Here is a 72,089-nt window from a genome sequence, read left to right on the forward strand (position 1 = left end):
TCTCCAATTTTCAAGCCATTCGGGCTTTTGGCTTCCCTGTCATGCATGCACGTTTATGTGCAGCCGACACTTCTGTTTAAGCTGATTGAGCATTGTAATCTAAGCTATAAGAATAAATCTAAAATCTAAATTATATGATCAATTTTCCTCTAATTATTAATTACTACCCTAATTTCTTGTATTTAAACAGTAATGAGGGCAATCCAAAAACCATATCATTGATCTTGTAATATCCCTGGCAAGGGGTCACGAAGGAGACTTAAAACATTGGAATGAAAAACATTACATGGTAATATTTCTGACTCAAGTCTAAAATCTTTAATACATATACCTCTTTTACCTGCGAGTAAATTCATTAGATAAAAAAGAAATCCAGAAAATGTTCATACTCAAGGGAAAATTAGTTGAGCACTTGATATTGACTATAGAGAGAATGCCCTTACAATCTGAATAACAAATTCCCTATGAAATGGACATTTATAGTGCTGGATTCCATCATTGAAACCAGCATCAGCAAATTCAATTTGATGGAGGAGAATTTCAAGGCAAACCAAAGCAGTGAAATATAGTCATTCCAAATATGTCAAGGCCAAATGTTTGTCTTCTTGCACCAAGTAATGAGCAACATCCGAAAACACTTCCTATCTTTCTACTAAAAGAGTTGTACTTTACTTTTAATATCTTGTGCAATATCTCATATGGCAGTGTTTGTGGAAGGTTGTCCAATTGGCGTTTCCAGTAGATCTGATCAAGCTTGTTCACCTAAAACTTTTAATGCTCAAGGTTAGGCCCCATATATATTTTTCAACTCTTCCACTAAATCTTCAAAACATTTGAGCAGTTTGAACTGAAGGAAAGCATGTAAGTATAAAAGCTTTCAGAAATCTTCTTCATCCAACAGTTTGGCGTCGTTCAAGAATTTACATGAGAGCACAGAGGTAAATTCTTAATATAAGATGTGACAGAAATCAAACTGTCATTAGCTGCAACATAATTCACCAATAAAAGATTCTCAACTTGCTCCACATTATTAGGGTCATTAACAAAACCAGAAGTCATCAATACGCTAACTATATAACCAAGCAAATCATAAAACAATCGTCACTGCAAAGATACTAAATCATTTCACATGACCTCCGATAAAAAGCAAGACCTATTGAATTGGAAATGATTCAGGTTGTAGAGATATTTATCTAGATCCCCTTAATCGAAAAATTTCCAGAGTCACGGTCACACTTAATTGTGCCAGTTTTTGTATTTCATGCTGGAAATCCCCTGCCATCATCTGGAGTGCTACAAAGTTAGGGCTACATCCAATGGTCGACAACTCCAACAATTGATCCACATACTCACCAAGGTCGCTGAAAGGAAAAAATAGTGGTGTCATTAACATTGCCAGAAATCCAATCTAATATAGAAAAATTCAAATTTACAATTATGGCATAGTTTAGTCAATGGACAATTTGTAATTTAGAAAGAAAAAACATACACTGTTAACCCTTGTATAACTCCAGATTAGAAATATTGGAGGCTTCGGAGGGCAATTTTTCATGTCACAGCCATTTCGTCCAGAAGCCTTCTTGCCTCTTGGGACCTCCCCATAATGCACAGACCTAAAATTACAGTAATATATGTAAAAGCATCAGGCTTAATGCCCTCTCCTACAATCTTTTCAGGTAAGCCTGTTGCCTTGTCTAGGTGTCTTGCTCTGCATAACCTACTTATTACTGATTGAAAACGACAGAATCTGGAAAAAACCGATTTCCACGCATCTCCTCCAAAAGTTTAAAAGCCTCTTCCATGCTTCCCTGCTTCCGGAATCCATTGATTAGTGTAGTGAAAGTCACAGTATCTGGATAATGCCCGCTTCCACGCATCCCTTCCAGAAGTTTAACAGCCTCCTCCATTCTTCCCTGCTTGCAGAACCCACTGATTACTGTATTGAAAGTCACTGTATCTGGGTAATGCCCACTTCCACGCATCTCCTCCAGAAGTTTAACAGACTCTTCCATTCTTCCTTTCTTGCAAAACCCATTGATTAGTATATTGAAAGTCACAGTATTTGGGTAAAACCCATTTTCACGTATCTCCTCCAGCAGTTTAACAGTCTCCTCCATTCTTCCCTGCTTGCAGAACCCATTGATTACTGTATTGAAAGTCACTGCATCTGGGTAATACCCACTTCCACGCATCTCCTCCAGAAGTTTAACAGACTCTTCCATTCTTCCTTTCTTGCAAAACCCATTGATTAGTATATTGAAAGTCACAGTATTTGGGTAGAGCCCATTTTCACGTATCTCCTCCAGCAATTTAACAGCCTCCTCCATTCTTCCCTGCTTGCAGAACCCATTTATTAGTGTATTGAAAGTCGCAGTATGTGGATTGAGCCCGCTTCCATGCATCTCCTCTAGAAGCTTGGCAGCCTCATTCACCCAGCCCTGCTTGCATAACCCATTGATTATTGAACTTAAAGTCACAATATCGGGGCATAGCCCGTTTCCGTGCATCTCCTCTAGATATTTGGCAGCCTCATCCATCTTGCCCTTGTTGCAGAATCCATTAATTAGCGTTGTGTAATTCACAATATCAGGAGTGCACCCATTTAGTTTCATTTCCTTCAACAACTCCAAAGCCTCTTCTATCCTATCCGCCCGAATAAACCCAGCCATAAGAGTATTGTATGTTACTTCATTAGGGACCAAACCAAAGTCGGAAGACATATTTTTCAACAAACTCAACGCAGAAGCCATGTTGCCAACCTTACATTGGGCTTTGATCAATGTAGTGAAGGTCTTAACATCTGGTTGGATCCCAACAGTCATCATTTTTGAATACAGTGATTCCACCATAGTAAACTTGTTTTCATTAATAAGAAAATTCAGCAAAATGTTGTAGATTTTGTTAGTGGGTGGGAATCGTGCTACCTCCATTTCGTCAAGGACTCCAAGGGCCTGGTCGACCATGTGCGCTTTGGCGTAGCTCATAGTGACGCTGCAGAAGGCTTTCTCTGTTGGTTCACTCATTAAGCTCAAAACATCCCGCATTTGCTCCAAATGCCCTGCACAGCCCAGGCGATAAATGAGCAATTCGCAGACTGAAAGGCCAGGACTGCACCCCTTTTGGGTTATGGCCCCTTGAAGCATTGTAAAGGCCTTCAAAGGATCCTTTTCCTTCTTGAGGGCCCGGAACAGCTTATTTGAGGTGTAGCGAGTGGGCAGCTGGCGAACTGCACCGCTGTTTGCATTCGCTAATGAGGATGATGATTGGGGGCTGTGTTCACATCTGCAGAAAGTTGCAGAAACTTTCGAGGGCTTCAAATGGATATTTTGAGGGGCAGGATGTGGTCTAATCGAGGAATTCGTAAATGGCAGGGCGGCAGAATCCATTGATTCTTCCTTCCACGCTATACCCAGAATAGATATGGTTCTGTAAAACGTGTTATCCCGATTATCTGCGAGCTGGGCTCACACAGCTTAGTGTACGCGGCGGCTATTTTGGTTTCAAAATGGATCTTTTGTACAGTGTGATAGTAGCGAGGTGAAACCAAAATGGATCTTTTGTACAGTGTGATAGTAGCGAGGTGTTTGTAAAATGTGCAATACCTGTTAGTCAATTCCTATTGCTGTTTTGAAACCATAATAAACGCCAGTGTAGGCGTGCAGGGACAACAACAATTGAAATCTTGTACATCTACTAAACCTTGCGATAACAGATGAATAAAATCATTTTAGAATAATGTTCAAATTTTTAGAATAAAATTTTAAATCTTATACTAGAAGATTTCACATAAATTTTAAATTTTTTATAAAATTTAATTATTTAATAATTGAATACATTCAAAATATTTCAATTATATTTGAAAAGAGATTTTTTCGATATATTATGACTAAATATATTTCACTTGTATGTTTCGCGTATTGTGATGCTTGGTGTGTCTTTGTGTTTTGTTAAGCTCTCTTTAGATGACCCTTGTTGCTTCGTTGGCACAAGGCAATGAAGGGACAAATCTTGTTTTGGCATTCCTCTATTTGTATCTCATTTTTTTTATATGTTGTACACATGTGTCGTAAATGTGATCTTGTTGTAAATGTGCTCAAATGTGTCGTCGACTTGGAGACGATACAAAGTATTGAGATCTTCTTTTTGGTCTCTTCCATGTTAACCTAAGAAGACTTGTGTTGTTCATCTTATGTTCTCTTCTTCCATTGTGCTCATAGTTCCATTGCCTTTGAGGGATGAGGTCAATTCAATACAATCACACTTGATATACATCATTTATTTCAATACAATCACACTTGATATACATGATTTATCTAATGTGCATATTGGCCATAGACAGTGGATCCCTTTTGTTCTCTTTTGTGTTTTGTGAATCATCACCTTTGATTTGCCAATTCTTGGGGGCATTTCATTGTCGTGGTGTGCTCGTCTTTTGGATCAATGTATGCTACCTTAAAGCAATTGCTCCAGGTAAGGTGTACGTAATTGCTTTAACATGGTTTCATATACTCTACTATATGATACACTTTGTGCACAGACCATGAGGCTTGGTTTGTAAACTTTGATCACAAACCATGATATGCTTGGTGCATGTTGCAACAAACATTTTGTAGCCGATTTTTTGTTTAGATGACTTTGCAAGATGAGGCTTTGTTTTCTAATCTTTATGTTTGGTGCATGCTACAACACCCATTTTGTAGTCACTTTTTGTAAGATTATTTAATAAATTGAGGCTTTGCTTTGTAATCTCTCTTTTTGCTAACATGACCCTAAGAAGCTCCAAGTACTAGACCAAGAAGTCGTGACTCTTCTCTTTCTCTCTCTTCTCATAGGGCTCATAGTAAGCAGCTCCTTATTAGACCTAGAACCCATATCTCTTCTTCATTCTTGCATGCTCCTTGTGTTGATCATTTTGCTCCTTTTATCTTGATGTTTTAGAAATTGATGAAATCTTGAGTCCTTAGGGGCTTGGTATTTCTTGTCTCTTCAATGTCTTGGTTTAAGACTTTTGATGCTATCTTGTACTTTACTTAGAGTATGAGTGTAAATTCATACTCTTGCAAAAGTGTGGACTAGATACAGTGTCACAAATTATATCCTCATATAATTTCATAACTCATTTAGAGCTCACTTTGGTGTTTCTCCTTTCTTGCCCCTGATATTTTCACTTGCCTTTACTTTTTGACTCAATTCTTAGTCAAGGAAGGACTTGACTAGGGTGCCTAGTGTCCTAGTCCAAGGGACTAATGTGCTTAGTGACATAGTCCAACAAAAAAGGGCCCAAATTTGAACCCTCTAATGGTTGGAAATGTTGAGTGGGATAATGCTCCCGATATCGGCCTCCTTCGTACTTATCATTCGTGAGCTTGAGTATAAAATCAAGTCTTATCCCCTTATTTGAAACATCTCTCATCAAGTAATTGGATTCGCATTGAGCAAACAATCAAGCATCTTCAAGGTAGTGAAGGAGAGGTCAAGTATTCATATTTTCAAGCATTCAAGATGGCATTCATAATCAAGTTTATGTGAAAGCATAAATGATCTTCTAGCTAGAAAAATCAACCTTTCATGAAGACTTCAAGGCAAGAAGATTTATTAGCAAAGGTATAACATTTCAATTCAACATTTCTTTAAGGTTCATATATTGTTCTTCTAGATTCAACTATGTAGAATTTTTTTTGCATCAACTTTTTGAATCACACTCCTACAGCTCTATCATCCTGATGATGAATCACAGAGTGTGATTCGAAACGTTGATGCAAAAAAAAATCTACATAGTTAAATCCAGAAGCACAATATATGAATCTAGCATGGACTGTGGAAATCTTATCTCTCTAATTTCTTTAAGGTTTCAGCCTTTGCCCTACAAGGGTAAACTCTCTTTTTCTATCTATCATTGTTGTATGGTTAAGTCCAACCTTGGTTTGACTTAGGAAAACCCCTATATATCTACCAACACCATTTTCACTCTCTTGCATGTGCAGGATTCAAATTTGACATTGAAGGATTATATATTTAGAAAGTATATAATAAGACAAAGAGATCTACACTATGAATAAGCAGAAAACCCTAGACACTGTGGCTTAGCCACATAGTCCGACACTTTTTTTAAGAAATTTCAAGGAGATAATTTGAGTGACATCTTGATCCCAAATCTATTCACAATATATGAATCAAACACCTTTGGGACTAAGACACCTAGTCACATAGTCCAACATTTTTAGGCTCAAATTGTAGACACGAGTTCCTTTATGATCCTTGTTTCTAGATCTGTTCTTCGATTTTGCATATTTATTTTGTAGCTTACTATTTATGTTGATTACTATCAATTTTGCAGGTATAGACCTAGTTCTATCATTTCATCATTCAATCTTATTAATTCATATCAAATCACTAGAAGGAAATAAATAAATCCATGTGCCCAACTCTCCTAGGGGTTTGTAGTTGGTCCTATTGGTTGTTTCCCTAATGTATGTTGATGTGAATGGGTTTGATTCCTAGTTTACAACAAGGTTTGGATAGCCTCTATCTCACATCCACACCATCTGCCACTACCCTCTATCACAATCAATTCCAACTACCAAATTTTCTGCAATAATCCTCTCTGCACTCTAATCAATCGCATGATTAGAAAGAAAGTATGTGGAGCCATTAGCTTATATATAAACGTGTGACACTAAATAGCAACCAAACTTGCCATGTATGTCTTTTATACCATCAAGCCACATCTGGGACTCCCAATTCGCCATCGTACTTGTGGTAATTGCCCAGATGACATTGAGAGAGTGACCATCAATGTCGAGGTCCATCAATCCCTTCTCTTGACACTCTCTCAAACTAGTCAACAAGGTTGCATTCTCAACATCATTATTGGTACCAATTGGTAGCTTTACAAATCCCCAAAAAACCATATAGCCCATGTGATTACGGACAATAAACCTAGCACCCAAGGGGCTAGGATTCCCTCATGAGATGCCATCAAAATTGAACTTCAATCAACCTTGGGTCGGAGGGAACCAACATGCACTCTATCTTTTCTCATTTATACCTATTGTTATAGACTTAGGAGCGATACACACACACACATACATACATACATACATATACATACATACATGCATACATACATGTATATACATATATACATACATGCATACATACATGTATATACATATATACATACATACAGACATGTATATGTATGTATGTATGTATGTAACATACATATATGTATATGTATATATACATATATATATACACACATATATACACATACATGTATGTATGTATGTATGTACATATACGTGTATGTACATGCATACATACACACACACATGCATACATACATACATACATACATATATGTATGTATGTACATGTATGTATACACACACATATATATGTGTACATACACATATATATACATACATACACATATTTAAATATAGAGAGAGAGGAGTAATTTATATACAAAGAAGATAGAGGGAATGTTTATTTTTAAGAATTGAGATTATAGCTTTTTGTTATAAAACATAGCATCTCATATTCCACAAGATGTGATCATGTTTAGTGAAACATGAAATACATCATATGTCATGCTCCACAAAATGCACTTGTGTTATGTAGAACAAGAAATGAGATTTTGTAATTAAATTGTAAATCATAATCAAGGATTAAAGGGAAATAGAGTGAGAGCACCAAAAAAACTTTTTCATGCCTACAAAGGATTTAGAGAAATCGAGAGACAACAAGAGCGGCCATAATGGAGCATGTGCATGGAGACAAAATGAGGAGAGAAGAAAGGAGAGATGGGGATGGAAGGATCACCGACACAAAGAAAAAAGGCATTGAGGATACGAAGATGGATGGTGAAACAAATACAACAACCAAGGATGGTATCCAATAGAAAGAGGATGGAACAAGCGAAACCTTAGACCCAAGAGGTTCACACGTAGGAGGGATTGACCAATAGGAGAAGGAATAAATAACCTAGCTATAGGTGCAAGTGAAATTCCTTGTTCCTCTAGGGTAGAAAATAATTGTTGTGTTCTCTCTTTAGAAGGTGAAGAAGGGCCAAAATTCTAGCAAATCTAAAGGAGAAATATATCTTCATGAAATTGGGTGGCAAATGGTCAACGCTAATTAGGATCAGAAAATGGTGCAACACAAATTGGGGATAGGGGATATCCCTCAAAACTCTCCCTAACATATTTTTCTTGGTAGAATGCCTAATAGGTAGAACAAAGCAGTATATCTTGAACCAGGGGCCATACATGATGGGTAGCTAGGTCTTATATATCAAGGACCGGGAATGGAATTTCAACCCCCTAAAGGAACAAATCTTGAACATGCCTATCTAGTTAAGATTGTACAACTTACCATCAAAATACTATGGAAAGAAAACTCTTAGGGAGATCAATAACAACATGGGCCTTTGTGAAGGTCGATGAATCCATAGAGGACAAGGATTATAGTATGTATGCATGACGGAGATAAATATTCTATCTGCATCTGAAGTGTGAAACCAAAAGATTGAAATTGATGAGAAAAAGATCTTATGCAAAACATGCAAGTAAGAGGCACTCAAAAGAAGAATGTTAGATTTAGGAAAAGCTAGGGGAACAAAAACCATAGACAATATCCAATAGTGTAGATGGCTTAGATTCAAAATAATTTTTAAATGTGTACTTTAGGGGAATCTTGAATCAAGGATCAAGATGGAGGTAGGAATGACTTATTAGGAGGGAACTCAAATGACTAGATCTCAAAGGAAGAGGGTTACTTGATGAATAAAAGGGAGAGTAGGGTAAAGCTATGATTAATATCATTATGGCAGAGGGAAGAGGATTAACCCTCAACCACTAAACCTATGATAAAGAAGGAGAGACTCCAAAAATCTAGGGAACCTTGGAGATAGTTTGCAAAGAGGGGCTCCCAAGATCTAAGATCAATTATGGGGTGTTGATAAACTCTGTAATGCAGTAGTGTGGAATATTGCAACCATCATGGAAGTAGAGAACAAGGACAATATCCACCCCAAGGATACCCTAGATGAGGAAATAACCTTCTAAAATGAAGAGGAGGACAATTATTTAAGAGAGGAAGAGGAATAAATTCTAGAAAATAGAATGATAGGCCAAAGCCTATCAACCAAAGTTATACCAAAACTAGGGGAGAAAAGATCAAAAGTGAGGAATTCAAATAAGTTCACATTGAAAATCATAGCAAACACCAAAGGGAAAATAAAAATAAGATCAAGAAAGGGAGTGTCCCTTCCCCACTTGTCATGATGACCCAAACATAGGATATCATGGGCTTAAATATCCCTAACAAAAGATGTTTGAAATGACAAGTTAATCAAGCTAAAGTAGATATAGTTTTCTTGTGAAAGACAAAATTGGATCAGGCTAGTGCAAAGGCTCTATTGACAAAGCGGAGACAATGGTAGGAGTTATTCAAAGTGGCTAAGGTTGTGTCCAGAGGTCTTGGTTTGATGTGGAACCATAACATACTTAGTGTAGAAGAAGTGGTACAAAATACAAATTGACAACTAGCCAAAGAAAAATTAAATAATGAACAAAACAATGTCTTCCTCCAAAATGCCTTTTGTCCAACCATAACAATTGTTAAGCGTGAGGTATGGTACAAATCATTAACATCCTTTAAACTCACAAAGAGGAAAAGATAGAAATATTGGGTGATTTCAATACCACAATGAATGGGATAGAAAATAAATGGGGGTGAAGATGAGTCACTTAAACTCAAATAAAATTTCAAACATTTGTCATTGAGAATCACTTGCAAGATGTCTACCGCAAGAAAGGCACCTTCACATGGACTAATAGAGGAATGGGCTTCACTAGTATTGCAATTTTTTTTGATAAATTCTTCCTTTTGGGGGAATGAGAATATATTCAATGCACCTATGAGGCTTCCATCCTACCTCTTACCAACTCATACCATTTTCTTGTTATGCTCCATTTTATACAAGTTCGCCCATATAAAAGATGCATGTTTAAATTTCAGTGCAAGTGGTTAAGAGACAATAAACTATGGAGTAGAGTGGAGGAATGGTGGACCAAGTCCTTGAAGGTGGGCGGATCTAAGATCCACCATTTGTAGAGGAAGCTAGAACATGTGAAAGAACAAATTAAGGACTAAAACTACAAGCATTTCAAAAATATCTTCGCAAAAAAGCTCAATCTAGAAGAGGAATTAGCATCACCTAAATGAAACAGTGATAAAAGAAGGAATGAATGTTAACCAATATACAAAATAAAATTCCTCTAGACCAGTTATGATGAGATGTTAGATAGATTTTGGAGACAAAAGTCCACAGAATGCTAGTTGAAGGAGGGAGAAAGGAACACAATTGTTTTTCACTTGATGACCAAAGTGAAAAGGAGTATTAGTAGAAGCTCAAATATGAAGGATGTCGATGGAAGGAGTATCCAAGTTACAAAGGAGATCAGAGAAGTAGTATTTATATATTACAAAAACATCTTATCTTTGGAGCCAAACTTGCAAGATCTGTGCAGACAAGAGATCCTGAACATATTCTAACCAAGCTTGATGAGAGGTAGAACAAATTAATAATATTATCATTTTTAGAAGAGGAAGTTGGAATGGTAGTCTTTGAAATGGGCCTCAACAAGGCTCTCGACCTAGATGGCCTCCCTACAAGGTTATTTTAGGACTTTTGGCACATCTTAAAGATAGATTTGGTTAAATTCATTAAAGGGTCAAGGTAAAATAAGCTAATCTTAGGAGATTCCAATAGCACCTTCATTTTATTAATCCCCAAAAAAGCTAAATTGGAGGCATCAAAAGACTACAAACCAATCTCTCTCTACAACATAGTGTACAAAAACATCACCAAACTAATAGCAAATAGAGTCAAATAGGTTCTCCCTTATATAATTTTATAGGAATAGAGTGTTAATTCTATTAGGAAAATGGTATTACAACCTTGTAATTACATAAGGTTATTATTTATAGTAAGTTTACATTTGAGCATGGATTGCTCCAAATCTTTCCCTAGAGTTAGGGATTGGCTAGTAAGCATGTTGATAAATTTTTGTTGCAAGATCATGTCTAGATTTAAAGATATTAAAGTTTCCATTTCTAAAAGTCTCAAATGAAAGTTTCAAAGTCAATTTTAAAGGCCTTATAGGTGTTTCTTTGTAAGGATTTCCATTTATTTAAAATATTAAATTACATAATTCCACTTAATATCACACATAATTAAGAACACATTAATATGACTTGCTCAAATATATATTAAAATAGAGACATAAAATTATATTTTGACATATTTTCAAAGTACATGAGCCAAGAGATAGGAAAACATAAGAAGATTATTTCATTTATCAGGTTGTTTACAATAATACATAATGTACATAGCTAATGATAATCCTAATAGGAGATTCTGACATCTATATCCCATGAGCACACCACAGGTGAGAACATTGTCAGAGCACTTTTCCACCCAACCACAAAGCAATTATGCTTCCCCAAAGTTCTTCATGACAGGAAGAACCACTAACCCTACATGAGGTTGTCTAGCAACTTGAATCCGGCAGGGTGATGGAATCTAGTGCGACATAGTGTATCTACATTCTAATATGCTAATGTGTTGGCACGATGATATGGAAGAGAGTGTGAAATGGTGATTCAATTAGTAAGCATATGCCAAGAGATCAAATGCAATCATATGATTACACACAAGGAATCAATCACATTTGACTTTCATTTTGTATTTCTCTCAATTGCTCTCAACATGAACATCAATTCCTTGATCACCCAAGAAGACATGGATCAAGCATTTGAATCAATATAAGTCAAGCATTTAAAAAAATATCAAACCAACTCTAACATGCCAATTTTACATTCTTCTTTGAGTTTTATCATCCAACACATTGCCACATTCATTGAGAGAGAGAGAGAGAGCATAAAAGATTGAGGAAGCATGTATAAGCATATAAAACTGTAGGTAAGCATTAATATTTAGGAAATAACTTGGGACCATGCAAGATTCAAATACTAATTCATTCTCAACTCCTCATCGGTCAATAATAGAAAACTATTTGATAATATAAAGATATCCAAATATATATGATAATGACCAAGAACATGAATCATGGCATTATAATTTTCCCTTGAAAGGATACATTAATCTATGTCCCCTACCTTAAAGTCTAAATGAGTTGTTCATTATTAACTATCATGAGGAACTCTTGAATCAAACACTAAAGAACAAATTTGACATAAGTACTTCCATTTTTATCTATCCTTATTCTTAATATCCACACTACAAGTAGGGTGTTAAATGAAGATATTATATAGTTGCCTATATCAACTATTTCATGTCAATAATTGTGTAGATGACATTGAAGCTAATTTATTAGATTGACATTAATCCTTTTTTCATTAATTCTTAGATAGATTAAAGCATCTATAATGACTTATTTAATTGCATTCAAATGGAAACTATATACTTAAGGCACATGAATTGCACATTATTTTACTAACCTTGATTAACCCTTTTCACTTGAATATAAGTTTATCTTAGCATGACCATAATTGAATGAAGACAAACTCAAATCGAGTCAAATAAAAGAATTTATAATATAACACTCAAATTACGCTTTTTGAATAAAAACTAATCCAAGAGGCCATCCTCCATTGATGGACCTTAAAAATAACTTAAAAAATCCAAAATACTCAAAACCAAAATATGAGAGAACCCATTGGTCTCCATGCAGGCAACAACACAAAAATGCATTCAAAATTCCCTTCCCATAATCCAATGAAAGTTTAACATCATTTCCCCATATAAACCCATGCTTGTCCAAATATGAAACATACAAATAATATTACTCATGAAAATATTTAAGGAGGGAGAATGCTTAAAACCACACTACAATCAATTTGCAAAAAAAATCAATTCAAAAGATGAAGAAATGAAGAAGATATGAGAAGCCCTACCTCATTTTTCTTCAAAACGAAAATGCAAAGAACTCCAACGTACCAAACAAACTTGTACAAGTCTTAGACAACATTGAAGATCTCCCAGTTCCTACTCCAATGCAACAAACCCCATTCAAATTCACCCCAAACTAATTCATTCTTCAAAATCCAAAAATCAAGCAAGAAGAGGGCTTTTCTCTCCAAATTTTGGCTAAGTTCTTTTGTTGGTAAAATAATGTAACAAAAATAATGAAATGTTATCTCCTCCCTCATGATTTGGAAAATTTCCCCTTTTTAAATAAGAGAGCCTACCTTCATGCATTTCATAATTATCCCCTTTATGCATTTCATGATTATTCCCTTCATGTATTTTATGATTATTCCCTTCATGCATTTTATGCATGATTATTCCCTTCATGCATTTTATGATTATTCCCTTCATGTATTTTATGCATGATTATTCCCTTCATGCATTTTATAATTATTCAATTCATGCATTTCATGCATGATTCCCTTCGTGCATTTTATGATTATTTCCTTCATGCATTTTATGCATGAGTATTTCCTTCATGCATTTTATAATAAAATATATCATTTTAAAGAAAACAATCAATTTTTTATTTTATTTTTTGAAACATTAGTTTTCTTTAAATATGAAATAAATATACATTGTTTTACTAAAAATGTTTATTTTAAAATAATTTAAAAGAAATCATTTTATTTTCTAAAATATATATATTTAAATAAAAAGAACAAGTATATATATATAAATGAATCATTAATATCCAAGCAACACAATGATTTAATTTTTCATAAATAAACATGTACATGTAAGATAATAGTGTAAATGCAAGTAATGATTTATTTATTTCTCCTAATGATGATAAAATATTAACATATGAACTAGAATTCTTAATTTGTAATGTTTTTTATATGACACTAGCATCCCAATATACTAAGTCATTATTTGTAAAGGAATTCATTTTTATTAATTCTAATTTAACATAAAATAAATGCTTAAAATAGTGAGTGAAATTTAGTGTTATGACATATTTTCTTGGGCTTGAAAGTGGTCATAACTGGCATAGATGGTTATACCTTGATAGAGAATTTCAAGAGATTTCGATTCTTCAAATAGTTCATCAATCAAACTCCTAGATCTAGAGTTATGGCCTTCAGAAATTAAGTCTCCATAAATAGGAAATATAAAAACATGTTGGACACACAAACGAGTTGTAAAAGGGAGTTACACGGGTTGGTGTGTGTTTTGACACATCACAAGGAATCTTGGATTGGAAATAAGTTGGGCACCACTTTTTGGGTGGTTTAGTTCATGGTTTTATAATGCCATTTGATGATTTCATGTATTGTATCTCCAATATATTAGGTGTGTGAGATGGAGGTTCTGTGTACGAGTCTTATAGTTGTTAAGTTACCTCTAGTTCTCTCATTGGTGATACTCCTGTAAGAAGCTTTCTCTGTGAATATATTGTAATATGTTGTTGATTTCCAAATAATATATTGAGGAGCTTTTGGAGTGTGGGTTTTTTCTCCTGGAAATGGTTTTCCCAATACAACTTAGTTTCTTATTGCTTTAATAAGAACTTATTTTAACTTTCTCTAAAACGTTACACAAAAAAAAATTATGCATAAGAAACTAAAAAAAGCTTTTACAATTCTTCTAGATATGAAGTGTCAATACTACATAAATTAAAAATAGATCCTTTGTGGTGATAAGAATGTCAGATTGTGAGGGAACTGAAAGGAATAATTTACATCAAACGACTATGTTACAAGCTAGGGTTGATGTTGCACCAAGATCGACCTATCAATGCCCGATACAACCACTAGACTTATAGAATCCACAGGAGGTTGTTAAACCATGTCATGAATCCCCGCAAGGGAGGCTAGCCCACTATCAACAATCTCCCTCCCAACGTCACTCACCGCGGCTTGCGTGATTCGAACCTGTGACCAATCTCTGATACCACTTGTTACAAGCTAGGGTTGTTATTGCACCAAAAGATTGATCTATCAATGCCCGATACAACCACTCGACTTATAGAATCCACTGGAGGCTGTTAAACCATGTCGCGAATCCCCACAAGGGATGCTGGCCCACTCCCAATAGGCTATACATCTCACATCAAAGCGAAGTCATTTCTCAATCAACAAACCCTGGAAATTTATAGCCTCTCTAATAACCATTAACTGCCATCACCCTCAAATGCAAAGATAAATCTGAAGTGCACTAATGTAGGCTTATAGTCCCCAAACTATTTTAAAATTGTTTCAATAATAAAATAGGACCCTTGAGTTTCACATCAAACAACTATCACCTCTACAACAAAGTACCAGTCAATATACAACAAAGGATATAAACATAAACAAAATCATCCTACAAGAAGAATATACAAAGCTACTATAGTTTTAACACAATGTGAAGTGCACTAACGTAAGCTTATAGTTCCCAAACTATTTCAAAATTGTTTCTGTAATAAAATAGGACCCTTGAGTTTCACATCAAACAACTATCATCTCTACAACAAAGTGCCAGTCAATATACAACAAAGGATATAAACATAAACAAAATCATCCTAGAAGAAGAATATACAAAGCTACTATAGTTATAACACAATGTAAAGTGAGACTAATGAATGTTCTCTTCAGCTAATCAACATACTCAATGAACATATGAGTCCCGGCAAACCCTACTACTATGGCTTGTGACTTACAGATTCTCATGGTTCGGTAAACTCAACATAACTTCCACATAGAGTTTATTTTATTGATTTATCATCAATACAAATACATATGTATATATAGAACTCTACAAAGTTCTTCCAATAACAGTTATCTATGTTGGATGTGATAATTATTATAATGCAAGTCAAACTTTATTTATAGTTGCAAAATGATGATTAAGCCTTGCTAAAGGTGGTTAAAGCAGTCAATATGGCGCTGTAGATTTGTAGCTTGTGACAATGAGAAAGGAGGTGAATATCAGATAAGGATAAGACATAAATTAAACTATATCAGATTTTAAGTGGAGAGTAAATAATAAGAATGAATTCAAGCAATGTTGGTTGTTCGTCTCCAACATAGTCAAGAAACATTTTCTAACGTGAAGAATCGGCATGAGATAACATTTCGGCAGGGGTTCCCCAACCAAAATAGTCTATCAACTAATAAACTCAATATTTATTTTAAGTTTATATATATATATATCATTTTTTAACATAGAATTTTAAATATTAAATAACATATGGATATGCAATATAAAATATATTGAAATCTTTTAAATAATAAAAACATTTTTTTATTTAAAGATATTTACAATTTGATAGATAATGTTCAAAATTTTAGAATAAAATTTTAGATCTTATATAAAAGATTTAAGATAAATATTTAGATTAAGTTTAAATTACAACAATGTATAGTACTTGTCTTTGTAGATTTGCAACCACATAAAGCTCCCACCAATTGAGTCATACCCCAACTCAATTTCGAAAGAGAATTAGGTAAAATTATATAGTTATCAATTTTTATTTTTATTTTTTTTAGTATTAGTAAGTTGTCATTTAAAGAAGTATGTATGTTTATATCGATGGGATAAGTAGAATAGTTAAAATTTATTTTAGTTGTCCAAGTTTTTATTTGAATAAATATAATGTATGGTCATGTTATTATTTATTGGTGACAATTTTATTTTGTTAGGGTGACCCATGTAATACAACAGTTAAAATACTTGCTTGGTGGACTTGCGGTTTTGAACAACAATAGTGTTCGACACCTTAAAAAGTGTCTATACTGATTAAATAAAGAAAAAAGAAAAAGAAGACATTTATTTTGCCTTTTTATTGAGGTGGAAACACGTATTTTTTGAACCTTGTATAGTTGTGTACAAATAATACTATAGTTAGGTGTTGGAATTTTGGATCACCATATTAATAGATATGAACATATTAGTTTTAGAGTTATTAAATTATAGAATTGAGTCTTTACTTCAACTTATTTCTTTTTTTTACAATACCACTAACCTAGAAAGCTTGTCCAATATAGATTGTTGAAGTATAATGTGGAGAATGTTCAAGTCTTAATTTTGTAAAAGTGAAAGTAGGAGAACCTATGTCCAATTGTTGAATTTGTGTAAAAAGTGTTTAACCAATTACCTTTTGCATTGTTGATAAAATAATTAAACAAATTATTTAACATAGTTTTGTATAGAAGGTTCCTATGAATATATATAAATAAAGAGATCATTTATATCAAATGAAAGAAGATAAAAAGTAAGAAAAGTCATATCAAATTGATAGTAATTTGCAAAATTTTCAATTGTACCTTGAGCAACAAACTGTTTTGCATCTTTTTTATTCATGTTATCACCATTGGATTTGTATGTACCTCCATTGATAGTGACAACTTTTGAAATTTGGTAAGTAGTCGAAACCTTCATTGACACTCTCATAAGTTGGCATTCTGATAATTTTTGTGTACTCTTGCAATTTGGTTTTGAAATTGGTAGGCATAAATACAAATTTGTTAATATAAAATTTTGATTAAATGTACGAATAGAATCTCAAGTAGAAGAAATTTGAATTATAGTTATAATGTTTTTAAAGTTATGAAAATATATGAATATTGGTTTGCGTAGAAGAAACAAAAATTAATCTATATGCTAAGTAAAATCAATGTATATCGAAAAGATGAAAACATGTACTCAAAAAAGTCTTTTTATATTGATTTGGAATGCTTTGTAAAATCAATGAGATTGTTATGTCATTCAATTTAACAATAGAATAGAGTTAAATATTTATAACATGACATGTTGAACTTATTTATTTTCTAAGTTAGGTGGCTCACTTGCAAGTTCAAGACATAATACCTTGTGGCAACATAATACTTTATATGATTTTAATTAAAAAATATCACTTGAAATAAAATTTTGTACTACTTTCAAGGAAGCATCTTTGTTGTTAATAGTGTGAATTATATTTTGAACACAAATAGGATCATATCAAATACATTTTTTTAACATTCTCAAGCACGCATCTTTGTTATTATTGCATTGTCAAGGAAAATAAAATAAAATAAAAATAAAAAATGAAATTATTCAAATGTAAAGAATGAATAAACAATAGTTGCAATGACAATAGAGAATAGACATGAGGAAGCTGGTTTTTCTAATGAAAATTAAGACATAAACAGAGAAGAATAAAATTTTATGTGCAGACATTTTCCAATTGTTTTGTTGCAAGATGAATACAAGGAATAGTAAAGGCGAAGAGAAGAAACATTGAAAAATTATATAGAAGTAATATCTAAATTCATAAAAGCAATATGGTTTCAATATTATCTTTTAGTTTGTGATGTGGATTCCAACGGTCTTATCTACTTCTAGAAAAATATGAATAATCAAAATCATATATTTATTTTTAATAGAGTGAAATGATATAGTCAAATATAGTTAGATAATATTAATAAAGTGATTTAAATTTCCAATATAAATTTTATGGTATTGTTATTTTTCAACATAAAGTGAATACAACATTGTGAGCATAAATATACATTCTTTGCACATATGTTGCAACCATTGACATAGATGGATGCTTTGAAATAGAGAAATTATCTTTATTGTAGGCAAACGAAGAGGATATGCCATAAATAGATAGTAGCAAACAATGATTTTTTCTGATTTATATAATTGTTTTTGAAGCAGTCTAAACAAGAATAAAATCAAGTTATCAGTCATTATTTCAAATCATCATGGTTCAAGCAAATCCAAAACAATACATGTCCAACCTAATTTCCAATTGTTGTGAACCTCCATGCAGGAAGCGGATATCCAATCAACTATTTACCAATTTATATAAGAAGAAAAAGGCACATAGGAGATGTATCCTTATATAACTTGCTAAATAGTTGGCCGCATAGCCAGCTCCCCTTCATACATGATCCAGGTGACAAAAGGTGCCGAGTTGTTTACTACTGATCTTAGCCACCTTGTAAAATCCCAAGGCACAAAAATTTGAACTATAAATAATGTACACATAATAGAATCCCCTTAAGAACTTTAGTTACAGGGTGTGATACCTAAATTGGGGCTTGGCTTGATCATGAAATTCAAAAACATCCTTTACCACTTCACTTAATATATAGCTAAGTGTGTACATGTTGATAAGTACGACTGTTACATAAGAAGTTTTATACGATTGAAAGGACAAAATTAATGTGTTCATTGTGGGTGTTCTTAAAATGGGCAACGTCTACCCAACCCCTATGATGCACTGGCATGCAGGTATGCAGTTATATATATATGTAACATGTAATGTATGCATAGGATGTGGTAGACGTTGTCATGCAGTTACATGTATGTGTAACATGTAAGGTATGTATAACATGTATTGTATGCAAAAGATGTTGGTGTATCATAGGAGCTGGATAGACGTTGCCCTTAAAATGTGCCTAGTATATTGCAATTAAAAAACAAGAGAATATAACAGTGGGAACTAATAGAGTTCTACATATTTCTTTAACATTAAAAGAAAAATATCCTGGATTTAAAAGTTGGTTTGCAGAATGTTCTCGTCACGGGAATACAACATCACGCATGAAGAAACTGTGGATAACAACATTTTGCACTGAGATAATATGGTACCAGTGACCTCAAAAATAACATATGGTTAAAAGTGTACGAAGATTTTGATATTATATTAAGGAAATAAAATACAATTAATGTAATCATTGGCTTCAAAAAACTTGTGTGTCATTCACAGGTCAACCAGGGTTTGGTCTTACATTGATTGGGTGTTTGAAAACCCAATCGTGCCATTCTGAATTGGCACATTTCTGGATCCAGGGGTTGATCTAAGCGCATTGAGTCGCATTTTTTTGGCAGGTTTTGCTACTACCATCTGTGCACCACCCTTACATTTGAAAAATATTTCAATGATAGATTACCTCTCATCACTTTCCACTGTAAGCCTTTCAAAACTAATTCCAGCAATTGGACAAAGCACCACTTCCACAACTCTAATCTTCGTTCATTCCATTGCTTCTAGCAAGCTTCTCACTCTTGATTCGTGCACTCTTAATCTTTACAGAAGACCATGAGCTACTGCCAATTGACTCTCTTTGTGCTGTTTCTGGATTTGATTCCGTGCTTGTATTCACATAAACGTTACGGATCACACTTTGTGATCCATCATAAGGATGATAAAGAGCTAAGGATGATAGATAATTGTGTGTTTTTTTTCTACTCCTGAGCTCTCTATCATCCTGATGATGGTTCACAGGGTGCAATCTGAAACGTTGATGCAAATAAAAACACACAAACAAATCCAGAAACAGCACAAAGACTTATCATGGATTATGGAAAACCGATATCACTAATCGACTCCAATCCAGGAAAACTGATCACTAATTGACTCTCTATCAATACATTTCAGCTTTTGTAATCAGGGCCGTTGCCCTACCCTTATACGCAGCAAATTTAGATATCTTAAAGACATCTGAGATATGATTTCTGTAGGTGACTCTTTCAACATGCCACAACATTCAAAAGTTGGGGTACTCGAGCATGGGCATGTTTCCCAACTCTGTTGAGACCAGGTTTTTGCAATCTTGCAATGCTGGATATTTAAGTTGTACTACCCTGGTAAAAGAGCAAGCAATGTGTCGAAATCACACACCCAGATAGATCTAAATGTCTGAGGCTTCTTAATTCCACATAAAATTTGGGAGTGACATCAAACCTTAGATATTTTTCAAACCCATTTTCCCTAGATTGTTCAGCTTGCCCAAATGATTCATCAAAGCTATTTCACCAAATAGGGCACTGCTGAAAGGTCCAACATTAGTCATTGTCATCGAAGTACTTAGAACCCTAACTGAGATTGCAAAGGGAGGTGCCAATTCATCTAATGTGTTAATTGCCATGAAAAAAATTAAAATCATGGATACCAAATGGGGCTATAAGATATTTCCTGAAAGGCAAGAACTAATTATTTTATGAATCAATTTCATGCTTAAAAATTCAAGGTAGACATCGTTAACTTCCAAGACTCTACATTTCACAGTCAAAAATGGTCAAAAAGATGGTGGCTAAATCTACAGATGAAAAGCCATTCCAAATCACCTGAGAGATTAAAATAAGGATTCAAAACTACTTCCAAGAAGCATGAAATATTCAAGCACTAAAATTTGTAATTCACGTGTAGGTTGACCTAGCAGTGGAAGCTTCTATTTTCTTTTGTTTAGAGTAACCTGCCAAAATATTCCTGGCAATTGTATTTTCTTACTGTCCTCATTGCTAAAAATCTCTGCTCCATGCAGGGTTTTGATTGAAACAAAAATAACAGTTAAAATTATATACCAAGATATTTTGTAAACTAAACCGAAGAAGTCAAATGGAATGAGCTCACGCAATAAATCATCAGGGATTTCATAATGAAGACACATGTTCAAATCTATAAATAAGAGATATGTTTCATGTTTAAGACATACAATATATTGAATGTGGAATTGGGTAAAACAACCATGCCCAATTTTGGTTATCACATATACCCCAACGGACAAGACCAATTGCAAGTCCCGAGTGAATTTCAGGGAATAATTATCCCTTAGTGGCATCTAAGCCAGAAGAAACCCCCACAAAAGAATATTAACCAATCAAAAAATAAAGAAAAGCAAACTGAATAAAAAAATTTATTGGATCATAAGACTTTAAAGTTTAAACTGACTACTAAAAGTAAATATTGACACTTCTATGGCCATTTTTCTTGCCAGATCCCCTATAAAATTGAGAATTGTAATCTAAGCAATAAGAATAAATCTAAAATCTAAATTATACAATCAATTTTCCTCTAATCATAAATTAGTACCTTGACTTCTTGTATTTAAACAGTAATGAGGGTAATCCAAGAACCATATAATTAATCTTGTAATATCCCTGGCAAGGGATCACGAAGGAAACTTAAGACATTGGAATAAGAAATATTACATAGCAGTATCCAAATACATGGTAATATTTCTGACTGAAAGTCTAAAATCTTTAAATCATAACTAAAAAAGAAATCCAATAAATGTTAATACTCATGGGAAAATTAGTTGAGCACTTAATACTGACCAGAGAGAGAATACACTTACAATCTGAATAACAAATTCCCTACGAAATGTACATTTTTAGTGCTGGATTTCATCATTGGAACCAGAATCAGTAAATTCAATTTGATGAAGGAGAATATCAAGGCAATCAAAAGCAGTGGAATCCAGTCCTTCCAAAGTTGTCAAGGCCAAATGTTTGACTAAACACTTCCTATCTTTGCTACTTGTTGACCCCATATTTGGCATACCTAAAATTTTAATTTCAAATCGATCTCAATGTTGAATGAAGATCCAATAGGTGTTTATGCGTAAGCAGTGAGCACGTGATCCAAGGTCGTTGCCAGTCAAATTATGAAAAGTGGATGAATTTTGAAAATTACTAAGAATTGAGGGAAAGCAGTTGGCAATCGGGATCTAAGCATCATTTTGTATCATGTGGTCAATTTTCACCTGAACCCAGTTCATAATTTGTCATATTTTAAACTTTCAAATTTTGGTGTCCCTCGCCCAAAAATGATTAAAATCTCTCACCCTAGGTATCGTCATGAGGAATTGGTGTCCCTCGCCCAAAAATGATTAAAATCACTCATCCTAGGTATTGTCATGAGGAATAAAATGTGGTCTTTTCTCGTTTCCCTACCATCAACGCGTGTTTCGAATTTCAGGACTTAACTCCCTACTGTTTGGAAGATATGGTCATTTTTCTCAAACCTGAGCATTAAATTTAAAATATTTAAATTATTTAAAAAATAATAATTTAATGTTTTAGATTATTTTAATATTGTGGTCATTTGAGGGAAAAATTGTCTAAAAATGTCCTTTTCATCTCTCCTTTATTCTCCTCTGTGGTCGATGGTTTCTGGAGGTCAAGGTCATAGTCTTTGAAAGAAATGGTTAAAGATGCTCCATTTTCGAGCATTTTTTACCCATAATCATAACCTTTGCAAAAAAAATGGTTAGAAATGCTCCATTTTGGAGCATTCTTAACCCATATTTATAACCTCTCACAAAAAGGTTAGGAATGCTCCAAAATGGAGCATCTCTAACCTTATTTCCTAACCTTGTGGGCCCGCCTTGTCAAGAAGGGTAGAAATGCTCCATTTTGGAGCATTCTTAACCTTTCCAAAAGAGTTTTTGTGTGTACAAAGATAATGTTGTTGCAACTGCTTTGATCGACATGAATGCACGTCATGAAAGCACAGCCACTACATGTGAAGTGTTTGACAAAATGTTGCAGAATGCAGATCATGGGACATCACCAATACACATATACATGTTGTGAAGCATTAGACAAATGCAAATTGTGGAAGCAAAGCTAACACACGTGAAGCGTTCGAAGGGAACACGGCAGATGCAGAATATGGAAACATAGATAAAGCACGTCGAATTGCTTGACAAAATGCCACGTCCAAAATGTTGTTTGTAACTAGGTAAGATGGGTTCGGATTGCCTTAAGGCAACATCCGAACCCATATAGGACTGGGTCCTAAAGGGGTAACGTGCCCCCAAGTTAAGGTCAAGCCCTTTAACCTTCACGCCGCCCTAAAATACACCACGCCTAAATAAATAAATTGGCGCCAAAAGGAGAAGGCCGACTTGGATTTAATAAAGGTTAAGACTCATATAAATAAAGTCAACTTGCAAATACAATCATTCACTTTTCATCTCTCATGCAATCAGCGAAATAGCTCTGTAATTGAAGGTGCGAAATAAAGGAGAGGATTGTGTGAACTTGTTCAAAGAGATAGAAGTCATTTGGTATTCCTTGATGAAGACTTGGTGTATTTAGAAGGGCAAATCTGATATGATAAAAGGAATCAGATCTGAAGAGTCAAGCTAAGTATTGTATTGATGCAATTAAGATTGAATACATAATCTGACCTGTGGGTCTTTAGTGCTAGGTTTTTCCTCCTTGGAGGTTTTCCCAAGGTATTTGTGTTGCTCTCTTGCTCTCTTGTTTTCATTCTTGCATCTACTTGATTATGGTTTACTTAATGCTAGCAAATAATTAAATGTTAAAAATCTTATTACTGAACTAGGTCACAAATTTAACATGGTATCAGAGCCAAGTTTTAATCAGATCTAGCATCCTATAGCCTGGATCTTGCACCTTCTTGCTGTCATATAATGATGACAGGGTCCAGGATTGAGGAAAGATTGAAAAGGTTTTGTGATCAAAGGTTTTGCATGATCACATCTTGGTCCAGCATGCTTGAAGATCCGACTCTTCAGCGTCACTCACAGCTAAGTATTTTTTGAGCCATTGCATTCTTGATTGCAAGATATATTCAGCTTATCCAAAGGATTGAAGTATTATCGTTTGGCTGACCTAGTTCTAGGTCGTATTGATTTTATAATTCTAATTGCCTTAGTTGGTAGACTCATCTAATATAGAACATTATTTATATATCATCATGATTTGCATACCTTTTTGAAGGTATTCTAAATCTCCATTTGAGTATTGCAAAGTATTATAGATCGATTCTTCATTAATACTTTGATTGGAATCAGGAATGTCTTGGACTCATCATCCACAATTGTCATCTATATAACTATGATCTAAATACTTGTTATGTTCTCTGCACATGTAATTTAGATATTATTATTATGTTGGACTGGTTCTATTATTGACTTTTGATCTAAAAGTTCTAAGTATCCTTGTGATGAATACTTATATGCATTCTAAGTGAGTAGCTATGCTTGGTTGAGTTATGTTTTTTAAAATGATCTTCATTCATGACATTTCTTATTGACTTGAATTCTACTTGACATGAACAACTTATGGAGATGTGTACAATCATGAGGAGCTAATGATTGTTTGCCTTGGCATCATTGATAAGTATACCGACTGAGGTGTAGGAATTTTATGTTCTATTAATTATGGAGATGAACTCTTAATGAACAGATCGAGATCACGTTGACTCAATATTTTGGCCTATGTAACTTTACTACTAGGTGTTCCTGATAGAAAAGTTTAGTTGAAAGATGATTTGCAATCATGTTCATAGTATGTAAGGGTTAATGCTAGACGAAGAAACTTATTTCTCCTGTCTATTACACAGCCTTGTAGTTCGTATAATATAGATCTTCTTCATGTGCACTTTGACGTATGAGATTCTTCTACTATCATAAACTACCTTGTGATCTGTTCGGTTTTGATCAAGTATAAAATTGTGCTTGATGGTTAACAAAGAGTATAACTAATGAGTATTTCATTAATATCACCTTGCAGAATGATGTTGTTAGATCAATTTTATCAATGCTCACTTGTTTTGATTTACTTCCGATTACTTCCTCTGGACTGAACTGCAAATAGATGAATTAATGGATATTATGGCTGCATTTAGTCTTTGGTCTTTTCTATGTTCCTTCTTCTGATTTGAGTGAACTATTACTTTCGTTTATTGTTACACCAATAAGTTGTTCTAGTATTTTTGAGATATTCTCAACCTTCAAATCTGACCATTGATGTGAAGAATGAGATCTACTATAAATGTTTTATGAAGAAGTTATGTTTTAGGGCAAATCTTTCTTGTTTGGTTTTGTAATACCAAAGATAATGATCAACTATGGACCTTAATGGAATCTTGAGTTCTGATAATTGTAGATTCATCACTTCTCCTATAAAGAGGTTGATGGGGCACGGTTGGATGATTTGTGAGGTTTTTGTGCTTACTCCGTCGTCTGTTCCAAGAGATTGAATTTATATCTTGTCTTACTAACGTTGATAATGTTGCTATTCATTGGCTGAAACTATTTTCTGCAAATCTGTGATTCTATTTGTGATTCCTCTTTGAAAGAGTTCGCAATTGATTTCTTAGGATTTTCGTTTTCTATTGATATCATTTTGTGTAATCTCTTGATGGAATTTATCCTCATCTTATCTCAACAATTGTGCTATGGGTCCACCTTATTAAAAGATAGATGGACAGGATCCTTGAGATTAACATAAAAGATTGATTGTGCAGAAGTTAAGGGGGAGCGCCTCCTCCTGAGTTGGTATACTCTAACTTATGTTGGTTGATTACCTTTTATTATGAGTATTAGCATGTAATTCTTTCTTGGGTCAAGCACTTTCAATTTCGTTATGATTGAACTGCCTTGATGTTTAAGTGTATGATTTCCTATCCTGGAGTACAGGAAATGATTGGATTTTCTTTTTCAGTAGCTTGGAATGCTTCTGAAACAGGGCATACTAATTCTTCAAGGGAAATTATTGGGATGGGCATACACTCAAAGGAAGTTCAAGTGCTTTGGAAGTTGTGATTGGACACAGCTGCTGTTGAGAGGGAGTTCCAGCTATTTTGGCATATCTTAAAGGGTTATGAGATTCAGGTGTGCAGATTGAAGAAAGCCATGTATGGCCTCAAACAGGCCTCTCGTGCTTGGTATGAAAGAATTGATAAATACTTGTTAAGTATAGAATTTTGTAAAATGATGCTGACTCTAACATCTACCTTAAGTCATCCAATGATGAAATGTTAATTATAGTTCGATATGTGGATGATTTATTTCTTACTGGTAAAGATGAACTTGATTTATCTCTTACTGGTAAAGATGAACTTATCATTAGATGTAAGAAAGAACTAACTTCATAATTTGAAATGAAGGACTTAGGTTTAATGCATTATTTCCTAGGTCTAGAAGTATGGCAAAGGTCTAACGAAATTTTTCTAAGTCAAGGAAAGTATACTATTGATATTTTGAAAAGATTTAGAATGATGGATTGTAAACCTATGTCTACTCCTATGGAATCTAACTTAAAGAAGTTAAGTGTTTCTGCAACTAATTCTGATTTTGCAGATCCATCAAAGCTTGCAGTTGATTGGATCATTGATGTATCAGTTAACACTAGACCAGACATATGCCTTGCAGTAACATGTTCATCATGTTGCAGCCAAGCACATCCTAAGATACTTGCGAGGCACAGTTGATTATGGGCTGAAGCTACTTAGGTTCAGATTGGTCAAGAAGTGTTACGGATAAGGAAAACACTTCAAGCATTCACCCGCTGCGATCTCTTGGACCTACAGGGACAGTCCTCAGTTGCATTAAGTATTACTGTAGCTAAATACATTGTTGCAAGTGTTGCTTCAAGATAAGCAGTGTGGTTTCTCAAAATAATTGTTATGATGTTTTGATTTATTATCAGGGTTGTATAATGATGCCTGACAATTCAGTGTTTTATGGCAGGACAATCCTGTGTTGCAGATGTTCTCTTGAAGCTTGAGATAGACTTAGAGCTGTGAAGAACACCGCCTTGGTTGAGAGGGAGTCTCAACCTCAGTGATACATTGTGTTGTATCAACCACCCTCTGCGAGAAATGTAAGGTGGATCCAATCTATGCTTGTGTGTGAGCTGGAAGACTATGTTATGTAGTTCCATTCTATGCTTGTGTGCAAGATGGAAGACTACAATATTTTTTGATTATGTCTATTCCATTTCTTGCTTGCGTGCAAGATGTAAGATTATGGTGTTACATTCTTCTTTGGGAGAAGACTGAGGTAAAGACAATGAATGATGGATATGCGTGATCGATGGCATGAAAAGACTCCATGTTGTGCATGAATAATTGTGTATGTATTCATGACTTGCAAGTGTACATGTTAAAGTTTGAAGTCATCCTCCACAGGCAATACAAGGTGGATACTATGGAATACTTGCTCTGATACTCTCTCAGGAGTATTTGAAGTTGTCAGCTAAGTTCGGACTACAATTTAAACATTGTATGCATTACTTAGGGCTGGGCCCTAATCTTGTAACCTGGTTGTAAGATTATCACTTCATTCGGGATATGGTGCAAAGAGGCACCATTCAACTAAAGTATATTAGCGCAAATGAACAGGTTGTAGATATTCTTACCAAACCCTTATCCAAAGTGAAGTTCGAATACTTCAGAGACAAACTTGGTATTGTGGAAAATGGAACCCTGGTTGAGAGGGAGCTTCAATCTCAGTGACTCTACCTGCAGCACTTTGATCATTCTTTGCTTGTGTGCAAGAATGAAATGTGTCCAATCTATGCTTGTGTGCTAAATGGAAAATTGTAATTATGTAAAGACCCACTTGTGTATTACACTTTCTATGCTTGTGTGCTAGAACCATCCTATGCTTGTGTGCTAGGTGGAAGATGTAATTATATGCTTGTGTGCTAGATCCATTCTATGCTTGTGTGCTAGATGGAACTCTAAAGGTTCAGATTATGTATTCTCTTCTTCCCTAGTTAAGAGGGAGTGTTGTTTGTAACTAGGTAAGATGGGTTTGGATTGCCTTAAGGCAACATCCGAACCCATATAGGACTGGGTCCTAAAGGGGTAACGTGCCCCCAAGTTAAGGTCAGGCCCTTTAACCTTCACGCCGCCCTAAAATACACCACGCCTAAATAAATAAATTGGCGCCAAAAGGAGGAAGGCCGACTTGGATTTAATAAAGGTTAAGACTCATATAAATAAAGTCAACTTGCAAATACAATCATTCACTTTTCATCTCTCATGCAATCAGCGAAATAGCTCTGCAATTGAAGGTGCAAAATAAAGGAGAGGATTGTGCGAACTTGTTCAAAGAGATAGAAGTCATTTGGTATTCCTTGATGAAGACTTGGTGTATTTAGAAGGGCAAATCTGATATGATAAAAGGAATCAGATCTGAAGAGTCAAGCTAAGTATTGTATTGATGCAATTAAGATTGAATACATAATCTGACCTGTGGGTCTTTAGTGCTGGGTTTTTCCTCCTTGGAGGTTTTCCCAGGGTATTTGTGTTGTTCTCTTGCTCTCTTGTTTTCATTCTTGCATCTACTTGATTATGGTTTACTTAATGCTAGCAAATAATTAAATGTTAGAAATCTGATTACTGAACTAGGTCACAAATTTAACACAAAAAGCATGTAAAAGTGGAAGCTCAAACACGGCATGTGAATTGTTTGACTGAATGCCTTAAAGAAATGTGGTCTCATTTAATGCAATGATCGCAGGATATGCACAAAATCAAACCGCAGAGAACAGAGGAATTTAATCAGATGTTGTAGTTGCAATTGCTCTGGTAGACATGACTGCAAAACACAGAATAAGGAGCATCGCCATTGAACGTGGTACTTGATAGAATGCTCAGACGGATATGGGAGTATAGAGAATGTCGATTGTTGATGCACAGACAATGATGGGAAAGAACGGGGGGGAAACCCCAACTATCTACTAGCTGCTGTGGTCTTGAACAGATTGGGTTCCCTAACGATATAGTGTTGTATTCAGCATGAGCTCGAAGAGCTATCTCCTTGCAGAAACAGTCAGCTCGAACCTATCCACCCCTACTGCTTGCTCCAACCACTCATTGCGATGCAACGATTGTAAACACCAAGGAAAGATGTAAAGCCGAAGTCCACGATCAGCGAATGGAGATTTGTTAAAGAGTAGTTGTAGTCGCAGCTGCTCTGGTAAACATGAATACAGATTATGAAAGCATAGACGATGCACGTAAACCATCTGACATAATGCTTCAAAGAAACGTTGGCTTATGGAATGCAATTAGCAGGTGTACGGCCAAATTTCACCACCTTTACAAGCATCCTTTCAGATCATGTTAAGATGGGAGCTCTAGATAAGGGTGGTGACATTCATCAAAGCATAAAAGATAGAGGAATCGACTTGGAAAAATAAGGCAGTAGGGTGGTTATATTCACGTAGAAGGTTCTCTTGGATATTATTGCTGATGATTGCAATGCATGGAGGGATGTTCAATCGTATTTTGATGTGTCAAGAGACTCTGCATCAAGTGGTTTGATGTCGGCCTTTATGCAATTGTTTCTAAAGTTAAAACATTGAAACAAATCAACAATGCATGTGCTCGGGTTAAAACATTGAAAAATGTGACATCCACTAAGTGTTTGGGAGATGATATTTAAAATCTCAATTTGAGGAGTAATTTAAAATAGCCTCTATTAAAGATTTGTCTCTTGTAAATCCTTTTGGGATAATGGCTTTAAGAATTCCAATGAGAATTTGAATGAATTTCTGCACATGTTTCAGTTTCCATAGTGCTGATATGCATTTAATTACAAAAGATGGATATTTAATTGCATGCAAAGGAGCAACTTTCCAAGTTGGAGTTGGAGTGATTTTCTTTGAAGATCAAGTTATTTATGATTGCAGGATGACACAGTGCTCACTTTGACTAAATTGACGACCTGCTCATCCTTTCAACGAGTGTTTTCACTTGTCTTTTTATAAAAGTAACTTATGTTACTTATTGTAACTAAAGGTTCGAAAGTGGATCTTATTCGCGCAAGAGTGAAACGACTATCAACTAGGATCTTTTTGCATAAAAGTTGAGAAAGTCAAAGTAAAATGTAACTTATTTTTATTTTCTCAATCTTGCAAAGATAGTTGCTAGGTGGTTAAAAAGTAGTTACAAATTAGTTATCTAAGAAAAGCCTATAAATACAAGGCTTTTGCATTGTAAAAGGAGGAACTCTTACAGAGGGGGAAAACTCTATAGAATTTTGTAGAGAAACTAAGTGAGATCTTCTAATGTTCATACCTTTGTACTAAGGGGTTTTTGAACTTGTATATTTTCAAAAAGAACAATGAAGAATGCATTGAGTTCGTGTGTCTTGAATGTATTCATGAGTTATTGTTACTAATTTCTCGTATGTTGAATTAGTAATCCCTTTATGTATTGGTGAAATCCATTGATGAAACACATCATTTCATAGTATCTTGACTTGCATGTGCTAGTACAACCTATCTCTTCGTGTATCGAGGTTTATTGGACTTCTTTCATCATTGTTGCATAACTAACCTTTTTGGTGGTAACCCCTTTTGTGATTGTTATCATTTATGGAATCCTACTTGGTGTTTGTATGTCTTCTAGTAGGGTTTTTGTTATTAATCTTGTTTAAGTTCTATGTTTCCTCCTTTATGTACTTTCAGGTTAAAAGTACACAAAAATCCTAAACACCCCTATCATACGAGGGAGCTGCCCCTCTCAAACGCAGAGGAAGATTGTGGTTTTACTTCAATCTCTCCAACTGTTGGAACGTCTGTCACTACTCACCGGGCAAACAGGGTCAGTTTTAGATAAACGACCACAGTGACAAATCTGTTTACCAACACTACTAAAATAGTTGTACTTCGATTTTAATATCTTGTGCAATATCTCATATGGCAGCAGTTTGTGGAGGTTGTCCAATTGCCGTTTCCTATAAATCTGATCAAGCTTGTTCACCTAAAACTTTTAATGCTTAAGGTAAGGCCACATATATATTTCTCAACTCTTCCAATAAATCTTCAAAACATTTGAGCAGTTTGAGCTGAAGGAAAGCATGTAAGTATAAAAGCTTTCAGAAATCTTCTTCATCCAACAGTTTGCTGTCGTTAAAGAATTTCACATGAGAGCACAAAGGTAAATTCTTAATATAAGTTGTGACAAAAATCAAACTGTCATTAGCTGCAACATAATTCACCAATAAAAGATTCTCTGCTTGCTCCATATTATCAAGGTCATCGACAAAACGAAAACTCATCAAAGCCCTTGAAAATGATTTCTATGCGAGCTCTTTTCTTTACTAGCACTTCAATACGCTGTATAACCAAGCAAATCATAAAACAATCTTCACTGCAAAGATACCTCCGATAAAAAGAAAGACCTATTGAATTGGAAATGATTCAGGTTCTAGAGATATTTACTTTGATCCCCCTAGTCGAAAAATTTCTCCAGTCACGGTAACACTTAATTGTGCCAATTTTAATAGTTCATGCTGGAAATCCCCTGCCACCATCTGGAGTGCTACAGAGTTAGGGCTACAACCACTGGTCCACAACTCCAACAATTAACAACAAACTCACCAGGGTTGCTGAGAGGAAAAAAAAACAGTGGTGTTATAAACATTGCCAGATATCCAAACTGATAGAGAAAAATTCAAATTTACAATTATGGCATATTTTAGTCAATTGACAATTTGTAATTTAAAAAGAAAAAAGTCATACCGTACCCTTGTATAACTCTAGATTAGAAATCTTGGAGGCTTCGGAGAGCAATTTTCCATGTCACGGCCATTTTGTCCAGAAGCTTTCTTGCCTCTTGCGACCTCCCCATAATGCACAGACCTAATATTACAGTAATATATGTAAAAGCATCAGGCTTAATGCCCTCTCCTACCATCTTTTCAAGCAAGCCCGTTGCCTTGTCTAGGTCTCTTGCTCTGCATAACCTACTTATTAGTTATTACTAATTGAAAACCACAGAATCTGGGAAAAAAACATTTCCTCGCATCTCCTCCAAAAGTTTAAAAGCTTCCTCCATACTTCCCTGCTTGCGGAATGCATTGATTAGTGTAGTGAAAGTCACAGTATCTGGATGTTGCCCGCTACCACGCATCTCCTCCAGAAGCTTAACAGCCTCCTCCATTCTTCCCTGCTTGCAGAACCCATTGATTACTGTATTGAAAGTCACTGTATCTGCGTAATGCCCACTTCCACGCATCTCCTCCAGAAGTTTAACAGCCTCCTCCATTCTTCCCTGCTTGCAGAACCCATTGATTACTGTATTGAAAGTCACTGTATTTGCGTAATGCCCACTTCCATACATCTCCTCCAAAAGTTTAACAGACTCTTCCATTCTTCCTTTCTTGCAAAACCCATTGATTAGTATATTGAAAGTCACAGTATCTGGGTAGAGCCCATTTTCACGTATCTCCTCCAGCAATTTAACAGCCTCCTCCATTTTTCCCTGCTTGCAGAACCCATTGATTACTTTATTGAAAATCACAGTATCTGGATAAAACCCACTTCCACGCATCTCCTCCAGAAGTTTAACAGCTTCCTCCATCCTTCCCTGCATCAAGAGCCCATTAATTAATGTACTGAGGGTCACTGTATCTGGATAGAGCCCATTTCCGCGCATCTCCTCCAGAAACATAACAGCCTGCTCAATTTTTCGTTGCTTGCAAAACCCATTTATTAGTGTATTGAAAGTCACAGTATCTGGGTTGAGCCCGCTTCCACGTATCTCCTCTAGAAGCTTGGCAGCCTCATTCACCCAGCCTTGCTTGCACAACCCATTAATTATTGAACTGAAAGTCACAATGTCAGGGCAGAGCCCCTTTCCATACATCTCCTCTAGATATTTGGCAGCCTCATCCATCTTGCCCTTGTTACAGAATCCATTGATTAGCGTTGTGTAAGTGAAATTATCAGGAGTGCAGCCATTTAGTTCCATTTCCGTCAACAACTCCAAAGCCTCTTCTATCCTATCCGCCCGAATAAAACCAGCCATAAGAGTATTGTATGTTACCTCATTAGGGACCAAACCAAAGTCGGAAGACATATTTTTCAACAAACTAAATGCAGAAGCCATGTTGCCAGCCTTACATTGCGCCTTGATCAATGTATTGTAGGTCATAACATCTGGTTGGATCCCAACAGTCATCATTTGCGAATACAGTGATTCCGCCATAGTAAACTTGTTTTCATTAATAAGAAAATTCAGCAAAATGTTGTAGATTTTGTTAGTGGGTGTGAATCGTGCTACCTGCATTTCGTCAAGGACTCCAAGGGCATGGTCGACCATGTGCGCTTTGGCGTAGCTCATAGTGACGCTGGAGAAGGCTTTCTCTGTTGGCTCACTCATTAAGCTCAAAACATACCGCATTTGTTCCAAATGCCCTGCACATCCCAGGCGATGAATGAGGAATTCGCAGACTAAAGGGTGGGGAGTAAACCCCTTTTGGGTTATGGCCCCTTGAAGCATTGTGAAGGCCTTCAAAGGGTTATTTTCCTTCTTGAGGGCCTGCAACAGCTTAATTGAGGTGGAGCGAGTGGGCAGCTGGCGAACTGCACCGCTGTTTGCATTCGATAACGAGGATGATGACTGGGGGCTGAGTTCACATCTGCAGAAAGTTGCTGAAATTTTCGAGGGCTTCAAATCGAAATTTTGAGGAGCAGGATGTTGTTTAATGGAGGAATTAGTAAATGGCAGGGCGGCAGAATCCATTGATTCTTTCTTCCACACTATACCCAGAATTGTGACAAAGAATAGGTATGGCTCTATAAAACTTGTATCTCGAGTATTTGACGGCTGGGCTCACACAGCCTGGTGTAGGCGTGCACGAACAACGACAATCGAGATTCTGTACAACTACTAAACCCTAGGGATCAGAGATGAATAACATAAATTTGTATTTATAATTTTTTATTGAGTAAATGTAAATTAAAAAAATCAGTAATTAATTGTGAAATTTATTTAGAATTTATAATTAAGGGTATCTAAAATAAACAATTTGGTAATAATATTTAAATTTTTAGGAAAAAATTGTAAATCTTATGAAATCTTATTGAAATTTATTTTAAATTTTAATAATTTTTTAATTTAGAAAATCTAAAAAACAAACAATTTGATAAATAATGTTCAAGCTTTTAATAAAAATTTAAATATTATATATAAGATTTCAAATAAATTTATATTTTAATTTTCTTTTAGATAAAAGAATATGAGTTTTTAATTACAATGTAATTTTAGTTTTTTATTAAATTTTATAATTAATTATTAAATATATTCAAAACATTCTAAATATAAATAACATAGACTTTTTAAATATCTTATGATAAAAAATATGTATTATATAAAAATTGCATAGTAACAATTCGTGTTCTTCAAATTGTATGTTTTGCATTTTGAATATTTTTTATTAATATATTATATATTTAATATTTTTTTTCATTAATATATTAATTATGTCAATATTCTTAAGAAATTAGTTTAATAACTCAATTAAAAATGGCTCTGCATGCGAAAAGCAGATGCAAGGCACCGCCATTTCTTCGCGAGCATCCTTATCCACTACGTGGTATTCACAGAGGTTATGAAAATCGGTTCGCTGTTTTGGCTAATCACACTGGGTCAGAGGAACTTAGCATGGCAAAATCTCGAACCCTCGAGCAAGAAGCCTTCTTTGCAAAAACAAAGTACTCTCTGGTTGATATGGTTAGGACTCCCCCTCCTCCGTTCAAGAGCTGGGATCGAAACTGGCACGTGGTAAGGCGCAAAAATAATAAGACAGCAAGGCAATCTAATAGCCGCACGCGAAATCCCAATCTCGGTCGGAAAGAGGGTTAGGTATCAAATGCACTGCAACAATAGAATGATTTTTGCACGGTGGAAAGGATGGGGGATCCCGCCTGAACAAATTGCTAATTAGATGGTGTCTTCTCTCAATAACCAGGTAAAAATTGACATCCTTCCTAATTATTTCTTAGCTATTGAATGTGGTAATCAAAATTTGAGAAATTCCTTGCTAAACAGGGGCCTATCAATGTTCAAGGGCATAGGGTTTGATTGTTGGGGATGGCAACCCCTCTTTCAACCATCTCAATTAAATTCATGCATGGTTAATAGAGCTATTTCACTCGAAAAACTTCATGTAGAATTACGAAACAATGATTTTTTAAGAATTATAGGAAACAAAATTGGTAAATTTGTAGAAGTTAAAAAATCAACCCTAAACTTCTTTAACCAACTTCTGATTGTTAACATGGATATTAGTATTAAAACTATAGAGCCTATAATACTAAAATGCGATAATCTATGTCTAACCCTTGAACTACCCTTCTATAATGGTCCTTTCAAAGTTAATATGCCAAGGAAGATTCCCTTTAAAAATCATTTCCCAAGTCTAGAACCATTCTAGTCAGTTTTGTGGAAGGATGGGGTTTCACCCTTGAGGGCTTTAATAATATTAGCACTAATCATCCTACCACGGATCTGTGTCCTCAGAGATCCCTCGTTAAGACCTTGTGCTCTCCTTTCCAACCATCGCCTTCTATTAACCCCCTATAGTTGACTCTTCTTTCAAGGACCGAGACTTGGAAGAGGGAGAAATCAACGAGTGGCTCCTCCAGAAAGAGTAGCCTGGTATGACAAATATGTTACCATCCTGCTTTCTTATCCTACCAGAGAGAGAGAGTCCCTCGAGGCCCCCCCCTCTTCGGGATCTTACCTTCCCAGCGCAATCAAAAGAGATAAACAATCCTCTCCAGGATCCAACAATGGCTTCTATGCAGGACCAACCAATCCCTCAAGTCTCATGGATGAAGGCCCCTCTGGAGGTAGGAGCTTGCCCTCCATCTCTGAGGAATGACCCTGTTATAATTGTAGAATCTGAGAGTGACCGCGTGACTAGGGAAGTTAACATCATTGCCAATTTTATAGGGGAAGAAGTAGTAAATGACCTTATGGATCAATTGATTGATGAAATCTATGATGATGAGGAATTGGAAGGACAAAGGGATTTCCTTGTCAATAATCTAGTAAATATTACCAGAGTCGACTTAGAAACAGATGAACTCTTTATAGCATCAGATAAATTGGATAATCATAATCCTAACACCCTAGGCATTCTCTGCTCTAATAAAAGCAAAGACTCTCCTAATTGTGCTAGAATCAGTAAAAGAAGGGGCAGAAGATCCCTTGCTGAACTGAGATTAAAGGATGGAGAAGCTAGGGGTCAGTCTAAAATATCTACTCTTTTTAATGCAGGGGAGGGGAAGTTCCTCCCCACAAAGCCATGAAAATCATAACATGGAATGTTAGGGGTCTGAATGCCCCTAACAAACAACGCATCTTAAAGCATTGCATCTCTGATTCTAAACCAAACTTAATGTCAATTCAAGAAACAAAAATGAACTCCTCTGAGATTTCCCTTTTTGAGCAAAAACTAGGTGCTAGACAACTAAAATACTCCACGGCCACAGGCGCCTTAGGGGGTTTAGCTATCATCTGGGATTCTAGATCCCTTTCATTTACACCTTTAGAGATTAAGCAAAATTGGATAGGAGGAGAAGTAGTAAGTTATAAAAATAACCTTAGATTCAAGCTGATTAACGTTTATGGCCCTATTCAGAATAGGGATAAGGTGAGGGTATGGATGGAACTTGAGTCCTTCCTAAGAAGTTTCCCGAACGAACTAAGCATCATTGGTGGAGATTTCAATGCCATCACCAAGGTTTCAGACAAGAGAGGAGGAAGTAGCAAGCTCCCTCCATCAGCTGTAGATTTCAATCTATGGATCAACAGGAATTCCCTGTTGGAAATCCAGACGGCAGTGAATGCCTTCACCTGGAACAATAGAAGATCTAGTTTCTGTAACATTGTTGAGAAACTTGATAGGTTCTTTATCTATGGAGGGCTCTCGGAGTTGAATTACTCCCTGAAGGCAGAGCCTTTCCCTTTATCAGGATCTGACCATTTCCCACTCCAATTAAACTTAATATCTGATCACACCCCTAAAAAGAGCCCCTTCAAATTTGAGAGCATGTGGTTTAGAGATGACAACTTTCTAAACTTAACTGAGAATTGGTGGAGTAGCTCTGTTTTCTCAGGCTCGAAGATGTTTATTGTTGCTAGTAAGTTAAAGCTTATAAAAAGGAAGCTCTTAGAGTGGAATAGGACTAGTTTTGGTAACATTTTTGACAAAAAAACCCTAATAGAGAATGATCTTAATAAGGTTAACATTGAGGTACTTGAGAAAGGGATGGATGAACATCTCTTCCTTAAGGAAAAGGACCTACTCTCTGAGTATGAGAAGATACTATCTTACGAAGAGATCTTTTGGAAACAAAAATCTAGGGAAACTTGGCTGAGTGATGGGGACCGGAATACCAAGTTCTTCCACAACAGTACCAAGCAAAGGAGAGGGGTCAACTGAATTTCTAAGATCACGAACTGCCAAGGATCCATCTTATCTGAACCGGATGAGGTTGCCTCTAAGGCAGTCAAGTTCTTTGAGAAAATCTTAAACAATCTTGAAGGCTCCAACCTTAGGGGCCAACTCAATATTATTAAGAATCTCCCAAAACTCATTACCGATGACCACAACCATGTCTTATTAAAGAAATTCTCAGAGAAGGAGGTCAAATTTGTCCTCTTCAAGATGAATCCAGATAAGGCTCCAGGCCCAGATGGCTTCCCCACTAGCTTTTTCCAAAAATGTTGGGGTTTCATGGGGACAAAAATCATAGATTCCTTAGAGGGTGTGAGGAATTCTGGTAAGATTCTCAAAGAGGTCAACAATACCTTCCTCGCCCTCATTCCAAAAAAAGAGGACCTTGATAGCTTTAATGACTTCAGACCAATTGCTCTCTGCAACACTTTGTATAAACTCTTAACTAAAACCTTAGCGGCTAGACTCCAGAATCTCCTCCTCTTAATTATTAGTGAAGAATAAACCGGCTTTGTAGCGGATAGATCAATCTATGATGGGGTTATTATTGCCCAAGAGGCCATTCATTCGATTCAGCTCAACAAAACCCCAAGCATGTTAATCAAATTGGACATAAGTAAAGCATATGACAAAGTTGATTAGCGCTTCCTATGCAAATGCATGGAGGCCTTTGGCTTTTCCAAAACTTGGATCAACCTTATCTTCGAATGCATATCCACCCCTAAATTCTTGATTCTGGTTAATGGTTCTCCGGAAGGTTTCTTTAGCAGCTCGAGAGGGCTCAAGCAAGGTGATCCTATGTCCCCCTTCCTCTTCATCATCATGGCTGAAGCTCTAGGCAGATCCATCTCCATGGCCAAAGAGGAGGGAAGGATCCAAGGAATTCCCATCACCAGTGGCCTCCCCCCCATCACCCACCAACAATTTGTTGACGACACAATGCTTTTTGGGAAAGGTTGTGTGGAGGAAGCTTGGGCCTTCAAAGGCATCCTCAATTCCTATAGGTTAGCCTTGGGTCAAGAGGTAAATCTGGCGAAATCTGCAATTTTTTTGTTCAACATAGACCCCTATTTAGGAAAAGAAATCTACAATGTCTTGGAAATTAGTCAAGGTACCTTCCTTGCAAATATCTAGGCATTCCCCTTGACAAGGGCAGGAGATCCTCAAATTTATGGGACAACTTGGTGAACAAAATCAAGTCTAGGATTAGCACTTGGAAGGGGAAATGGCTCTCTTCAGCTCGTAGGGCAACTCTAGTTAGATCGGTCTTATCAGCTATGCCCATTTACTAGCTTTCCTGCCAACATCTGTCTTCCTCCAAACTTGTTGAGCTCAACAAGCATCTCATGACCTTCTTTTGGCAAGGTGATAATAGCAGCCACAAAATCTCACTTATTTCTTGGGACAAGATTTGCACACCTAAAGAAGATGGCGGTGTTGGCATAAAAACCCTATGGGATCAAGGTAAAGCTTTGGGTGCCAAGCTGGTGTGGAAATTGTTTAGAACTCCTCACCTCAAATGGGTGAGATTATTAAACCACAAATACCTTAATGGAGAAGATCCAATCCAAATCTTCAGAGAGACCAACCCTCCCAGAGGATCCTACCTATGGAATTTTATGCTCGATTGCAGGAAGATTATCTCTAACAGGCTAACTTGGAACCTAGGGTCCGGAAATAAAGCCCTTTTCTAGTCTGATTCTTGAGGTGGGTATAAGGCCATTGAAAACCTCCATGACTTTGGGGCCACCCAGGGCCTTCTTGAATCACATAGAGGTCCCTTGTTAAATAATTATCTCTCCCCTTCAAAGGAAGGGGTTGGATGGCAGTGGATCGAAAGGGATGATGAAGCTATCCCGGAGAAGGACAAGCATAAACTTATGTCAATTCTCAATTCTAGGAACTTTGTCTTAAGTCATAACAAGGACAAGCTTGTATGGGAGGGAACCTTAAGAGGGGAATACAATCCCAAGGATGGGTATTCCCACATCTCCAAAGCATTCTTAAGACCTAAGTCAGAGCTTCCCTTGAATCTCTGCTGGGATAGAAACTGTTTTCCTAAGGCAGGTATCTTTTCCTGGCTTGCGATCCAAAACAAACTCCTAACTGCAGACAAATTCAGGCGTATGGGATATGAGGGTCCTAGTAGATGTCCTCTTTGCGAGGTAGACGAGGAGGACACCAATCATATACTCCTTAACTGCCCCTTTGTTCATCAATGTTGGATATGGTTCACCAATAAACTTGAATGGTCTGCAGCCTTCCCCCACACCATCTTAGGAATGCTCAAGGCCTGGCCTCTCCTTAGGCGTGGCTCTCTCTTTGAAGGTTTATGGATAGCTCTCCCATCATCCATAATATGGGAACTATGGAAGGAGAGAAATAGACGTCTCTTTAAGAATGAAAAACTAGATGTCCTTAGAATCATCAATAAGATAGAGTCAGCGGTCATTGAGCTCGTGAACAATAGACTCACCTCAGGCTCATTAAAAAATGCCTCTATATCTTATTGGGATGAAAAGATGAAAAAATGATGGATGGGCTTATTCTTCCCTCCCTTTGTAGGAGCGGGTCCTATTGCTAGCCTTCGAACAAGGGCAACATGCAGATGGCAGCCCCCAGGTGAAGGGTGGGTGAAGCTAAACTTTGACGGGGCAGCCCGAGGCAACCCAAGGCAAGCTGGGATAGGATGCGTTGTTCATAAATGGGAAGGCAAAGAAATAGCAACCCTGGCTTCTCTGGTTGGCATCAACACAAACAATTGGGCGGAGCTGATGGCCCTGGTGGAAGGTCTGCTCTTATGTAGGAAACTTGAAGTTAAATTCTTAGATATTGAAGGAGACTCGGCCATAATTGTCAATGCCCTAAGGAAAGGGAGCATGCCTAATTGGAAACTTAATACCTTGTTGTCAAAGGCTCTTGACTTATGCAAAGGTTTTGATAGGTATACAGTTAATCATATCTATAGGGAAGGCAATAAAAGAGCGGATGAGCTAGCCAACATGGGAGCTGATGGCATCAAGCTCCTTTCTGTGCCATCCTAAGGTCGGGTCCTCTTCTTCGCCCCAATATCCATCTTCAAGTCTTCCCTCCCCTTATGATTCTCTTGCCCGAATCCTAGCTTCCTCGGATCAGCCCCCCAATTCTAACCTTCCCCTGAACCTTGCAGTTCATTGACATTCAGACATATATTCATTTAAAGTATTTCCATTTTCCTGTTCTCCCACACTTCAGCTTAGGCAGCTAGGCTTAACCCCTTGATTTGTATTATCCTTTATTTTTCTTAGTCTCTCCCATCTTTTCTCTACATCCAGTTAGTACCCCCTCCTTCAAGATGGACCCCTCGTATAACACCCCTATATTCGTATTTGGTAATTGTCATCTATATCTACCTCGAGTTAGCCTTCCATCCTCTTATTCAGTCATACTATTAGCATATATATACACATTTATATCTATATATACAAACAAAATCTCCAATCCTGCAATCCAGAACCTTTGTAGAACTATTTGGGACATAGTAGCTCTCTCATCCCCGACGCTCATATTATCATTCTCCTGTCAAATAATTATTAATCTTACATATATATTTATAAACATATCTAGATATTTACATATCCATATATATATCTATATGGAGATATTGGGCGGTCTCAATTTTATCTCTATGCACTCTTTTATATATATATGCACTCTTTTATATATGTATATATGCACTCTTTTATATATGTATATATGTATATATGTATACGTGTATATATGTATATATGTATATATATGTATATATATATATACATATGTATACATGTATATATGTATATATGTATCTATATATACATATATACATATGTATACATATGTATATATGTATATATGTATCTATATATACATATATACATGTATATATGTATATATGTATACGTGTATATATGTATATATGTATCTATATGTATATATATATACATATGTATACATGTATACATGTATATATGTATATATGTATCTATATATACATATATACATATATACATATGTATACATGTATATATGTATCTATATATACATATATACATGTATATATGTATATATACATATGTATACATGTATATATGTATCTATACATATGTATACATGTATATATGTATATATACATATGTATACATGTATATAGATACATATATACATGTATACATATGTATAGATACATATATACATGTATACATATGTATATATACATATATACATGTATATATACATATATAGATACATATATACATGTATACATATGTATATATACATATATACATGTATACATATGTATATATACATATATACATGTATATATGTATATATAGATACATATATACATGTATACATATGTATACATGTATATATACATATGTATACATGTATATATGTATCTATATATGTATATATAGATACATATATACATGTATACATATGTATATATATACATGTATATACATATGTATACATGTATATATGTATCTATAGATACATATATACATGTATACATATGTATATACATGTATATATACATATGTATACATGTATATATGTATCTATATATACATGTATACATGTATATATATACATATGTATACATGTATATATGTATCTATATATACATGTATACATGTATATATATACATATGTATACATGTATATATGTATCTATATATATACATGTATACATAGATACATATATACATGTATATATGTATACATATATACATGTATACATGTATATATATATGTATGTATATATATACATATGTATACATACATATATATATGTATATATACATATATGTATATACATATATATATGTATATACATATATATACATATATATACATATATGGGCAGGCTCCGATCCTTGTAGGCACATCTTTAGATTCAGAATTAGTTTCTATTTGCTCAAATCTTTTTATTCTCTCTACTCATATTTATTTATTCTCAGAGCCTTTGTTTATTATTCAATCTTTTATATAATTTTCTAAGAATATCTCCTCTTACCTCTCACCCTCATTCAAATAGGTTTTAAAGATTCATATAGATACTTTGTGATTTTCTCATTTTCTTATTCACCTCTTCATTCTCACTAATATATATTCAAAGTATTTATTTTTTCTCTAACTCTCTCTTATTATCTTTATATATATATACTCACATAATCACTTTTATATTTATTTATATATACTTATATCTAGATATATTCTATTCCTTTGTTCTGTTTTATCCAGCTTAGACAAAGATATTCATATATATATATATATATATATATATCTGCAGGTATACATATAGATACTAAGGATATATATACAGAGGATATATATATACTATTTATAAGACATAAATATACAAACAGATATATATACTCATATTTATTATTAAACTGAGGTATATTTGTAGACTAGGAAATTGAGGATTCATCAAAACAAATAACAATTAGGACAATCACAAAACCTAAAACTGCAATGAAAACAATCCTAATCTAATCAATGAAAACATGAAGACAAGACATTCAAAATGAAACCAAAGCAAACCAAATGCAGATATCTCCTTCATGTGGCTCCATTGTTCTTCTTTCACCTTCCAATTTGATGTTGTTCTCACCTACAAAGTGCATTTGCAAGTGGAAAGCAAGTTGTTGATGAAATTTGTAGCATAAGGTTACTCAAAAATGTGATTGATTGATTCGATCTCAGAAACTCATCCAATTTATAGACAAATTGGAGAGAGGATAAGATTAGCATGAAATTGATATTAGAGTTAATTGATTTCAAAAATGGCAAAATTGAGTTGAAGGAAGAAGGTTATGACACCTTCTATGTCATGAATTATGACATATTGCCAATGCAAAGGTTAGAGGACTAAAAGCCTATGACATCTTGCTATGCCAATGGTATGACGCATGAGAAATTCATGCTTCCACCGAAGCACAAAAATAGGGAGAGACTAGAGATGAATTGATTAGGTAGAAATTGAATTTAGCAAATTAAAAAATGAGGTGAATTAATTAATAATTTTTCATTCATTAATTAATTCACAAAAAGAGAGGGAATTAATTAGCCAATTAAATAAATATTTAATTGTGACAAGAAGACTTAGGATAAATAAATAAATTATTTAACCTAGAGGGAAAAATGACAAACAAGATTAAATGAATAAATCATAAAACCCTAGAAGATGAATTAGAAATGCAAGGATGACAATTAGGTCTTGACAAAAAATAATTGATGTAGGTTCGATCATGATTCTGATTGACAAAGGACCAATGTTGATAAATGATTGAGATTGGGTGACAAAAATCCATGACAAATTGACCAAGATTGACAAGGAGATCAAATTGAAAAGTGCCAATTGACGTGATTAAAGAGGACAAGGACCAATGACGAATCGATCACAAAATGACAACATTGGCAAGGACAAGGATCGATGACGAATCGATCGCAAAATGACGAGATTGACAAGGACAAGGATCGATGACAAATCGATCGCAAAATGACAAGATTGACCAGGACAAGGATCGATGACAAATCGATCGCAAAATGATGAGATTGACAAGAGGACAAAAACCCTAATTCTATCATTGATTAGGATTGACGATGTCCAAAATGATGATAAATGAGCATGCACCATGATGCGACAGGATAAGATCGACCAAAATCATGACTGAAGATTGCTATCGACAAGACCAAGTTCGAAAGCGAGAAAAATGAGGAATGCAGAAGAAGGACTCAATGCTCGCAAATGATAAAGACCAAGTGCGCAACATAGAAGAAATGTTAATGCGACGCAAGAACCTTAAAATAAGGCAATGCGCAAATGTTAAAGTATGACTCCGCAAGCATTGACCATTTTTAGACGTCTACATTTTGCCCCTCTTTGAGACAATGTGATTTTAAGCATTGTTTCAAAGAATAATAATGAAAATGCCCCAGACAATAACAATGACATATGCATGCCCCCTCGAAGAATTGGTCGGAAACATTCAAAAAAGAGGCCAATTAGTCGATAAGAATAATAGAAAATGATATGTTCGAATAGATCAAGAATTGAAGGTCGGATGCACAAATTACAAGCAATAGAAGGCACAAAAGACCGCGACCAGCATAAGATGGAGAGCATGCACATCCATCTAGGCACTGACAAAGAGCTATAAATGAGACAAGGAGAAGGAAAAGAGCTCATTTGCACTAGCCAAAGTGGAGGAATTGTTGCTTAGGAAAAAGACCATTGCAGAGAGATGGCGAACATTCCAATGGTAGATCACCTTGGGGAATGTGTACGCACCTACAGACGACTGGACGACGCGGGAGCAGCGGTATGTAGCTCAAAAACCCATATTGTCAATTTCATGAATTTTGCTTGATTGCAGGACATTGCGGGGCCCACAGGGAAGGGAAAAATGGACATCTGCGCCTGTGTAAGGATGTTCTGCGCCTGTGTAGGGTACACAAGCGCAGCTTGATGCTACACAGGCACAGGACAGGGTACACAAGCACAATTGTGCACTGAAAACACTAATTTGATTGAAAACAACGCGCGGATGATCCCGAAAAGAGGGATAAAGGTAGGATAGGTCAAAATAGATTTTAAAAAAACACTAATTGGGGTAGGAAACAAGGAAATGCAGCCCTTAGGAGAAAACCCTAAAACTGATAAAGTGTGCCCCAATTGTGATGCAGAGTCAACAGTATCCATTGATTACATGGGAGACCAGACCCGACTGCTTCATGTTGCGACATAGACTCAGGAGCACGGACAGAGATACATTAGCAGGACTGGGATTATACTACATCACATACATGCCCAAGATTAGGGCAAACATAGGACTGCTCACCGCATTGGCAGAGCGATGGCATTCAGAGACTTCCTCATTCCATCTACCGACTAGAGAGGCGACGGTGACACTAGAGGACATGTGGCGTATCCTCTGCATTTCGATTCATGGGGAGATGGTAGTGTATGACCCAGTGACAGGGAGAGACGCTTTGTGCAGATTATTTGAGTGCGACGTAGATGACCTTGATATCATAGAGAGGGAGATCCGCTGGGAGACCATGGCAGTAGAGTATGATCAACGTTATGTAGTGATAGCAGTGGTTATAGCATGCCTATTAGCAGGTGATAGATGAGGACATGGATTCCCTATTGGATGGAGAAGAGTGCTAGAGCGGATGGTGATGGAGGGGACTGTATATGCATGGGGACCATGTGTGCTTGCCATGTTGTATTTTCAGTTGCATTAGATAGCATATTAGAGGGTTTAGACTTTGAGCTGTGGGGTCACACTGTTACAGGTATGGGCATTTGAGCACATAGCCATATGTTGACCGATTGCAGAGAGACAAGTAGTACCACACCGACCATATGTGTATTGTTATGGAGGTATGCTGAGACAGGGTCCATTCAGATACATATTGTATTGGTGACATGAGCTAGACAGAGATTTCACATGGAGACCATATCATGATTGCCCTGGATGGTTAGATGATAGTGATGAGCTATCGTATTGCAGACATGAGAGATACCTGATTGGGCGACCAGTGAACCACCAAAGAGTGATTGAGATGTATCTGCCAGAGAGAGTCTGACGACAGTTTGGAGAGAGATAGGATGTACCGATAGGGACTGCACACTTTGCCCAATCTCACAAAGAGACGAGCTAGTGGGGGAGGATGATTTAGCCACACATAGCATATGTCGACTTCACACAACTATAGCAGAGACAGTGGGATTGGAGATCAGATATTGTAGATGTCGGGATGACAGAGGAGTATGAGTGATGGTTTGCACGACGACAACCAATGCCATTGATGGATCCTGATATTCCAGCACCTAGGAGACAGGAGGACTTCCCACTCACTGAAGAGGAGGAGAGAGATGATGAGGATGGAGATGAGGACGAGGGAGATGAGGAGGAGGAGGATGATGAGGAGAGAGGGGATAGTGAGGAGGAGGACGAGAGGGATGATGAGGATGATGAGGAGGAAGAGGAGGAGGACAAGAGGGAGGAGCCAGATCCAGCCGATCACGAGTCATTGCAGGATATACCCATAGGGCAGGAGACAGCGAGCATAGAGGAGATGCAGACATGTAGGGCCACCATAGCGAGTCTGCATGATTACATTGCCACATTAGAGAGACAGAATGCTATCTTGAGGATAGAGCAAGATCAGTTCAGAGCAGAGATAGCTAGACTAACAGCGGCTCGAGATACAACAATAGCCCAGGCACAACAAGCAGAGCAGAGAGTGGTCGAGTATATTGGGTCGATTAGGGATGTCAGTGCACATGAGATGGCACAGATGTTGGTAGAGACCGAAGATGAGATATGCCAGTTGAGGACACTATATGAGAGTGCAGTTCCACTAGAGCAGAGAGCAGTGTCATATTGGTCACGGTCGAGGACAGAGAGCAGGCCACACTCTCGGAGGTCAGTGAGCAGCATGGGGGTGAGTGGACTTAGGAGACCACCACAGCCAGGACTCGGGACAAGAGGGACATCATCTTTGAGACATGGTAGGGATGAGGAGGACAAAGGGAGCACCCAATGACAGAGGCATGTGCTCCTTGTGATAGACATTTGACATTATGTATGCATCCTGCGGGCCATACTTAGGACAGACAGTCCAATTTTGTACTTCGATATTGTTTTGATATATGATATGATATGCAGCTATATGATGGGATGCAATGTGTTATGGCTTATGTTTACGTTCCGTGTATGGATGTCTTATGCACTATTTATGTACCATTGCGGAACATGTATGAATATATTATTATGTGTTTTTGATGCATTTATAATATGAAATGGATAAAATGCTTGATATGGGCTTGATATAATGCAAACGCACTAACCAATGAATGCAGGTGCAGCTTATGTTTTTGTTTTTTTGGAGATCAGAGAACAAGATCGAACTGACTGCCCAAACTGACGGAAGAAATGTTAGTAAGAAGAAATTAGACAGAGGACAGTTAGAGACGAAGAAAAAATTGCTTTCACCAATGCATAGAAGTAGGTGAGAACCTTTATTTAATGTAGCAAAGCGGATGCAGAGCATCATGGCATTGAAAGCCAGAGCTGAAACGCAACCCCTTTTGCAAAAGACAGACACATCACACATAAGGAATGAGTGAATCATCCTAGGTGCAGACATCAAGGGTCGAGGTATGTGTGGCGTTCACAAAGCGAACGTACTTATCACAGACACCCAATGATATAGTTGCCCCAGTTTGTGACAAACATTCCACAAACAACAAACACAACAAAAAAAAGGAAAGGGACCATGAACCATCCTGGTCACTCTAAATCACTCAGTGACATCCTTGAGCAACATAGGAACATGATCGAAGCCAAAGATAAATCGGTAAAAAGATAAGACGCACAAATTCGACCAAGTCAAACAAACAATCTGATCGTCACTGTCAAAAGTGGAAAACAAGAATGATCATGTTGTCTAGTTTTAGGGAATGCAGTACCCTGTCTAAGATAGGACACAGTCTGGTTTCGAGTATACCACACCCTGTATAAGACCCATGATAATAGTGACAAGGACAAATGATATGGATGTTGATTGATGGACATGACAATTTTGATGAGTTTGAATGCCTGGTTTGATTGAAAAGTTCATCTGTTATTGCGTGATTTCATTGAAGCACAATGTTGGATTGATTATCGTTAGATGTATGCTCAACGATCTGTCGATGCACAAAGGGATCATTTATTGACAAAATGCAAAATGCCAAAGAAATTGCTTTTGGATTTTGATGTTTTTCACTTTGTAGGAATTTCGAGTTTTTTTAATTTTTTTGTTCATTTTTCATAACTTTATTTGACTTTTTAGGGATTTTTTCAGGACATTATTTGATTTTTTTTTAGAGATTTTTTCAGGACATTATATGATTTTTAGGGATTTTTTCAGGACATTATTTGAATTTTTTAGGATTTTGCCCCCAGTGTCTAGCAAGGCAAGGAATATGACAGATGAATAAATAGGCTTGCTGAAATGATGGTGGATAGAGGGAAGACAAAGGCCTTTCATCATGGAGACAATACGGATGCAATTTTCAAGGGCTATTGCGTGATGGGACAAGAGACTGGATATGACAATGTAAAGTAGTGACATGGCATGAGGGACATGTCAAGAGGTTTTTGAAACCATGTTTAAATTTTGCGTCCTTATGTCAGATCAAGATCAAGGAATGGAAAAAAAATGTATGGATAGTGATAAGATATGGATAGGATAAGACCAAGAATGGATAAGGGACATGGACTGAAGCTCGGGGTAGGCTAAGGGATAGTGGCAGAAAGTTGCAATAAGCTAGGGAATATGGATGAAAGGTTATAATAAGCAAATGGATAAAGACCAAAAGCTATGATGGACTAAAAGTTGCAAACAAGATGCATGATGCTCATGAAGATCCTCAACCTTGTCAAGATCAAAGGTGGAAAATGGGAAACTGGACATGAGGGACAATAGGATATGAAGGGTAATGACAGGGGTTCGATAGGATAATGGAACAATGAAGGACAAAAGGATATGATAGGATAAAACCTGTCCCCAAGTACGGTATGCAAGAAGTTCATAGATTATGAATGACACCTGTTTGCCAGGTTTTCATCATGGTACTTGCCCAAGGCACCTGTTTGCCAGGTTTTCACCAGTGGACGAATTATTTTTGCTTTACTTTTTTCTTTTGTCTTTTTTTTTGTTACTCTTTTTTTTTGTATTTTGACTTTTTCAATAGAAGATGGACACATGATAGGGGATGGAAGAAGGACTCAAACATCTTTTTTTTTTGGATAGTAGCCTTGAAAAAAATGGACCATGACCTTTAAAAGTATGCTCAAAGATGTTGGTAGGATAAGGACATGGAAAAAGAGATGAAATTAAGGCTAGGATTTATGCAAAGGATGGGATCGAAGGGATCGAAGGATGGAAAATATGCATTGGATAATGGATAGGGTATTGGAAGAACTGTGCTTGAGTGGATAGAAATGTTGGCAAGATTGACATTGGCACACACCTTGAGGGGTGATGGATTGATGGAGGAAAAATGGATCTCAGATTGTGAGATTTGGATGGAGGAATAGCTTGGGATTTTGGGACATAAGGGCCCAAAATGGATGAAGAAGGTGATGGAGGAATAGATTTGGAAGGTTTGGATGGTGGAATAGCAATTGTAGATGCCAATTTTGATGTTTCTTTAGGCTTTTGTGCTTCAAGGAGCCGCTTAGGGATCCACATGGTTTTTGATTTTTCATGCTTTTGTGGTTCCTTGGAGTGCATTGCTTGCATAAGGGATTTAGGAACCCATATATATTTTGACTTTGCTTTATTTTTCTCAGTGGGCTTTTGTGACCTTTTGGATATTTCTTTTTCTTTATAGATCATATTGTTCTTTGTTTTGACATGTCGATTATATTGGACATGTTGATCCTTGAATACATGTGGATTGCTAGACTTATGACTTTTATGCTTGGCATCCAAATTGCTTGGAGGGGGAAAGGAATGCATGGATGGATATGAATGAAATGGAGTTCTTTTGGATTGATGAAATTTACTCAAGGATGTGTGCCTTTGCTGACCTTGCATAAAGGATGAAGGGATATAAGGACCTAAGATGGATGGAAAGTATGATGGGGAAGGTGTATGTTTTGATTTTGATGGAAGGATACCAACGTCTTGCGAGTGAGTTGTGTAGACATGAGCCTTAACATTTTCTTTCATATTAAGGCGTTCTTTCTTGTGAAGGTCTACCCCTTGGCCTTTATGAATATTTTGACTTGTAGGATACTCTTTTCTTTGGGAAGAAGACACGAGTCCATTATGAGGTGGATATGATTTGAGAGAAATAATGAGATCTTGAAGTGGATCGGATTGCACCAAAGAGGAAGAACCCATTATGCATGTCAAGGGTTCATGAACATCTTGCACTAACACGTTAGAATCATGAGGGGGATTAGGATCATGAGGGGGACTATGATTGTGTGGTGGACATGGTTCAATGACAGGCTCTTCAAGAGATGGAATGAGAGAAATAATGGGATCATCAAAAGAAATGAGATCTTGGAGTGTATATGGAGCATTACGACAAGGATATGGAGGAACAAAAAGATCTTGTGGAGGATTTAAAGGAATAATTTGATCATTGGAATCCTCTTTAAAGGTGCTTTTCTCTTGACTTTTAATGGGATCATAGGAAAGGATGGAAAGGATATCTTGATCTTTCTTAGGAAGTGGAGTGTCAATAGGACTTTGGATGGGATAGACAAGAATAGGGGAATCATCATGAGTGTCTGGGAACATGGGGTCCTAGTCAACAATTGGATGGGATGATAAGGTTTCGGGATCTTGATCTTGATCTGTTTTAAGACACATTTCTTCATGCTCTAAATTATCCTCTTGACATGGGGTTGGACTTTGGATATGTATGGGGGATTCTGACAAGGAATCAATGTTTTGGCATGAAGGAAATGCACTTTGAATATTTGTGATGGATTCTGCCAAGGAATCAATGCTTGAACATGAGAAAGAGGGACTTCAAATGGGGTCCTCTAAAACAGGTAATGACAATAAAGTGCATGGTGGTATTGGGTCTTGTATTTCTAAAACATGACAAGGATGTGCATCATGAATTGGATTATTTTGGCAATCAATTATGGATAGCCCTTGGATAATTTCATCCTTGGGTGTATTGTTTGATGAGGACAATATGGAAGGTTCTTGGGAAACTTCTAAAGGTGTAGGGATAGATGCCACTGGAGAGTCAATTTATTTGCGGGGGGATGAGGCATTGCTAGACATAAGTGTATTATCTTGATCTTCCTCAAAGAACTCACTTGGTAATTTTCTTAACATCCTTGCAATAAAGCCACCTTTCTTTCGAGGTTTTGACATAGTTGTATTTGGAATTTGAACTTTTTTGGAAAGGAGTTCGTTCTGGTCTGATGTCATGTTTTGATTTCGAACTAGATGTTGATCAAATTGGTTTGACATGTTCAAAATTTGGCTTGATGCATGTTGCAAGTTTTGTTTTTGAATTTGTGATTTTAGTTGTTGACATTGATATGTTGATTGAACTTGTTGATATTCTACCATTGGTTGAACTATTTGTGGACATTGTATAGTTGGTTGGACATATTGTTGAAATTGGACCATTGGTTGTATTGGTTGTATATGTTGGACCATTGGTTGTATCTGTTGGAAATGTTCAAACTATTGAACAATTAGTTGTGATGGTTGAAAATCTGATTGATAGTAAACACCAACTTGTTCTTGTTGTGAAGGCACATAATCTTGTTGTCTCTTTTCTTGAAATTGTTTCATCATCTCTATTTGTGCGTAGAGAGCTGGTATGTCTGATCATTCAATAAGAGATCTTACATCAATTGGCTCATTCTTTGGATTTTGACTTGGAAATTTTTGAAACATTTTGGACATTTGTGATCTATTCTTCTCAATGTTTTTCACTTTTTGTTCCAAAATCTCCTTTTCTTGAGCTAGTTTCTCCTCTAGGTTTTGTATTTGGACATTTACATCATCATGATAAGTTTGATCCAAGTTCTGAGACATGTAGAGATTGGATTGACATGATTGATTTCTCAATTGTGATGACATGGCTTCGTAAGAAGGTTGAGACCTCATTTCAACATACATGTCACTATGCAATGCAACTAATGGGATTGACAAATGCAACCTAAAAGGATGACAACACAACTTAATGTTTTTGTTGTTTTTCAAGATTTTGACAAACTTTTTGAAATGCAAACCTAAAGACTCAACCTTGGGAATTTGAAATGAAGTCAAGACCTTAAAGGACAAAGGACCAAAAGACAATAGGACAAATTGACAATGCCTCACCTATATACTTGGATACTAAGCTAGGTTTGACAAAAATTGATATTAATGAAAGGACAAATTAGACAAGGTCAAGACTCCCTAACAACAACTTAGGGTATCATCCAAAGTTTTGATTTTTCAAGTTTGACAAACCAAATTTTCGAGACTAAATGCAAGAAGGCAATGATTATGACAATGACTTAGGATATGACATGAAAATGATCTAAGGATATGATATGACAAGATGAAGCCAAGACAAGATGACAATACAATGATAAGGATATGCGAAGACCAATGACTTCGAATATGCAAAATGCAACCTAGGCAAGACCTAATTTTAGCATGACAAGGATAATGCACGAATGTCACCTAAATGGAAATCTAGCTTGGATATGACAATGAAATGCAGCTTAGGGAAATGATTTGGAACCTAAGTGCAAATTGAGGATGCTTGCAATGAAAAGGACTAAAATGAAGGGAGATGACAATATGCCCTAGGACCTAAGTTGGACTATGCAAAAACCTAACCTAAAGTGACATGAATTTTGAAACAAAGACATCCAATGTTTTGACAAGCCATGTTCAAATGTTGGATGAATACTTGGACAAATTTGGACTTTTGTTTGGATTTTGTTTTGAATTGAAGGTTGTTGATTTTGAAAACCCAAGTTGATTATGAGCACTTTTGAAAGTTTGTTTTTAACTTTTGACAATCATGGAAGACATAATGTTTGTTTGACTTTGACTCAAGACAATCAAGCACATTTACAACAAATCCTATGGCTGACAAGGGCAATATCTGTTGAATCCTCTATCCATAAAGTACAACACTCAGCCGGATAGCTAGACGCTTGGTAGCACTGGCTCCCCCTTATAGTGCACTCACTTCTCGGGCATACCAAGCTTCGAGTTCAAGGGGCATCACTTCCTAAGAACTTGCTATCTCTAACTGAGTAGTACATGAGAGGTGTCTTCGGCATGCATGTATCACAACGCCTGAGCCAACAGATAGAAGGTTTTTGGCCTCTAAAAACAAGAGATTCTAGTAAGGGCATCTGTTCGGGTGGGTATTGATCCGGCGAATAAATCGTCGCAATACCATTCCAGCACCCGTTGTCTACAACTTTCGTTGCATCCACAGTTATTTAGAGTGGTTCGGAAGAGCTTGGCTTTAGCCCGTCACCACTTTGGGTTGTTCCCTCTCACCAATGCTTGTGCAAAGTGCCAGGCAAATCGGGAGGCAGGCCCAACTCTAAGGCTTAAAACATACAATCAAACTGAAAACAAACAAAGCATGCATGGTGTTCATTATCCTTTAAGAAATGAAATGTGCAACTACTTTAAAAATTTGCAAGCAAGATGTTTTAATGTGAGTCTTTGAACGCATCCTGCATAAGATTCGTTAGTAGTTGCATTTTTGTCTTTGTCATACGTAATGCCAAGATGTTGCACAGAGAATTAGTACCAAGGAAAAACCCTAATGCAAGAAACAAATTGCAAACAAACAAACTTGCAAGAAAAACAACTAATTTTTACCCCTGTTTCTGGCCTTACATAGGCGCAAATCTCATCAACACAGGTGCAGATCTCCTTAACACAGGCGCAAATCCCTCCTACATAGGCGCAGATCCCTCCTACATAGGCGCAGAATGCCTCAACACAGGCGCAGAAGTGTCCAGAAAGCTCTAAGTTGCCCTGTTTCTTGAGTTTTTCACCTGCAAACAACTCAAAAAGCACTCAAAACATGGTTAAATGGTTAGTTCATGTTGGGTTCACCAAAATGTAAACTAGGAAATTGAGGATTCATCAAAACAAATAACAATTAAGACAATCACAAAACCTAAAATTGCAATGAAAACAATCCTAATCTAATCAATGAAAACATGAAGACAAGACATTCAAAATGAAATCAAAGCAAACCAAATGTAGATATCTCCTTCATGTGGCTCCATTGTTCTTCTTTCACCTTCCAATTTGATGTTGTTCTCACCTACAAAGTGCATTTGCAAGTGGAAAGCAAGTTGTTGATGAAATTTGTAGCATAAGGTTACTCGAAAATGTGATTGATTGATTTGATCTCAGAAACTCATCCAATTTATAGACAAATTGGAGAGAGGATAAGATTAGCATGAAATTGATATTAGAGGTAATTGATTTCAAAAATTGCAAAATTGAGTTGAAGAAGAAGGTTATGACAACTTCTATGTCATGAATTATGACATATTGCCAATGCAAAGGTTAGAGGACTAAAAGCCTATGACATCTTGCTATGCCAATGGTATGACGCATGAGAAATTCATGCTTCCACCGAAGCACAAAAATAGGGAGAGACTAGAGATGAATTGATTAGGTGGAAATTGAATTTAGCAAATTAGAAAATGAGGTGAATTAATTAATAATTTTTCATTCATTAATTAATTCACAAAAAGAGGGGGAATTAATTAGCCAATTAAATAAATATTTAATTGTGACAAGAAGACTTAGGATAAATAAATAAATTATTTAACCTAGAGGGAAAAATGACAAACAAGATTAAATGAATAAATCATAAAACCCTAGAAGATGAATTAGAAATGCAAGGACAACAATTAGGTCTTGACAAAAGATAATTGATGTAGGTTCGATCATGATTCTGATTGACAAAGGACCAACGTTGATAAATGATTGAGATTGGGTGACAAAAATCCATGACAAATTGACCAAGATTGACAAGGAGATCAAATTGAAAAGTGCCAATTGACGTGATTAAAGAGGATAAGGACAGATGACGAATCGATCACAAAATGACAAAATTGGCAAGGACAAGGATCGATGACGAATCGATCACAAAATGATGAGATTGACAAGGACAAGGATCGATGACAAATCAATCGCAAAATGACAAGATTGACCAGGACAAGGATCGATGACAAATCGATCGCAAAATGACGAGATTGACGAGAGGACAAAAACCCTAATTCTATCATCGATTAGGATTGACGATGTCCAAAATGATGATAAATGAGCACGCACCATGATGTGATAGGATAAGATTGACCAAAATAATGACTAAAGATTGCTATCGACAAGACCAAATTAGAAAGCGAGAAAAATGAGGAATGCAAAAGAAGGACTCGATGCTCACAAATGATAAAGACCAAGTGCGCAACATAGAAGAAATGTTAAGCGACGCAAGAACCCTAAAATAAGGCAATGCGCAAATGTTAAAGTATGACTCCGCAAGCATTGACCATTTTTAGACGTCTACAATATTTATAGATTCATTTACATTAATCTGGGTATATATACATAGCTATATACCAAGATATAGATATATTCAAATATATAATCACATATATTGAACATCACAAAATTTTTGAAACTAACAATTATAATATTTATATGACAAACATATCAAATTTAATTTAATCCCCAAGAAATCCTGATCATTATGACAAGTCAGGGCTTTGGTGTGTGGTGTACCCATTTGATCATCTGCCAAAATTAATCACGGCTCCTCTATAGGATTTCCTACATACGATGCATCATTAAAGGATATACACTATTTCTTAGCCAATTAGATTCATCCAAAGTGGGTTATGGCTTGCATGTATCTAGAAAGAATAAGCAAACTCAGTTCTTTCACATCAATAACCCATTCGGCTACTAACCAAGCTTCACGTTAATTTTAAGACACTCTGTAATCCATCAAAGAGCTAGAATTAAGGAAAATTGGTGATGGATACTGTAGACACCTAAAATTGTCATGTCTAATTAAATAAATATTTTATTTATTTAATTATCTAAGCCTAATTCTTCTATTAATTAAATATATCTTTATCTATTTAATTAATTCATTTATCCTCTTCTAGCCTTCTTTCTCATTTAAATAAATACATTTATTTATTTAAATTATCTTTTTCCTAAATTAAATAAATATTTATTTATTTAATTGATCTCATTTCTTCTATTAATTAAATAAATCTTTAGTTATTTAATTAATTCATTAGCCTTTTTCTACACATGACACATGTCATTCATCTCTTAATTCCTACACTACCTACCTCTTTCATTATTTTATTATTTCTTCTACCTACCCTCTAATCATAGCCGACCTCCTTTTACACCTCTCAATCTTATCCCTCCATTTCATATAGTGTCTTCTATATAAGGAGATGCTTCCTTCATTATCTAACCCTAACTACTTGATCAATTTGACTACTTGGCATATGCAATCCTACTTGCAACCACATTCCGTTCTTTGTTGAGCTCTTGTGCACATAAAATCTAAGAGCAAATATATCAAGCAAGATCAATGGAGATGGGAAGAATGGAAATCCAAACCCTATTGGACATGTGATGGTATAATCTTTGTGATTTCATTTGATTTGCATTGTCTTAGGTAATCTTCATATGTTATGGTGGATCTTTGTTGTTGTTAGGCTAGGGTTTGGTGGTTGAATTTATTTAGCCTTTCAATTTTGTTATTATTGTTATCCATTTTCACCATATACATTTTGGCACGCCCGGTGGGACTCTTGTCCCTTTTGCAGTTAACCTCCTTGTTGCAGATTTTGTGTTTTTGAAGTTGCAGATCGGACGTTTTACACAACATTTTGATATTCTCGCGTCTGCGTACTTTCGAATCGCGTTTTTGGATTTTTATCGCATCTGTGACCTTTCGGACCGCGTCTGGGTTCCCGAATCGCGTCTGCGGCATCTAGAATCGCGTCTGTGCTATAAATAATATTTTATTTTGCAGGTTTCGAAAATCGCGTTTATGTCCTAAAGTCACGTCTGTGGTGGTTTTAGCCGCATCTGTGTTAACTAGCCGCGTCTGTGTTTTCGAGCCGCGTCTGTGCCTCATAGAACCGCGTTTGAGTCAGAAAACCACATCTGTGTAGAGTGTAACCACGTCTGTGTTCACCAATTTCAAAATTTGAAGTTTATTGATTCAGTTTCGAGCTTTGCATTTAGGTTTTCAGATCTAGCTAACAAAATTGGTGCAGCTTGTCTTGAAAGCAAAACGTTTGGTTGAAGGCCCCTATTTTCACAAAGTCTTTTGGGTTTAAAATTTACCTAACTTGTGTGCTTGCAGGAAGGGGCGATTATTTGAAACAATCCAAACTACTAACAACCTTTTGTTGCAGGTCCTTGGCAAGGGTTTTGATTTTTATTGTGTGTCTTGTTTTCATAGACTAGCAAACACTTCAATTGGTGCACTAAAATTGAACCATTGTCTTTTGTGTCTTGAGCAATAGACTCTTTTTGTTTAATCTTTAGAGGGTCTGTCTTCTCGTGTGGTCATTAAGACTACTAGTGAGAAGAGAACGACCCAAGTGGTAGCGAGGAAAACCCACCTCTTTCGAACCACTATAAATAAATGTATTCATGGTGAAAACTATGGATAACGTGTGCTGATTAGTTCATACCGACACTGTCTCCCCATAAACCCGTTTGATCAAATTTATTTGATCAGTTGTAGGGCATAACCCCTACCGGTTAGGAGCCTTCTGTATTTACAGAGCTGAAAGTGTCGCATGTATGGCCACACGAGCGGATGCCCTTACTAGCACCTTTTTGTTTTAGAAGCCCAAATCCTTCTAGTTGTTGGGGCAAGAGGTTGGACCTCTGGTAGCAGCCCACACACATACGGTTCTTAGTAGAGATACAAAGTTTGCCACAGGGAGTTTTCATGGGGACTGATGCTTGGCTGACCCGAGAAGTGAGTGTCGAGGGTGGAGTCAGTGAGGTCAAGCATCTAAGTATCTGCTCTGAATAGCGTAGCCTCAGGGGTAAAACCTCATGTGAGATCAACAACTATTGTCTTTGTCAGCCATAAAAATTGTGCTTGACTTATTTTAAACATTCAAACATTCAAGACCAAACAACAAAACATTGTGCCTTTTTGTGTCTTCAAGTGTATGCAAAACATTTTTACATCAAACAACACACTTTTTATTGGAGTCATTTTTGACTCTAGACACTTACAAGCATTGGGTCTTCATTAACACTGTGTCCTCTTGTCACGAAAAATAGTCAAACAGTCAGATTTGGTCACAACAAAACGACTTCATAGATTGGAAAAAATTGTGCAAATTTTACAGAAACGCGTCTGTGTCTGTCATAATCGCGTTTGTGCTATCTAAACACGTCTGTGAAGGGCAGAAACACGTCTGCGTTCCCAGAATCAACAGTACATTTTGCAAAAAAAAAAACTCAGAAGCGCGTCTGTGTTGAACAGAGACACGTCTGTGTCAGGAAATCGCGTCTGTGAAGTATACAGGCGCATCTGTGTTCAGAATTGCAAAAATTTTACAATCCAGCAAACAAACACAATCAGTTTTAGAATTCTTGAGCTTCCTAGGTCATTTCTCCAGGTTTCATCTAGCATTCAACCTGTCTTTGGGTCTCACACAGTCCATCATTGCTTCACATCTCATTTTACATTTACACTTGTCTAAACTTGAGTCAAAAGGTCACTTGCTTGTCCTCACTATACTTTATCAACACACTACATACAACAATACTTTGCTAAGTGGTCCCTCATCAAGGTTTCTTACCTTTGGGTCTCATTTGGTCTTACTTAGAGTCAAGGTCAACTTACCTCATCAAGAGAAACTATCCTCTCTTTGGAAGTCACACCTACTCTACTACATACATACTTGGTCTTACACTTTGGACATTGCAAGTACACCTCAGATGCATTTACACTCCATCCAACTTTTGGTCTTCCATACTTTTTCCATTTTCATCTAGTCTCACACATCTTGGTCAATACCTAGTTCATGGTTGAAACTCGTCTTCAAAAATCTAGGAGAGAAACTAAAGAGGCTCAAGAGTCTGCAAACATGAGTTCTTATGAGTATGATAATGATATCTTTTTCAATACTGATCATAACACATTACCTGACATGGATGCCTATAGAAACATTCCAAATGTTGAGAACATGGACACTACAAACAACAATGATACACACAATGACAATATGGACAACTTTTTAGTACATTCAGTAGATGTGGAAGAATCCATTATGAATCCCCATTTCAATCAGTTGGTTGAGGAAATAATGAGGAGAGATAGACAATACTTCTTACAAATGATGGCACAAAGTGGAGCCAAGATACCTCATGATTTTGACATGTCTCAAATAATGGAAAATCGACCTTTGCAACAAACTCACTCCAATATGGATCAAAGGAGGCCTAATAGTGGAGGAAATAGAGGACCACATCTTGTGCCCGAATCACCATCATCTTTATTTCAAAAACCAGAGGTCCCACATACACATGGTCAAGCATATGATACTCACCTTTGCAGACCATTATGGAAGTCTTATGCAGAAAGATATGCTCAATCACATACAAATGCTAAGGATCAACCACCAAAGCAATTGGATATTCAAAGGCATGCTCAAAATTTGGACACAAGGAAACCCCGTGTCAAATTTGGTGGCAACACATTAGAACATGACATGCCTGTAGAGTATGGTATACATGCACAAAATAGATATGGTGTTCCTCAACATGAATCTATACCAAGTGGTCTATATACACAACATCACTATAGACCTCCTCCATATGAACATGTGTATGATCAATATCATCCATATATGCAACATGCTTCTCCTCCAATTGGTGCCTCAAGCATAGGGTATGGTCCAAGAAGTCGATCTCCACCTAAGAGCAATTTGGAGCAACAAATTAGGGACTTACAAAAGAAAATGGAGGACATAAATACACCGAAGCCAACATACACAATGAGAGACATATGTCCTTATCCATTCAACAAGAGCATTCCAATGCCTCCATTTCCTACACACTTTGTGATGCCTAAATTTGATAAGTATAGAGGAAAAGGGGATCCTAAGGCACACATAAGATAGTTTTTCACAGCTTGCATTGAAGTAGCTTCAGAAGAGACATATTTGATGAGATTATTCCCACAAAGCTTAGGTGATCAAGCTATGGAATGGTTCTCCCAACTCCCACTTGGTATTAAGTCATGGGGTGACTTAGCAGAGGCATTTATTCAACATTTCTCCTACAATATAGAGACAGATATATTAGTCACTACTCTATGCAACACCAAGCAAAAAGAGGGAGAGTCTTTTGCATCATTTTTACAAAGATGGAGGAATCTAGCTAGCAGATGCTCTTGTGAAATTCCACAAAAACAAATGGTAGAGATGTTCACACAAAACATTAACAAAGACATTGGCTATGATCTAAGGAAAGCTTGTTTGTCCACCTTCAGGGACGTTATTGAAAAAGGCTTAGCAATTGAAAAGGTCCTAATTGAGCAAGGAGTCATTAAGATATTTAAGGAGAACAAAGATGACTTTAAAGGGAAAAGACAAGCCAAGATTTTGGAATAAAAATAAGAATAGGGTCAATGATGGTGTTGTTGATGCCAACACGATGCGACCCAAATTCATCTTTTTGGGATCAAGTTCTACAAACAATCAAGTGAATACTCAAACAACTTCTAGATCACGAAGGAAGTACACTCCATTGGGAGAACCACTTGAGTCAGTCTTCAAAAAGCTAGTGGCGAACAAGGTAATCACAGTTCCAGATTTTCCTCCATATGAACCAAAGGTTAAACCAAATTGGTGGAATGATGATGAGTATTGTGAATTTCATAAGAGCAAGGGTCACAAGACAGGAAATTGTCATCGATTGAAGAACATCGTACAAGATCTCATTGATAGAGGTGACATTGAGATTGAGGGACACTCATCCAATCAAGAACATGAGATGTTTAAGGAACCGTTCCCAAAACATGACAAAGGAAAAGCTAAAGCCACAGACGATCAAACCAACTATACCAGAGCACCTTACAACTATGATTCAACCATCAATCACATCTCGATGGACAATTATGTCTCTACTATTATCATCAAGGACAAAAACCCTGAGAATCCTACTCAAAGACCCAAGATTGTCCTAAAAGGTGTTGGATCTTCTTCCAAACCTACTTCTGAATGTCATGTTACAACCCATCGAGGTAAAATTACTTTGCCAGGTGCTTCAACCAAAAACACTACTTCCTCATCAACCAAACCTGAGTATGACCTTGTAGAGCAGTTAGGGAAGACACCCACACTCATCTCCATACTTGAGCTATTATGCATATCCCCCGCACATAAAGCTATTCTTGACAAAATCTTGAGAGACACCGCCGTTCCTACTGATTTGAACGTGGACCAGTTTCAAGCCATGGTGGGATACCTTTCCATTCCACATTCCCTTACCTTCACAAAAGCCGATGATGCCTCCGTAAGTCAGCCACATAATGCACCACTACATGTTGAAGCCTTAATACACAAACATCGAATAAAGCGAGTCCTGATAGATGGAGGAGCTGGTCTAAACATTTGTACATTGAGCATAATTAAACAATTGGGATATTCTGATAAAGCTATGAATTCTACAAATCAAATTACTATCAAAGCATATGATGATGAAGAGCGTTCATCCAAGGGTACAGTCACCTTATCTCTCAAAGTTGGGCCAGTTACTAAGGATGTGGTTTGTCAAGTCCTAGACCTTGATCTCACATACAACATAATGCTAGGACATCCATGGATTCATGAGATTAGTGCAGTAGCATCTACATATCATCGATGTATCAAGTTTCCGCACAATGGAGTTGAAGTGACCGTCAAAGCTGACCCAAATCCATTCATATATTGCAACAATCTACGACCTAGATCAGAAATAACAATCCCAGTCAATCGAGAAGCTATTCCTTCATCAACATATGTGGATCCAGAATCCTTGTTTGTTTCTACATCAAAACAAGCAGAGCTCAGAGAAAAGTTAAAGATTAAGGACATGGGATGTGGTGAGTATATTTTTCATGTTCATCAACTCCCACTATCTCCTAAGGTATTCAGTTGATAGGAACATCCTACAAACAATTTGCAATGCCAAGGAATTGGGTGTGAACCACCTAGTGTTGTGGCTACTAAGTCTAAATGCAAATCTCCTCTAGTGGTGCAAGCATCTCTTGATATCAATAGTCCTAAGAGTGGTTCCAACAAAGAATCTATTGAGCATATCGCCAACCCTCTTGAAAAATCACATAGCCTTACCATATCATCCACTACTTCCATTTCCACTCCACTTCCAGACTTGGATCAACAAGAATTACAAAAGCCCTTACTCATTGGGGATCACAAATCAAGCTATGAACAGAAAAATCTAAAAGTCAAAAATAGAGAGAAGTCCTTTAGTTCAAATCAAAATCAAAAGCTACTGGACTCTGCAAAAATCAAAGTTAAGGATAAAAATCCTATGAAGCAAAAAGAGCAAGAGTTGATCTCCCCTAATATCAAAATAACTGGGGGCAAAAGTTCTACAATTTCAAGTCAAAAAGAATACTTGTTGATCCTAAGTCTCCATCATGCTATCCTACTTTCACTTCTTTTCACAGTCATAAGCCTTCATAACTCATCCACTTGTTCCACACATCGTTTCCCTTTTGGTGATACATCATGGACCTTTAATGGAGCTTCCTCGAAGGACTTTTCTATCAGTGATGCCCAAACTTCTTCAGGTGAAACGCATATGGGCCTACGTAGTCCACACACTAGTAATTCTATCTCAGTTCCTTTATCAAGGAAGACAGTCACTCAAGCTACACATCATTCAGTCAAGGAACAATGCAGTTACAATCACAAAGTCAAGCCTCGCACATTTGAGGTAGGTGATTTGGTTCTCAGAGAAAATCCCAAAAATCAGCAAGACAAAGAGAAGAAGGGCAAGTTCGAACCAAACTGGCTTGGTCCTTACATCATTACAATAGCTTATGGATCTGGGGCATATCAGCTCTCAACCACAGAGGGTGAACATTTAGAGGATCCTATTAACAGCATGCACCTTTGCAGGTTTTACACATAGCTCTTTAGAGTATCCTAATTCAAAAATACAAAAAAAAATCAAAAAATTCAAAAATACAGAAAAAATTATAAAACAAAAAAAATCGTTACTTGGTGAAAACCTGACAAACAGGCGCCTTGTGACACAAAAAATATTGAAAAATCGAAAAAAGTAAAGAGAAATAATTTCGTCCAACAGTGAAAACCACTTCGATGGCGCCTTGCGTAAGTACCATGGTTAAAAATGGGTCACCAGCGCCATGTGTAGAGACATTGCTCCTCCCTCCTTCAGGATTCACTTTCATCCTTTCACTTTGCACACACTCACAACCTATTCATTCATAATAAACTTACCCATTCCCATCATGGCTTGTTATTGATCTACCCAAGATTGGTTAGCCATTCATAATAAACCTCCCTTTTCACCTCCCTTTCCATCCATAATAAATCAGATCCTATCTGTGGCTAAGGCAAATCCTATGTCTAGTGATGGGTGTGGAACTAAGAACATCACATGTTTCAAGGAGTACAGTTTCTTCCAGCTTCCTTCAGTCTATCTGCGCACAATCCGCAATAAAGCAACATTTGCTTCGCCAGTCCGCAATAAGGTCTCATCTTCTTCGCAATAAAATATCAGTTTCATGGATTCAGTTAGTTTCAAATGAGACAGCAGCAACAATGAGCTTCAACAAAATCAAATCTTTCAACAGACTCAGACAACATATGGTTTCGTGCTATCTATCCTTTTTGTGAAAGTAAACATTGTGACCACAATCAAATAAGACTTATACAAGTGACAAGAGACACTAAACTTGAGGACTACAGTGGATGTTGGTGTCGAGTCTTGGTTTTCTTTTGATTTTATCTTTAGGTGACATGTCTTTTAGCTTTTTCAGGATGTCTCTGACTAGAGATTCTATCTCCAGGATGTCTTTGACTAGAAAGGCGAGGATGGGGTATCGTCACCTATTTGTATTTGCTATCTGTGGATTGTCTTTTAGTAATACTATGACTTGTCCAAGGATACGAGGACACTGTGAGTCTAGTGTGAACTGGGGCATTCCTTGTTTGTGACTGTCTTATCTCCATGCAAATAGGTACAATGACTTTTTGGGTCAAACATATGCCTCAATTGTCATAATCTACTTGCCATAATAAAACTCAATGATGATAACGCATAAGAAGCTCTTTCACTTTCATATCTTTTGTCTTTCATCCCCTTTTTCTTGATTGACTTCCATCGTCCTTCTCAAGTCTGCGCAGCTTGCTATCACATGACTGAGTATAATGACACACCAAAAACATTTGCATTTCATGTAGTTTGCACCTGCATTACCACATATTAAGCATTTCATACATACATATAGATATCACAACTGCATCACATCCTGCACACAACACCTATTAGCACAATTTACATTTGCATTATCATATTCATCTGCATTACATACATTCACATTTGCATCATGCATACACATATAAAACATAAAAGAACAAAAGAAAATATATTACATTGCATCATGTACATATTTGCATCCATATCATAACCATCACATAGAAACATACATCATGAAAGATCTCATCACATAGGTACACATGCATATAGCTGCCACAAACATGAATCATCTCATATGTATATATAAAGTGTCATGATACAATGATGTCAAAATCATATGGCTACAATCACCCACAGGTGTCTACATCATCATACAAAATGGTACAATACTGATACATAGGGTTCCCTCTATGGCTATGATGAATTCCCTACCTTAGAGTCTGAGCCCTAGACGGACCTGCCCCAAGATCATCTCTCCTGGCCCCTGTGTCCCCTGCAGCCACCCCTCGTGTCGCCCTATCCGGACAGAGAAACCCATTGATAACTCCTGCCAACACTGTTGGTAGTGCTAATCCTGTCCATGTCATGGTATCCCATGCCACATGTCCCACCCTCATCCCCAGTCCCGGATCCTAGAACACTCGTCTAAGGGCATCCCTATCTCTGTCTCGATCGTACAAAATCAACTCCCCATCGATCGGTATTCGCAGAATCCTGTATACATCCTCTAAGGTGACTGTCATCTCACCCATTGGCAAATGAAACGTGCGAGTCTCGGAGTGCCACCTCTCCGCCAATGCAGTCAGCAGTCCCATGTTCACCCAAAACTTAGGCACATATAGAACATGTCTCAATCCCATAGCCTCAGTCGCTACTCGGTCCTCAAGTGTCAACTCAGGTCGCAATCTCTGTGTCAACAGGAATCTCTCCCGTGACTCTAGCATTAGCAAATACTCTTGCAGTCAAGCAAATCAATCGTGTCAGTCATAATGGCATTCACTATTTATCACAAAATGCTACTTTTTTATCTAAACGCATGTGGCATTCTATCCTAGTGACACTCACTGTTCATCACAAAGTGTTGCTTCTATCCTAGTGGTACTCCCTGTTCATCACAAAGTACTACGTGTTTTGCACTCCCTGTTCATCACAAAGTGCTCCTCACATTTGCACTCCCTGTTCATCACAAAGTGCTGCTCATATTTTAGTACTCCCTGTTCATCACAAAGTACTCTATCTTGGTACTCACTGTTCATCACAAAGTGCCTTGATCTATACTAGTTGTCTCTAGAGGACCTACTTGAGTGTATCCTCTCAGCAGCTTATCCAATTGACAACGTATGTTCATCACAGAACTGCCGATTTGACCTAGAAGACGAAAATTCGCATTTTTTGGACATAGACGCGCCTGAAAGACACAGACATGCCTATGCTCTGCACAGAAGTGCCTGGGCGACACAGACATGCCTATGCTCTGCACAGAAGTGCCTGGGCGACACAGACATGCCTTCTTGGCACAGACGCCCCTACATTACACAAATGTGGCTGCATTCGACATAAACGCGTTTCCAAACACAGACGCAACTGGCACAAACCCAGACGCGCCTAGCAGACATAGACGCGCCTGGCACCAACACAGACGCACCTAAGCATTTTTTGACATTTTTGAACCCTATTTCTAAGCGTATTTATTTCTCTATCTACCATGCATTAATGACAAAAATAAATGCATCGAAGTACGAGCCATTTTTGTGGTACTTACCGGCTCTCCTGCCTCTATTGGCCTCTGGAATCGACGAACGCGGTCGAATCTGTGAACGAAAGCCATCGCCGTTGACTACTGCTGCTCTATTTTCGCTTTGCACTCTGCTCTCGTGGATGTGTGGATGACAATGAGGATGTATTTTCCCCCGTGGTCTATCTTATAGGCTACCCTAGCCCTCGTCCTTGTTTCCCGAGTCGGTCTTCTTTATCCCATGACTCTGTCACTTTATTTAGTCAGTCCATTCTAGCCTTTCTTTCTTATCGAGAGATTGTCTGCAATCTTTTCAGACATTTTCATCCAATCTCTCGAGGGGGCATATCATTCCCATCTTGGGGCAACTTTGTATCAGTTCATCTTATCTTCTTTGAAACAATGCGACAAGCTGCATTATCTCAAAGAGGGGCAAAATGTAGACACCTAAAATTGTCATGTCTAATTAAATAAATATTTTATTTATTTAATTATCTAAGCCTAATTCTTCTATTAATTAAATAAATCTTTATTTATTTAATTTATTCATTTATCCTCTTCTAGCCTTCTTTCTCATTTAAATAAATACATTTATTTATTTAAATTATCCTTTTCCTAAATTAAATAGATATTTATTTATTTAATTGATCTCATTTCTTCTATTAATTAAATAAATCTTTATTTATTTAATTAATTCATTAGCCTTTTTCTACACATGACACGTGTCATTCATCTCTTAATTCCTACACTACCTACCTCTTTCATTATTTTATTATTTCTTCTACCTACCCTCTAATCATAGCCGACCTCCTTTTACACCTCTCAATCTTATCCCTCCATTTCATACAGTGTCTTTTATATAAGGAGATGCTTCCTTCATTATCTAACCCTAACCACTTGATCAATTTGACTACTTGGCATATGCGATCCTACTTGCAACCACATTCCGTTCTTTGTTGAGCTCTTGTGCACATAAAATCTGAGAGCAAATATATCAAGCAAGATCAATGGAGATAGGAAGAATGGAGATCCAAGCCCTATTGGACATGTGATGGTATAATCTTTGTGATTTCATTTGATTTGAATTGTCTTAGGTAATCTTCATATGTTATGGTGGATCTTTGTTGTTGTTAGGCTAGGGTTTGGTGGTTGAATTCATTTAGCCTTTCAATTTTGTTATTATTGTTATCCATTTTCACCATATACAGATACCCTGATCAAACTATGCAATACGAAGAGGCAAATGGCTTTTGAAGGGGCTATTACCAGAGATTGCCTAAAGCGTATCATGCGACTTCCCCATACCTTAGTGATTGATGCGGTTGAGAGCATCTTGGGCCAGGAATTTCTCACAAATTCAGACAGAACTAGGGCAAACACAGATGTGGCCGCCATGTTTCTCGCTGTGATGGTTACATCGTCCAAAAATCGCGAGGATACAAGTGCTCTATATAAAGAGGTCTTCACTACCTCTATATTGGGTGATCTAGAACGGGTCTTAGTCAACATTGACAATGAATGGACTATCCCTTGGTCGTGGCACTATGATATTCTCATTCGAAACAACAGGCCGGTTCCCAGATTCCCTATCATCTCCACGGATGGTGAGTCCTTCACCAGGGAGAGGATTGAGGCAATCAATAGAAATGTCAACTTTCTACTCTACTTGTTTCATGTGCAACACCCTCCAATATCCACTTGGTTCAAGGACTTCCTCAAGGCCGAAGGCCTGGTTCTGGACGATGAGAATGCTTCTACCTCGCCTTTGGGGTCGAAGTGAGTAGGCTCAGCCCTTGGTGTATGCATGGGACCATTTTTGATAGAAAAACAATGTTATTTTTGCAGGGGATAATCTTGTCACTAAATGTCAGGATCATACTGGTGACCCAAGTAGATTACTATATCTAGTAAAACAGGGTTTTATCTTTAGTTAACAAAGATCGGGGTAAAGATAGTAACTAGTATCGAATCTTAAAGACAAACTTAAGCGACCTACATGGCATTAAATTAATTTGTTTTAATGGTTAATCTTAAAAAAGTTACGAAGACTAAATAGGCATGATGGATTATCTGTTTATATAGACATATACTAGCATTCTGTTTTGGATACCTAGCAATTTGAATATATACTCTAGATATTTACAAGCATCTGGATGCATGCATTTACTGGTATTTATTCACATTGAGGGAAATCATTTTAGGATGGGTAATATTGGCTTATTTTAGAATACTAATCACTAGTTGAAGTACTCTAATGCCATTTGCTGAAGTTTTCTATATTTTGATATCCGTCTGTCATGTCTTAATACTTTGGATTAAATGTGGCTAACATGCAAAATTCGGGGCCTGGACAAAGATTATATCCAACCTTGAATAATCATAGACTTCGTCATCCTCTCTGCTATAAATCTACAGGGAAGGGGAGGATGGAATGACCGAATCTCATTTACCTACTCTTGTTATTGTAGCTTGGATCTCATCCTTCACTAGGGATTGCATCCAGGACTATAAACAAGAGTTGGTAAATTGGAGATTCTTTGTTTGGATGGGTCATGGGTCGATCATGAATGGGCCTAAGATAAATGAATTTGGAAACCCAATTCAGTTTAAAGTTTTATATCTCTATATTCATGATCTGTGAGGATAGGTTTCATAGGATATTTTATTATGGTAACTTTCTAGCTTTACAGATAAAATTTCATTGGGGATAATGGACTGTACGATACTAACAAATCTGCCAAGTGTTTAAGAAACTAACCATGTAGGCCAAACAGGTATATCTCGGGCAAAGAACAACTTTAGAGCCAAGCCGTTGGAAGTTGAGGGACAAATGTTTATTGAAATTCATAAATTAGGGCTTGTAAGGGAGGGGTAAAAGAGAAATACCCTCCCTCCTGATCACCCTGGCCTGGGGTGATGATGTATTAAAATATGAAATTATTGTATATTAAGACAAGACTAGCTAGACTATGGTCCCGGGCAAGGCTGGAGGTTTTCTCGCCTCCACTCTTTCCTACCGGCGCTCGCATGAGTGGAGTAATGTAAAATTTCAAAATAATTAAGAAAATTCTTGGCCTCGGCCTCTTACCGATAAAAAAAAAAGAAGAAATTAGTTTAATAATAATTTACTTTATATTAATCATAAATTATTATTTTTTCTTAATATCATTTATGTTGATTAAATTAAATGTACACACAACACTTTTCTTAATATTTTTTATTTTTTTTGATAAAAAGGCCTAAGTCGTATTTTATTGATAGAAAATGTTACAATCTCCACTCAGTGTGGGCGCCAGTAGGAAAGAGCGGAGAGGAGAAAACCTCCGGCCTTGCTTGGGACCATCGGTCCAGTTAAACTAGCAACCTTTAAATTACAAATGACCTATTATAGGTTCTACAATCAAGCTTGTAAAAAAAGCCCTTCATATGGAGAAACTATGCTTGGCATGGGATGATGTATTTCTGTCCAGCTTTCCCAATTCCCTTTTGCCATCATAGTCATCCTCTGCTTATCCTGCAAAACAAATTTTAAAAACTTCTCCTACAAAACAAATTTTCTATACTTTCTTCTGCAAAACCACTATATTAACTGTTAGTTTCAAAAGAAGAATAAAGTCAACACTATTTCAGTACCCTCTCCCCTATTGTTATTCTAGACTAGGTTTCTTTCAAAATAGGTCAACATCAGAGATTGTTGTTCCTACTTTGAAAGATTACCCAATCTACAATACTTCTCAGAAATGAAAGCACTGGATAGCAAAGGATTGATACTACCACAACCTCTCTAGTCTGAACTTTAGTATCTTCTTATGGCAATCACGATTTCTGTCTGATCTAAGTATAGTTTAACTATCATTTGATATTGTCGTATAGTGAATACCTTACCCTTCGCTATGCATATTATGTCACAAAAATAAACAGTTCACTATGTGTCTTGATATAACTATCACTCCTATCTGTCTATGCTTAAGATTCATTATAATAATTATATCAAAAAAACTATGTAACTGGAACTTAATCTTCTTCCCTGTCATCAGTGGTTTCCATGCCATAGGCCTGTGCTTCAGTGGGATTCTCTGCCTGGAATGGTGTCCATCCTTCTTCGACCATGTAACTCACCCACCATTCTCCTTTCGGTTCTTTGACCACTCCTAGCCATTGCTTAAGGAATGCAATGCTTCTAGTGATCTTTGTTTGTCTTTGGTTGTAGAGACTCTGGTCCTTATTACTAAGGATGGACCCTTTGAATTCTACATTGAGCACCTCCCCCTTATCAATGGCTTCTGCCACTTTGGAGTAATCTTCTAAGTATGGTGTTTGCAGATTCTCATCCATGCATTTTATCTCCAATTCCAGGTTATCCAAGTATTCCTCTTTGAAAATCAACCTACATAATGTAACTGTTACTGCTTTTCCTTCTCCCATTGTAAGTAAAATCATTGCAAACCCTGCTGGGATGCTACTATTGACTCTTTGTCTATGCTTTGAAAGGATTATCTCATCACCCATAATCCTTTTGGTCACATGTATAACCAAATCATCCTTCGTTTTCAGGATGACTGACCATCTCTTATTAGAAATTTCTCCTTTGAAGGACATTTCCTGCTTCTCAGAGCATAGACAAATACCAGAATCCATTTTTGGCAGAGTTTAGTGTTGAGTGCTTATGTGGATATATACTAGTTATGGCAATTGGTGGAACCGGTACTACAATTAGTGACCCGGTTGTATCAAGCGAGTCACATGAAGTTAACCACTCTGTCATTCCCTATGTTGTATGATTGCTTGTAGATAAATATGACATATTCCCTTCCCCAAATGTCCTGTTGTATAACACTTTTCTTAATATTATTTAAATTAATTAAATAAAATATGCACAACATTTTTTATATTATTTAGGTTAACTAAAGATATTTCAATGTAAAAATATTTAATTATATGAAATTGAAAAATAAAAATATTAAAATCTTCTTAAAAAATATTTCTATTTATTAAATGTGAATTTGAAATATTGATATCTTTAATACAAGTTAATATTATAAATTTTGATAAAAATGTATTATAATTTCTAAATTTTTAATTTGAATAATAATAAATCAAGATATTTGTTCACAAAATGTTTAGATTTTTAGAATAAAATTTATATTTTATGTATTAGATTTTAGTCAAATCTTTAAATTTTAAAACTATGCATTTAGAATATTTCAAATGTCTTTTAAAAAGGTTATTTTAAATATATGATGGTAAAATATATATTAGATGTAGAAAATACATAACAAGTAGTTCATGTTCTTCTGTTTATAGGATGCAATGAGCTTATCTTGAGTCTAATCATAAAGCATAAACACTTATTGGGTCCCCAACTTGCAATTGGCTAAAGATAAACTTTGATAATACCTCTTGAGGCAACCCAAGGCCCTCAGAGGGAAGATGTGACTTAAGAGACAAGGATGGTAAACTTTTATTGGTTGAAGCAAGGAAACTTTGGGAT

The 72,089-nt window shown here is 36.4% G+C and overlaps 1 protein-coding gene across 1 annotated transcript; it reads right to left on the reverse strand.

The window, feature by feature from the left end:
* Positions 1 to 380: 380 nt before the first annotated feature.
* LOC131069005 (pentatricopeptide repeat-containing protein At5g55840-like) lies at positions 381 to 34,215 on the reverse strand. The gene is made up of 5 exons (XM_059219253.1): positions 32,299 to 34,215; positions 31,757 to 31,879; positions 20,043 to 20,272; positions 1,490 to 3,466; positions 381 to 1,361 (listed from the first exon to the last, which is right to left on the reverse strand). Exons 1-4 carry the CDS (start codon positions 34,059 to 34,061, stop codon positions 1,725 to 1,727), a joined length of 3,858 nt encoding a protein of 1,285 aa, XP_059075236.1. The 5' UTR covers positions 34,062 to 34,215; the 3' UTR covers positions 381 to 1,361; positions 1,490 to 1,724.
* Positions 34,216 to 72,089: the final 37,874 nt, after the last annotated feature.

The sequence above is a fragment of the Cryptomeria japonica genome, chromosome 4 (genome assembly GCF_030272615.1).
Source record: "Cryptomeria japonica chromosome 4, Sugi_1.0, whole genome shotgun sequence".
Classification (NCBI taxonomy): Eukaryota; Viridiplantae; Streptophyta; class Pinopsida; order Cupressales; family Cupressaceae; genus Cryptomeria; species Cryptomeria japonica.

What these genes read in the sequence shown, in the direction of transcription:
- LOC131069005 (XM_059219253.1), bottom strand. Translation starts at nt 34,061, where the DNA reads ATGGATTCTGCCGCCCTGCCATTTACTAATTCCTCCATTAAACAACAT. An exon ending in GATTCTGTGGTTTTCAATTA is followed by an intron (nt 31,880 to 32,298) that starts GTAATAACTAAT and finishes GTTGTGGACCAG; the next exon opens with TGGTTGTAGCCCTAACTCTG. An exon ending in TAAGAGTGCACGAATCAAGA is followed by an intron (nt 3,467 to 20,042) that starts GTGAGAAGCTTG and finishes ACTAAGCTGTGT; the next exon opens with GAGCCCAGCTCGCAGATAAT.